This window comes from Piliocolobus tephrosceles, chromosome 1 (genome assembly GCF_002776525.5).
Source record: "Piliocolobus tephrosceles isolate RC106 chromosome 1, ASM277652v3, whole genome shotgun sequence".
Taxonomy (NCBI): Eukaryota; Metazoa; Chordata; class Mammalia; order Primates; family Cercopithecidae; genus Piliocolobus; species Piliocolobus tephrosceles.
Genome location: NC_045434.1, coordinates 23,790,633 through 23,862,381, shown reverse-complemented (window position 1 = coordinate 23,862,381; position 71,749 = coordinate 23,790,633). Strand labels below are relative to the sequence as shown.

Here is a 71,749-nt window from a genome sequence, read left to right as displayed (position 1 = left end):
CCCTTTGCTATGTCTTCTAGGGCAGCTGTGTACTAGAATTCACATATTTAAATATATTTTATTACCTGCTACTCTCCTTTTATTTTTCTTTACATTGTACGTAGGACATTATATTTATTTTAAAAATTGTATGTGTAGGTAGGTTATATATCTAAGAATCTCATTTCTAGATAGCAAAATGAATATTTTGAAATATTTCTTATAAAAGTTAAGTATTATGTGTGAAAGGATTGAGAAGCATGGTCTTACACTAGCTTTCTCTCTGCATTGCTCCATTTTCAGGTCCTGGTACTCTGCTTCTTTCTGTTTCTCTAATTGCTCTGAGGGGCGGAAGGAGCTTTGTAGTCAGCCTAGGCTTTGGGGCAGGAAAGAACAACCTCCGAGATGAATTGACCTGCCAGAGTGCTCAGAGGCCCCAAGGTCATTGACTTCCTGTGTTGTAACATAAAACATCTTCCCCTCCGGCACCCACCCACTGACACCTCCCCATCACAGCCTGGCAGCCGGAGGGAGGTTTCCCTGTGAAAACATTTCACTCCCACTGGTGAAGCAGCAAAGGGATGGTGTGCTTTAAGAGAACACCAAAACCCTGACCAAGCCCAGCGTGTCTCTACTTTGGGGCTTTTGGCTAAAAAGTACAATATCTCTCAAAAATGCCTGTACAAGCATGTCACCTGGGAGGAGTAACCTGCTAGAACTTCAGCATTTATGACCTGAGATGATTAGGCTAGCCAGGCTGTGGGCAAGAGAGGGCAGGCCTCTGCAGAAACAGTCTCTGGGGTGGGAAGGGAGAGGGGAGGGCCTGGGGACTAGTCAAGAAACCTGCTGGTGTGGGCCCTGCAGAGGTCACCTGAGAGGGTCGCATGGCGGGGTGTGGGAGAACAGACTTCACCAAGTCTGTTCTTGGGGAACAGACTTCACCAAGAGGTTGCCAAAGGGTACTTCTGAGACATGCCACTGCCAGGGAGGGAGACAGACTGTTTCCCACAGGAATATGCCTGGGAAGCTGATGTTACCACCACATAAAGGTGGGGTTTGCATAAGGATAGCAGGTGGGAAAAAAGTAAATAGTTATCTCTGTTGCTGGAGTCAGAGGGGATTTTTATTCTTTTCCTTTTCCTTTCTACATTTCACAGACAACAGGGAGTAAATGATACATACAGGCTGGAGTCTGGCTCCACGGTCACACTGCTTGGGTGTGAATCCCAGAGCTACCACTTAGGAACTGTGATCTTGGACAAAATACTAAACCTGTATAAGTTGTTTCCTCCACTGCAAAATGGAGATAATAATAGAACTGATGTCGCAGAGGAGGTTGGAGCACAAATGAGCCAACACATATAGAGAACTGTGGTCTTCAATAGCTAAAATGACTACGGTGACCGTAACTTTGAGGGAGTGAGTTTCTCTGGGAATGTTCTGGCTGACCCCTGCCTCGAGTGAAACCTTCGAGGTGGTCACTGTGTGTATCACCTTGGGCCTGACTCTCCAGTTCTAGGGAGCCACAGGCATTTGGTGCTACAGACACCTGGTCAAGTCCTTTCCTGCCCTGAGTAAACAAATAAATGGTACCAGCCCAGCACTAGAAGCCCAGGAAGTGGGCGGCAGAAGCAAAGCAGGATAGAGCGGGCAGCCAGTCTGGAAAGGGGTCACTGAGGAGAGAAATGGCCACTTTGGTACCAGAGCAGGCCTTGGGCAAAATTGTGGCTCACAGAAGTTGGTCATCAGTGTCCTCTCAATATCCTTTCAGCCCTACCTTCCACCTTGTTTCTTTCAAAGTGATGATTTTATGGGCCAGAGTAACAGAATATTTTTATATGGGATTTTTCTCTTTACCTTCCAACAACTATCAACACAAATCCTAACTATAAGTTGACTGCATTTTTAAAAATTTTCCTTTATTTATTTATTTATTTATTTATTTTGAGGCAGTTTTGCTCTTTCACTCAGGCTGGAGTGAAGTGTGCGATCTCAGCTCACTGCAACCTCCGCCCTCTGCGTTGAAGTGATTCTCCCTCCTCAGCCTCTCAAGTAGCTGGGATTACAGGCACCCACCACCACTCTTGGCTAATTTTTGTATTTTTAGGTAGAGACAGGGTTTCCCCATGTTGGCTGGGCTGGTCTCGAACTCATGACCTCAGGTGATCCGTCCACCTCGGCCTCCCAAAGTGCGTGGATTACAGGTGTGAGCCACTGTGCCCGTCCAGCTGCATTTATTTTTAAATACCATTCCCCTCAACTTCTTCACCGGAAATTTTCAGACTATTTTACTTTGGGGATTATAATTTTTTTGTCCTCTGTTAAATCAACTAATATTTACTGAACATGGGTTATGTACTGGATGACAGTAAAGTTCTAGAACTGAACCAGTATGGGCTCTTAGGGTTTACTTCAGGCACACCAAATGTGGAATTCAGATGGCAAGAAGAGAAACTTGCTATGTATTGGGCAAGTCGGTGGAGGCTGTGCTACCAAGTCCTGAGACTAGGGAACATGCGTGAATTCTAGGCTTACAGGAATGTGTGAGCATGGGAGTGATGGGATGTGGGGTGGGATGGGCAGCCGAGATTCACATGGAAAATGCTGGAATGACTCCTACCTTCATCATTCAGAACTCTCCTGCCTTTTGAATTGCTTCTGTTTCATCTTCAGACTTCTCATAGAACTTTCTGTCTACCACTTTCTCTTAACTGAGAGCTGATCATAGTTAAGGACCTGTTTCCTTTATTGCTCTCCTAGGTAGAGGCTTCTTATCTCAGACTCCATGCACCGCAAGACTCAGAAATTTAATTTTGTAGTTTACTGGGTGCAGATGTCTCCAGGGGCTTGTCTCCTACTAACCCAACTTGCAGGAGATTGGTGTAAAATCTGTATCACAATTTTTCCTCTGCAATGACCAGTGACTTCTAGGGCATCCTGCCTGGCACATTGGGTGTTAGTAATTGTACTCCTCAGTAATGGTGGCTTACAGAATATTGAAGTTATTGACGTTTCTGTTTCTCTCATGTAAATGAAATACAGATATGGACAATTAAAGGCTGATATGTTGGCTCTGTGGAATCATCAATGCTCCCGCCTCCTTCAATAAGCCATCCTTATTGTGTGGCTTCCATTCACAAAGTCACTTCAAGTTCACATGTTAGACACTGCCTCTCCAGCCATTGAATCCATCATTCCAGCAGGAAGAAAGAGGATGGGGGAGCCGCCAAAAGGACGCCTAGCTGATTCAACACTCCTTTTTCAAGGGGTTTTCCCCGAAAAGCCTTATGTATTAGAAGCTAGAATTCAGTCATAGAGTTACCCAATCTCTGTAAGAGAAGCTGAGAAATTCAGTTCTTCAGCCAGACTTACCATCACTCCCTCTCCTCTCAAAATCAGAACTATGCTACTAAAGAAGCAGGAGAGAGAAAGAACATTGGGTAGACAGCGACCAATCTCGGTCATTATTATGGAAACAAGGTTGAACAATTTCATAGCAAATGTAGAATCAGAGATTAGCCACTTAGATACTCTTGAATGATGTTTCACTGGGCTATGGAAAAGATAGATGAACATCCCTGCCCCATTTAGGAATATTCATTCCTGGCCGGGCGCGGTGGCTCAAGCCTGTAATCCCAGCACTTTGGGAGGCCGAGGCGGGTGGATCATGAGGTCAGGAGATCAAGACCATCCTGGCTAACATGGTGAAACCCCGTCTCTACTAAAAATACAAAAAACTAGCCGGGCGAGGTGGCGGGCGCCTGTAGTCCCAGCTACTCGGAGGCTGAGGCAGGAGAATGGCGTGAACCCGGGATGCAGAGCTTGCAGTGAGCAGAGACTGCACCATTGCACTCCAGCTTGGGTGACAGAGCAAGACTCTATCTCAAAAAAATAAATAAATACCCACAAAGAAATATTCATTCCTGGAATGCTGCATCAGTTTTCCTTTTGTAGGATTGAATAAACACTGATAAAATGTTAATAACATTCTTCCCCTCTTATGCATTCCATGCAGACCACTCTACTGTAGGACTGGTCAGCGTGCACTGGTGCTGCTGAGCAAATGTTTCCACTGAAATACCCATATCCATTATGAATGGAATGCTGAATTACTAATCAAGGCCCCTGAAGTTTTGTCTCTAGCCGACAGTTTCGCCCTAGAAAAGGAAGGAAAAAAGCAGTGGCTTACGGCTTTTTAAGGAAATTTTATTCCTTCTTTCTAACACCCTTTAACCCAAAGACTGGAGAATAGGGAAAAGAAGGGAGATTGAGAGGACTTGAAAGTGGCCCTGGGAAGGTCCAGGGAAGAGAAGACTCCAGAGTGCTCTGGCATCCTGGAATAAGCTAACAGAAGCAACACTCCTTGCAGTCCTTTGAGATGAAAGTTGACAAGCTGTTTTAAGCTTTTGTTTCTTCAATTGAGGTAGCTTTGATATAATCCATAACAAGAAGCTCAGTCTGTTAGCCCCAGCAGTTTGACTCTGCACCCAAGTTGGGGATCCTGCCCTTCCTTTGGGGAGTGCTTTATGTGTCTTTTCAGTAGTAGGAACTCTGCCTTGACACTGGGTTGTTACTTAAAATTAGAACAAATATTCCTTGGCTGACATCTAGAGTGCCAAGTTGGCTTCAACCTCAGAATGTTTCAGCTAATGCTTTCTGGGCCAACTTCTTAGGTATTGAATAGCAATGAATTGAGAACTTCCCACACCCACATAAGATTATTACAAAGAATATCCTATTCATATACCACAATTCCACAGCAACTTGCTAAGGCAGAGTGAATAAAGGTAACGTTCTAGGAGTTTTGGGGGTAGCTCAATCAACCCATTGCAATCAAGAGGAGCATCATGTAGTAATTTGTTTTATCTTAAAAATGCATACAGATTTTACATTTTACTCCTTGGTATTGCTGTGTTTACATTCACATTTTAAACTCAACTGTATTCTGGAAATACTGATATTCCAGAAAGTTTAAAAGTCTGACTTTCCAAATTTTGTGAGTACTTCAGGGTATGCATGATCCAATTTGAGCTTTCTTTGGTTACCTTCTAGTATTGAGTAATGGTCACTTTGATTGAAGTTGGACACTTCCCAAGATTACTTGCAGCAGCACAATTTTGGTGGTGGTAAATGCTTTCATAGTGTTTCATGTATTTATTAAATTATATTTTATAGCTATAATTTACATTTATTTAGAAAATAGATGTCTTATTTGTAGGCTATCTTGTTAGTTTTCATACCCTACATACTCTATTCCCCCACAGTGATTGGCAAACTTTTTCTGTGAAGAAGCAAATAGTGAACATTTTTGGCTTTGCAGGCTATACAGTCCATGTCAAAACTACTCACTTCTGGCATTGTAGTGTGAAAGCAGCTATCAACAATGAATACATGAGCTGGGTGTGAGTAGATTTTAATGTAATTTTATGTATAGTAACAGGCAGTTGGGAAAGAATTCTGGGAAGGTGGCAGATTAAGAAGCACCAGGAACCTGTCTCCCCACCTAAAGACAGCTGTATGCCAGTATCTTCCTATTTTGGAACTCTGGAGTCTATTAAAGGCTTGCAACTTCCAGGGGAAGAATAGGATGGTAAATTGCAGTGACTTTTGGCCAATTTCAGCTTTTAAGCATAGTAGAAACTACCATCCCCCATCCCCAGCCCCCTGGCAGGCAGCTGGAGAAGCTGGCTTACAGCTTGTGAGAGCCAGAGTGAGAAAAAAAAAAAAAAAAAATCCTTGTCCTCTAACATCAGGGATCTGTACTCCAATCACAGATTACTGATTCTGATCACAACCATTGTTGTTGCACCTCTCCCCATTGTTGCATGCCCCTCCACCTCTGGCTAGAGTGATTTTCAGGAGGCTTAAAGGGCCAGTGTCCTTTTCCACATTCATTTTTTTTCATTTTGTCTTTTTGAGAGCTAACCTAGGACATTCAAAAGTAACTGCATGTATGGTAAAATTAGAAAGTGACTGCACATACTGAGGGAAAGGTGTAAGCTCAGCAAAGACCTGAGAAAAACTTAAGCTTATACCTCAGGCTGATCTTTGGCACAGAGAGGGCCTAAAAAAATTTTTTTTAACCTCCAAAACAATGAATAAGTTAACAAAACCCAGAAAACCCTGAAGAAGGGGGAGAATCTGATTTTCAGGGTTACCACATTATTAGCTTCCAATGTCCAGTTTTCAACAGAAAATCATAAGGCATGCAATGAAAAAACAGAAACAAAAACAAAAAAACTGTGGCCCATTTAAAGGAAACAAAATAAACAGAAACTTAATGAAAAAAATCTAATGGCAGACCTACTAGGCAAAAATTTTTAAAACAACCATTTTATTTTATTTTGAGGCAGAGTTTCACTTTTGTTACCCAGGCTGGAGTGCACTGGCACAATGTCAGCTCACTGCAACCTCTGCCTCCTGGGTTCAAGTGATTCTTCTGCCGCAGACTCCCAAGCAGCTGGGATTATGGGCACACATCACCATGATCAGCTAACTTTTGTATTTTTAGTAGAGGCGGTGGTTTCACCATGTTGGCCAGGCTGGTCTGGAACTCCTGAGCTCAGGTGATCTGCCCCCCTCGGCCTCCAAAAATGCTGAGATTACAGATGTGAAGCATTGTGCTTGGCCCTAAAACAACTGTTTTAAAGACACTCAAATTACTAATAGAAGATATGGGGAAAGTCAAGGAAACAATGTACGAACAAAATGGAAATATCAATAAAGGTATTGAAAACTATAAAAGAAACAAGTTATTCAGGAAATGGAAAGTATAATAACTGAAATAAAAAATTCACTAGAGGGATTCAGGGGCAGATTTGAGCAGTTAGAAGAAAGAATCAACAAACATGAAGACAGGACAATGACAACTATAAAATCTGAGGAATAGGAAGAAAAACATTTGAAGTAAAGTGACGAGAGCCTAAGGGACCTGTGAGACACAAATAAGTGAACAAACATATGAAGTCCCAGAAGGAGACAAGAGAGAGAAAGGGGAGGAGAGAATATTTGAATAAATAATGGCTAAAAACTTCTCAAACTGGATGAAAGACATGAACATAAACATCCAAGAAGCTTAACAAACTCTAAGTAAGATTAACTCAAAGAAATCCACACCAAGGCACATTATATTCAAATCTTGGAAAGATAAAGACCAAAATAATCTTGAAAGCTTCAAGGGAGAAATGACTCACCATACACAAGGATCCTCAATAAGATTATCAGTGTATTTCTCATCAGAAACTTTGGAGGCTAGAAGGCAGTGGGCTAATATGTTCAAAGTGCTAAAAGAAAACATTGTCAACCAAAACTCCTACATCCAGCAAAACTATCCTTAAAAAGTGAGGGAGAAATTAAAGCATTCCCAGATAAAAGCAGAGGGAGTTTTAGACCATTAGACTTGCTCTGCAAGAAATGCAAAAGGGAATCATCCAGGTTAAAGTGAAGAGACACTAGACAGTGACTTGAAATCTTCTGAAGAAATAAAGATCTTGATAAAGGTAAATACATAGGGAATTATAAAAGCATTATTTTTTTTTGCTAAAAATATAATAATTTGCTAAGAAAAATAATAATTTGCTAAAAAATTATTATAGCAATAGTTTGTAACTCTACTGTTTGTTTTCTGCATGATTTGAGAGATTAATGCACTTTTAAAAATTATTAGTCTAGAAACTAGTATAATTATACTTTGGTTTGTAACTTCACATTTTGTTTTCTATATAATTTAAGAGACTGTAATAGATTTGTTAGTTTATGGTTTGGGGCACAAAATGTATGAAGATGTAATTTTGTGACATCACCAACCAAAAGGGATGGTGATGGAGCTATAAAGGAACAGAGTTTTTACATATTATTGAAGTTAAGCTGGTATAAATTCAAATTAGAGTGTTACAACTTTAGGATGTTAAATGTAATCACCATTGTAAACATAAATAAAAGAGCTATACATACATGCAAAAGGAAATTTAAAAAGGAATTTGAAGACTTCACTCTCATAAAATCAACCAAATATAAAAAGAAGATAGTAGTGTTGGAAATGAGAAACAAAAAAGTTAGAAGGCATATCGAAAACAAATACTAGAAAGACAGAAGTAAGCCCCTCCTTACCAGCAATTAATTTGTCTAAATGATTAAACTATCCAACCAAAAGACAAAGATTGCCAGAATGGAATAAAAAATCCCACAGGATCCAAATATAGTTACAGTCATGTGTTGCTTAATGATAAATACATTCTGAGAAATGTGTCATTACGTGATTTCATCATTGTGTGAATATCATACAGTGGACTTACACAAACCTACACAGAATAGTCTACTACATACCTGGAGTACGTGATACATAGCCTATTGTTCTTAGGTTACAATCCTGTATGTCATGTTACTGTACTGAATACTCCAGGCGATTATAAATATTTGTGCACCTAAACATATCTAGAGAAGGTACAGTAAATATATGGTGTTATAATCTTATGAGACCACCATCCTATATGTGGTCCATCATTGGCTAAAACATCATTATGCTGCATGTGACTATATAGTCTGTCTACAAGTGACTTGCTTTAGATCCAAAGTCACAAATACATTGAAAGTGAAAAAATGAAAAAAGATATTCCATGCAAATAGTGACCAACAGAGAGCAAAGGTGACTATATCAGACAAAATAGACTTTAAATCAAAAAAGTTTACAAGAGACAAAAAGGGCATTGTATATTAATAAAAGGTTTAATATAGCAAGAAAATATAGACATTATCCTTAATTGAACTTACCAAGAAAAAAAAAGAGAGAAGACAGAAATTACTAAAATCAGGAATGAAAAGAAAAAAAGAGGCAGGGTGTGGTGGCTATAATCCCAGCACTTTGAGGGGCCGAGGCGGGTGGATCACTTGAGGTCAGGAGTTAAGAGACCGGCCTGGTCAATATGGTGAAGCCTGGTCTCTACCAAAAATACAAAAAATTAGCTGGGCATGGCGGCATGCACTTACAACCCCAGCTACTCCGGAGGTTGAAGCAGGAGAATCGCTTGAACCCAGGAGGTGGAGGTTGCAGTGAGCTGAGATTGTGCCATTGTACTCCAGCCTAGGTGACAGAGTGAGACTCAGTCTCAAGAAAGAAAGAAAGAAGGAAGGAAGGAAGGAAGGAAGGAAGGAAGGAAGGAAGGAAGGAAAGAAAGAAAGAAAGAACGTCGTTACCAACCTTACAAAAATAAAAAGGATCATAAGGTGTACTATGTATAACTGCATGCCAACAAATTTGATATCATGGCCGGGTGCGGTAGCTCACGACTGTAATCCCAGCACTTTGGAAGGCTGAGGTGGGCGGATCACAAGGTCAGGAGTTTGATGGTGCAACCCGTCTCTACTAAAAATACAAAATTTAGCCGGGCATGGTGGCATGTGCCTGTAATCCCAGCTACTCAGGAGCCTGAGGCAGGAGACTCTTTGGAACCCAGGAGGCAGATGTTGCTGTGAGCCAAGATCGCGCCACTGCACTCCAGCCTGGGCGACAGAGCAAGACTCCGTCTCAAAAAAAAAAAAAAAAAAAAATGGATATCATATATGAAATGGACAAATTCCTAGAAAGACACAAACTACTGACTCAAGAAGAAATAGAAATCCTGAATAAATCTATAAAAACTAAAGATGAAATTAGTAATTTTAAAACATCCCCCACACACAAAAATCCCAGGCCACATGGTTTCACTGTTGAATCAAAGTTTAGAGAAGAATTAATAACAATGCCTCACAAACTCTTCCTAAAAGAGAAATGGAAGGAACACTTCCCAATTTATTCTATGAGGCCAATATTACCCTAATACTAAAACCAGACAAAGATATCACAAGAAAATTCCATTAAAAAACACTTAACATACTAGGAATAAAATTTTATTTTTTATCCAAATAATACATGTACAATGTTTTACATGTATGTCATTTTGGATGGCCAGGGTGGCTGACAGGTGAACATCAGATAAAAGAGGATTGGGGTTTTAGTTTGCAATCTCTTTGAGAGCAGCATACAATGGCCTGGGACAACAAGGCTTGCCTCACTTGGCCGGGCTGACGGAGGATCTAAAAATGGCTGACTTGCACACGCTCTTAGCATTAGCACAGTGCCTGGCACACAGCAAGCCTTTAGCAACCTTAGCCGTTATTCACATTATATTGGCCACGGTGAATGCATTTGATAATGCCAAGCACAAGTGGGAGTATGGAGAACTAGGTATCATTGCTGATGCTGAATTTATACATACCTTCTAGAAGACAATTTGGCAACACATTACAAAGGAGTTTTTGTTTTATAAGTAGGTATGCATTGAGGTGGTGACTTCATAGAAATTTATTCTGAAGAAATAACTTGACAGATACACAACCATGTGATTCATGTCAGTGTTGTTTATAACCAAATGATTCATCTCAGTGTTGTTTTTTGTTTGTTTTTTAGAGATGGGATCTCACTATGTTGCCAGGAGTCTGGTCTCGAACTCCTAGGCTCAAATGAGTCTCCCTCCTCAGCCTCTGAGAAGCTGAGACTACAGGTGTGTGCCACCACGCTCAGCTTTAGTGTTGTTTACAACATAAAATAGAAAACATAATTTGTTCAATAATAGAGATTGGTAAAGTACGGTAGTCCCAGCCAAAAATAGAGCGTTATAAAGTTATGAAAACTCATGTTACAGAAAAATATCTTCCATGGCAAAATGCTAAGTGAAAATTAACTTAAACATCATCTGTACATATTATTTCAAATATATAGAGAGTGAAATGTTATATACTTAGAAAAATATCAATGGTGATTCTCTTCCAGTGGTATGATTATAGATAGTTTTCAATTTAATTTCTTTTTTTGTGTTTTTCTGCATGTTCTGTGTTTGCTTTTTTTTTTTTCTTTTTTGTTAATGGAGGGGGGAAGTGTCAATAATGTTACTGAATAAAAGTATAATGGTCTGTAGCACCCCAGTTCCCACTTCATTATCTACTCTTTTAATATTCTTTAATTGATTCTATAATTGATCCTTGGGTGTTAGTTTCATCTTTTCCAATCTGGAAACTGTACATGAAGAGTTTTCTGTTATTCTTAATGTGTCTTTCAGACCAGAGCAATTAAGCCCTCTTTAAACAGTGGCTTTACTCTGAATGGCAGCAGAAGTCTGCACAAGTTACTAATCTCGCCAACATCCTTGTGCTTCAGCCCTTGTAATACACTAATAGAATTATTAATCGTCTGTAATAGGTACAGATCTTCTTTCTTGGCACTGGGAAGAGGGCACCTCAACTGCAGAACACCATTAACATGGTATCCATTTTTCTTCTGTCTCCTTCAAAATACCCAGAACATCAAGTACTAGCAACTTAAGAAAGTTGATAGTGGCATTACTAACAAAGGCCATTCTCCCTTTCCACGAATATTCTGAAGCCATAGGTAGTAATAATGTTTGTGGTGTGCACCAGCAACCCTGATACCTACAGTAAGCTTAAAGCAAAATGAGAAAATTGTTCCAGAAAATAACAGATGCTCCGAGATCAAATTTATTTCCCCAGAGGAAGAAGAAACAAACAGAAAATAACCCCAGACATGATCAGGACATCCAACTGAGGAAACATCAATATTATAGACCACGAAATTAAAAGTTATGTGCCCAGTGTTATTTATGATATTAGTCCTTAATTTGGGGACTTGGGAATGGCAGATAAAATAAATTAGGAGTATCATAGAAGTCTCTAAACTTCCAGAATTCCATGTTGTACCTGTTGGAGCACTTCGTAACAGGGAAGCCACATAGGAGGAGAGAGGGTCAGGCAGAAATGTATTTTAAGGTTAGCCCTGATAGTCTAGACATGTGACTTTGAGTAAGTAATTGAACTTATCTGAACCTATTTTCTCATCTGTAAAATGGGTATAGACACATCTGTCTCACAGGGTTGTTGTGAAATATCTGGGATAGTGCCTGCAGGCACTCCACAAATGGTGGCACTTAGCATTACTGGCAGCATGCAGGGACAGTGCACAATCTCATATAGAGATGCAAAACAGACTTGGATAAACAAACAAATACACACAAATGATTGGGTGCTTTAAGGAGGTATCTAGTTATTTACTGGAGAAAATGGCAGAAAACTTTTGTTTAAGACTAATCATGAGGTTAGATCACTGAGTAACCGTGGGCTGTAACCATATCTAATGTAACCAACATTCATTTGTTTATGGGACTCTTGAGTCCAACTCTTTCACATTAAAGTCCACACTAAAATGTGGCAAATAGATACCACTATTTCAAAAGAAGTTTGGGAGAAAAAAAAATGTTGTCTAGAAATTTTAAAGATATTCTTGCGGAAACCCACAATTTCATTTTAAAAGGAAATTAAAAACAACAGACTCACGTCAAGGAAACTGACAATATTCTGGAAAGTTCCTAATGACTGGAGGATGGAGGTAGATGTGAAAAATGTGTAAAATCATTTTCCTAATCCATAACATTAAATCAGAAAATACTTGCAATGTTGTAATAGATACACTTAAATTATTAACTAATTATTTTTAATTAAAAAATTTAAATGCCTTTAAATATTGCTTAGGATCTAGAGCTCAACTCAATAAGGGTAACACAGTGGAAACATTGTGGCAGCCGGGATCAAAGGTACAGCATAGAGTCTGCCTTTCCTTAGTTGATTGACCTCGGGCAAGTAATTTAACTTTGGATCTGTTTTTGCATCTGTACAATGATGATTACAAACACTTAGCTTTCGTTATTGTGTGACCACTGAGATTATGCAGAGTCACAAAAGCTAGGATGTGCTGGCATCAGCTGACTTAAAGGCCCTGGAGAGTCCTGGAGACACAGAGGGTAACACAGGGTGTTTCCAACACAGGCTGTCAGAGACGAGCTGGGAGATATTTGTGGAGAAACAGCGGGGAAAGCTGGGGCTACAACAAAAGCAGCTGAGTCCTAGAGCAAGTCAGAGAGGAATTTCTGAAAACATTAGACTTAGAGGCACATAATTTTATTTAAAAACAAGAAAGATGAAAGTATAATGTGTGATGCCATTTTATTGTAAAGATTTTCTTGATCATTTCTTAACTTTATCACACTGAAACAAACACACCATGACAGTCATCTTACATAGACAGATGCACAGGTTAATGAAATAGTATTTTGAGGCTAAAGGGAGAGAACTTTGGAATGATCTCCATGGAACTGAACTGTCCCTGTTTGTTTGTCTTCCATAGTAAACCCCACTTGCTTGGCCAGGTGTATCTGAGGCAATGGAGGTGCTGTAAGGATCTGATGGCCAGCCCATTCACATTCATCTAGCATGATTTCCAACAGAGCTTGTTCTTAAAGCTGAGATTTCATTGAGGGTCAGGCCTGCAAAGCCAGAGTTTTGAGTACTTAAATCATATTGTTTATTATGAGGGGGTGAAAACGTTTTATTATAGTAGTTGCAATTTTGAAAAATCATCCAGTTTATAATAATATCAGAACCAATATATTTTGTGTCCAGTAAACATCATTACCTAAACTCTACAATTTTCTTAATCAAATAAAAAGCATTGATGAGCTTGACTGAACTGCTGGCATATGGGATTTAAGAAAAAGAAAATTTTTTTTGTAGTGGAGGGCCAGTATGTGGAAAGTGAGCTCTGCTGTATCTTGGGATTCACTGCACCTCTGCACTGAATAGGGAGGAAAGGAGGTCCGTGTCTTGATTTGCAAATAGCCCCATATTGCCGTTGTTAGTCTTCTGACACAACTTGCAGGCTCCTGGACCTTTTGATATTCCTCCATCAGAACTTACTGTCTGGGTGTCCTCTTTTCAAAGAGATCCTGGCTAATCCATGCCACTGAGTTATCCCTAATTCACAGACTTTTTAACCGTAGCTGAGGCTTTAACTCAAAGGATTGAGTGTAACACTGGGATTTAAAGCTGAAGTAGCCCCTGGGCTTCAAGTGTCTGTCTTTGTTAGCAAACTCACCAGACTTGCATTGGAACTCTTCAGAGGAAGATACTGCATTTTCATCACCCGGAACAATTCTTGTCCCATGGTAAGTACCCCATAAATGCTTGTCGAATGAAAGAGTAAAAATGAAGCTGATGAGGGAGATATTTTATAGCAGGTCTCAAATTATTGTCATTAATATATTTTAATAGGTATTTCTCAATACCTATTAAAATTTGCTAATACCTATTAAAATATATATTAATAATAGGTATTAGAAGATACCTATTAAAATATATTAATAACAATAATTAATAGGTATACTTTTAGACCTAATTGTCTAAATTTTGTCCTTGTCTGAAGTCCTCTTTCATCCTGACCCCATTGCTATCTAACAGGCAGCAATTTTGCTTCAGTTTGAGAGACACTGTTGGGATAAGTAATTTGCCTAATATCTCTCTCACACACACACCAAAACAGATCTGGGAACAGATCCTGCCTCGACCCAGAAAAAGCTGCTGAAACTCCCCTCCTCCAGCTCTTTGCCATTCCCCTCCCTGCTCCCCGCACCAGCAGCCTTTGTAATAAATCGAGAGCTACATAACTACCTGCACTGTGCAGCTTTAAAAAGAGAACGCTGTCTGAAAGACGCACAAATATTGTGACTCCCTGGAATGAAAGCTTCTCTCCTGGGAGTCAGGAAGAGAGAGCGCACAGAAATCTTAACCTCTTTGAACATCCTGTCCTTTAAGTAAAGCTCCTATTTAAGAGCAGTCCCTGGGGGCTCCCTGCTTGTCATCTTCCTGACACTCTTTTGCACAGGACTGTTTATTAGTGAGACGGCTAACACGGACGATGGAGGAAGGCCAACTGGAGCACAGGCTTTGTTCAGGGACTGTATCTTCTGAATGGCCAATCCATCAGTTGCCCTGTACTCTGATTCCAGATTTCTCTGCAATTGTAGTTTTAATCTCTCCCTGGGCATAGATCTTTTTAAGGCAAAATGGTGTGGTAGAAAAAGTGGCTTTAAAATCAGATATAGCTAGGTTCAAATCCTTGCTTGCCTACTTATTATGTGATTCTGGGCATATTATATTAACCCCTCGTCTTAGTCTATTCATGCTGTATAACAAACTACCATAGACTGTGTAATTTATAAACAATAGAAATGTATTGCTCACAGTTCTAGAGGCTGGGAAGTCCAAGATCAAGGCACTAGTAGATTTAGGGTCTGGTAAAGGCTTGCTCTCTGCTTTTTAGATAGTGCCTTCTTGCTGTGTCCTCACATGGCAGAAAGAGAAAGCAAGATCCCTGGGGCCTCTTTCGTAGGGACACTAATCCATTCATGAAGATGGAGCCCTCAGGACCTGATTTTCTCCTAAAGACCCCACCTCTTAGTAGGGCATTAGGGATTAGGTTTTAGCATATGAATTCTGGGGGGACACAAACATTCAAGCCATAGCACCCCTCTGAGTATTCCCATCTGTAACAAGGTGGTATTAATACCTGCTTTGCAGAGTTGCTGTATTGTTCAGCAGAGTTGAATGGAACCTGGCTGAGAGGTGGTCAATCAGCTTTCCAAATGGAATTCCAAAATGAAAAGTGGTCCAATTCTGGGGCCTTTTTTGCTCCGCCCCTCTCAGGGGCCACCAGGGCTGGGAGCAGGAAATCACTTGCCTTGTCTTCCTATTTAAGGGCTTGTTTGCATTGCATTCTTGTTTGAGAAACGTTAATAAGAGAGAGATCCATTTAAGCCACATGTTCTCAATGTCCTGCAAAGGCAGTGAGTCATGCCTGCTGTCTGCCCTTTTGCTTGCCACAGGGGTTTTAGTTACTCTGTGTTCCTTTGAGGAATGTCTGGTTCCCCCAGAACAGCTCTTAGCCATTTTGTGTGAATGAGGTCACAGCAGGCTGGTTGTAGCTGGCATGGCACAGAGCAAGGGCTAGGACCAATTATTACCATCATGGCCTTTGGAGTTGCTTTATTTTTCCCCTCCCTTCTGCCCCACCCCTGCCACTTCTCTGCCTTTGAGAGTATGGACATTTGTCAACACTGGCTGTACTAACGCACTCGCAGCATCCCTGTGGCTTGGAAAGAGATGCTTTCAGTAACTCTGGCCCAGCAGTCAGTGTAGTTGTAGTAGGGGCTATTCTTCCAAGCAGCTGGCTAAACTCTTGCACCTCCCAAAGATGCCTGGAATTCCCTCCAACCTCCAATATCCTGTGACATTCTCTATCTCATCACACCCTAACCATCTTGCTCACTCATGAGAAATTTTTTAAAAAGGAAAAAGATTACTCTGAAACTAGACAGAAATGAACTGGCATCTTGGGGTCCTAAATATGATCCATGCTGGATTAATTAGCTAATCAATACTTCCATGCTTTCAAAACAAGAATAATTTTAAAACTTAAAATGCAGTAGAGGATATAAAAGATAACTTCCTGGGCAATTATTATGTGCCAGGCACTTTACAGATGCTACTACCCTGTAAGGTGTATGGGCACTGAAATCAGACTCTCAATTTGAATTTGGCTTCGACATGGAGTAGCCATATGGCCTTGGGTAATTTGTGATTTCTCCTCCCTAAACCTCAGTATCCTTGTCAGTTTCCCAGTGTTGGCTCTGGGTCCTTGCTTGGCTGGCTCCTTCTCCTTCTCCAGGTTTCAGCTTAAATATTACCTCCTCCTGGAGATGTCTCCCTGATTGCCCTGTCTTAAATAATGCCACACTCCATCTGTCATTGTTATCTATCAGATTAATCCGATAATTTCCTTCTGAGCACTTATTGTCTTGAACAAAAACAAATGTTTGCGCGAAGTCCTGCTTAGACCAGGCCTGGTTTCTAGTTGCAGGGGATACAGCAATGAATACCAACTCCCCCCATGGAGCTTACATTCTAGTAGGGAGAAGCAGAGAAGTAGGCAGGCCAAAAACTAATAATATTCCAAATATTCTAAATTACTTGTTTACTGCCCATCTCCCTTAATAAAAGTGTTAGCTCCTTAAGGGCAAGTTTGATTTGTTTTGATTTCTGCTGAATGCCCAGAGCCTAGCCCAGTGTTTAGCACATCTTATGCTTAAAAAGGAATTTATGCTTAAAGAGGAATTTTTTTTCCTGCTTAACAGGAAACAGCACACCCAAAGCGGTGACTGATAAGAATTTAATGCAAGGATCATTTACAGAGGCATAGGAAGGGTCAAGGGTGCCAAAAAAATATAGTAAAGACACAGAGGGCTACGTGGGAAACAAGGTCTCCTTTATATACCACCTGGCTACTGCAGTTAACCTTGTTAGCCAGTTCCAGCCTCATCTCCTTTGCATCTACTCTAGGACCAAATTAATTTCCCAAGTTCCCAATTCTGGTTCTTTTTTCCTCTGCCTAAAAAGTCTTTAAAGGTTTCCTATTACCTATAAAATGAATCTTAAATTCCTTCACTTGGCATTCAAGGGCCACTTTCCCTACCTTTTCCAGCCCTACTGTATTACTCCCTTCGTGCACCTCACCTTCCGGCCATGGGTGAACCGCACAACATTTGGAACACTCTTCTGTGCCCTTGCCCAGGCTTTTCCCCCTGGCTCAGCTTTCCCACCCCAACCTACTTCCTCCCTGCTGAGATCCCCTCACCCTCCAAGGTTCTTCTAGGAGCTTCTCTGTTAAACCTCTTCCAGCCATCTTGGCCACATGAATCTCCCCCTCCTTTGAAATCGCACAGCACTTTGTTTATGTCTATCCATGCTTGCCACAGTCTGCTTCTTATTATAGGAATTTAGTGTAGAAGGATAAGAATATCTACCCCTCAGGATTATTGTGGGATTATAATTAAATAAGACATGATTTTAATGTGCCTAGACAGTTCATAGCATTAAGTAGAATTCAGTAATTGCACATTGTTACATACAATTCTATAATATTTGTCAGTTAGTTTGGACACAATGTGGTAAAGTAGTTGAGAACACAACTTTGTAATCCAATTGAAAAACAACCAACACTTATATTAAATGTTTACCATGTGCCAGGTGCTACACCAAGAGCTTCGAGGCAGCTATCTTTGGAGACACAGAAAGCAAAGGCATTTCTTGAGGGCTTCACTTTGAGGCCTGGTTTGGGGAGGTGGTAGTGATAACAGAATGGAGAGAGCAAATGCAATGAGCAGAATTACCTGGCCCAGTTGCAGGCAAAAGGCAAAGGAAGGTGTCAAACCTGGCTGTGAGGTTTCAAGCATGAGTGGTTGATGCTCTTCTGATGTACTTGGCACACTAGTAAGTTCACACCCAGAGAGCTTGAGGGTTCTTTAACTCAAACAATATTTCAAAAATTATTTCTCATGAGGGACTGGGTCTTTCTCTAACTTGAGATTGTCTCCACCCTCCATGATTTCATGTAGCATGTGCTCTTGATAGCACAGTACCCTGGTGCAGTGCTAGTGCAAGGTTGGCATTCGAGAAATGCTTATCAAGCTGAGCTAAATGGAATCGAATGATTGGTTTGAGGCCACTGTCTTGGTTGCTACCAAAGGTGAATCCCACTTCTGCCTTCAGGAGCCTAGAGACAGATGAAGCTAATCCAAGTGGGTCTGCTCCCTGCTCTAAGAGACTTCCGCTCAGGATCCAGGGGACTGAATGGCGGGCAGTGGTGTGGCCTGGCTCCTGCATTGGCTGATCTATATGCACAGCTTGCTTACAGACACTGCAAGGATCACAGTGTCTGAAAATGACTGCTGAACTGTTTGGAACCTATGAGATTAAAATTATAGAATACTGTTAATTACCTCTATGAGGCAAAATTGCTGGAGGGGTTTACACTACATCTGGCAGATATTTTGGGGACAGTGTGACTTAATATACAGGTTTTACATGAAATTCACTCTTGCGTGTATATGTGTGGAAGGGTGGCGGGCAGGTGGTTTCTGTGTGGTACCTGGGACAGATGGCAGGCAAGTGGAGCTGAGGGAAGAGCAAGTGGATGGCAGAGCAAGTGGAGCTGAGGGAAGACTTGTTGCAGGGTTCACAAAATAGGTGATGCTTTAAAGCACGAGGCTTGAATCAGAACTCCGAAGAGTAGATGTGCCTAAGAATAGTGTAGATTTTTATTCAAGATTCTTCACACAAGGGCAATTCCATGTAGCATGCTTTAAGGCAGGTTACAGTTATTCAATTGTCATTGGTTGATAATTCTCCCAAACAACACAAGAAATAAGTTTTAAAAGTCCAGAAAAATTAATATTTCCTCTTCTGGCAATATTCAAGACACCAAAGCAGGGTCTTCATAACACAGCACCAACAATATGTCACCAGCCTGAAATTTTGCCCTTGTTGTATGTCTTCTGTTTGCCCCTTCGGATCTACATCCACCCTTCTCCCCACTCTCCCTGGGGTCCCATGGGGCTGACAGAATGGACTGCACACACCAACTCTCTTCCCTATGGGTTTTGGTTGGGTTTGGCCTGTGGGGAGGTTGATGGAGGTTGGAGTAAGAGGCGCTAAGTCCTCTGCCTCCTTTCCTGTGGGGTCACATCAGGCTGGCTCTCTAGACCCAAGGTCTCAGCTCCTAAGACAGCCCCTCCACGTAGCCCTCTGTGTCTCTAGGGGCCCAGTAACAGCTCCTCCCTTGTCTCTCCAGGCCTAGGAGAGGCCCCTGGCTTTGGACTGTGAACTGTGCCTGGTGGTTTCCCTGTACCCTGTACCCTGTACCATGTCCACTCCTTTGTGAATAGCTCCTTTAGAAAACGCCCCCTTTGAATCACCCTAATTTGGGCATGCCTTCTGTTTCCTGCTGGGATGCTGCCTGATACATCTTATTTCTTATTTCTTCACAGCCCCCACAGATCTCATTTCCTCCAGGGCCTTACCTTTGGATGAAGAAAACAATCTGTTTTCCTTCTCTCTGCCTCTCTCTTACCCAGCCCTCACCTCAGGAGTCTGAGCAGGATTTTTGTCTTGTAGGGCCCCTTTCAGTGCATGATTCTCTGTGCTGAATAATGTGGGACCTTTCTCCTAGTGAACGGTTTATATGACTCGGGAGTGGGCTTGCGTAATTCAGAACAGTTCCTCTTTTTATTTTCTGTAAAACAAAATTATTGACTCTGATAGTTGGTTTTATGTAGCTGAAACTCTACTTGAATTGTTAATGAATTTTTTTTTTTGAGACAAAGTTTCACTCTTGTTGCCCAGGCTGGAGTGCAATGACATGTTCTCGGCTCACCGCAACCTCTGCCTCCTGGGTTCGTGATTCTCTTGCCTCACCGAGTAGCTGGGATTACAGGGATATGCCACCATGCCCAACTAATTTTGTATTTTCAGTAGAGACAGGATTTCTCCATGTTGGTCAGGCTGCTCTCAAACTCCTGACCTCAGGTGATCCACCCGCCTCGGCCTCTCAAAGTGCTGGGATTACAGGTGTGAGCTACCGCAACCGGCCTGTTGATGAATTCTTAACAGAGAGTCGATTTTGTGTTCATTGTATAGTGTTTCTGGTCATTTAAGACAGACATCAATGGAAAAACTCCTACAGAGATGGCCTCTCCATTTAAACATATTGACCTCTGTGCTGGTAGTTTTGTGTTTGCCTCCAGATCTACTTATTGTCCTTCTCCAGACCACTATGCTGTCCCACCCACTTGCTTCCAGTTAGGTCTAGTCCATGGAAGTTACTAGCATTGAACAGAAAACCAGGAGCAGAGAGGGGCAGGGTATTTATTCTCCCTACTCCTCTGCCAGGTTGTCAGGTGGCTTTCTCCATGGTGATGGCTCTTGCTGGGCTCTGGAAACAGCTTTGTCCCTTTGTCCCTTCAGTGCTAGGGTGGTATCAATGTTGCTAGCCCATGGGTGCTTTACTATTTCTTTTTGGCTCCCTCGTTCCTTCCTATGCCTCTGCAAATGGTCCCTGCATTAAATTCTTATCAGGCACCACTTTGGGTGTGCCATCTGTTTCCTGTGGGGACTTTTACTGAGATATCTTTAATTGTCATTCGGAGGCTGGAAGGCTGGCTTGCAACCTAACACACTAGGTTAGGTAGAATTCAGAAGTCACCCTTGGGATTCTAACACTTCAAAGCCCAGATACTTCTTCAAGTTCATGATAAATCCAATACATTTTCTATTGATGTGGTTTCCCAAAATATACCCTAAACTCCAGCAATAAGTTAAATTTGGAATTCTGAATTCTCTGGCAGACACCTCCCTGAGTACAGGATCTCGAGGCAGCTATCTTTGGAGACACAGAAAGCAAAGGCATTTCTTGAAAGCTTCACTCTGAGACATCTGGTTTCCTCTGGTGAGCCCAGCTGGTCTACATGTGGGCCACACGGGTCATTATTGCCCCTCTAGCCTAAGAGCTCAACTAAAGCAAACTAGGCAGTCTCCATGGTCTGTTTCCCCCAGACTCACATCCAGGGCTGGAGAAAAACTGGGGTGACTCTTCAAACCAATATGCTTGAAATGTTTGTTCAACATTTATTCAGTGGGGTATGAGTTGAGATTTACTAAGAATAGTTTTGTTTTGTTTTTTTAAATTTCTTGTCTACTTTGACATGAGATCAACTTATATATTTTGTTACTTATAGTAAAAAAAAAAAAAACCAAAAAGACATGTGTAGGGATCTGAGCTAATTGGCTCCTTATGGGTGGGCACAAGGGACCCATCAAAGAATATTCCCATTCTTCTCTCCAGAAGGTCAACCTTCTAGAGTAGATGCCCAGTTAATTGTGCCTATATCAACAACTTCTCTATAGGAGTGAAGTGAGAGCTCTCCCAGAAAGTAAAATGGACCACAACAGCCTTCTTGCTGTGGGGTGTATTAGAATAATGCTTTTTAAAAAAGAGATGAGGGTTCTGCTATGTTGCCCGGGCTGGACTCAAACTCCTGGGCTCAAGTGATCCTCCTATCTCAGTCTCCCAAGTAGCTGGGACCATAGACACGCAGCACCATGCCAGGTTAATAACACCATTTTCTGTGGTGGGAATGACCCATCCAGCATTGGAAACTAGGGGCTGAGATTGATTAAAGATGAACAAAAGAAGAAAAAGGGGCAAATGGGCAAAGACTGAGCAGTATTTTTTTTCTCAAGTCCTCAATCAGTGAAGGAGAGATAAGTACCACTAGCAACTGAACGGTGGGCTAAAGTGATAGAGGGAACGCAAGCAAATTACTTCAGTTGCTTTAACAGCAGCTATGTGGCATTGTGAGTTTGTGTTCAAGTCAGCTTCTGTTTGCCTTGATATATTTATCTTTGTGCTCTTTGAAATATGTGATGCTGAACTAATCTACATAGAAAGGTTATGTAATCTCCATGGCCCATGAAACTCCACTTTTAGAAAAAGTGATCACATAATTAACACTTACTCTTTGTCTCATTGGTGGATTACTCCTTACTCTTCTTCCCTCTCACTAATCATTTCATCACCATTTGTGTCTCCTGAATTGGATTTTTTGATTGATCAAGACATCTCAGACCCCTGCATAGCACCTAGTTGTTTTCAAATCCTTCAAGGTGCCGCAGCTTGAAAAGAACTGTAGAAACCAGTCCATCAATCACTGTTGTAAAGTGCTCAAAGTGTCTCCCTGATTTGGCAACTCAACCTGTGTTTTAGGGAAAGACATGCCTTGGGAACAAAAGGTAAAAGATTCTCACCAACTTAGCCCACTCAGAGTGCAGGGAAGAATCAAGTGTACTATCCATTGCATTACCCAGTGATCCTCCTAGGAAAAAGAAGCGAAGGTGATTACTAGATTTTATAAAAATATGTCTCCATTTCCTTGTACTGGGTTTATTTTCTTCTCTCCCCACGCTCTGTTTTTGTTTTTCTGCCTTCCAGAGAGGCCTTCTCTCTACTTTACATCTTGCCATTCTCGCCACAATAAAACTAATTCCCTCTTTCTCTAGTTCCCTCTGTTACGCTCAAGGGTTTTCCTAGTGTAGTCTCCTACTGTACTGTACCATAGGCTAAATAATTGTTTGTTATTTTTTATAATGAGATGATGATGGCATTGTCTAGAGGCCCAACTTTTGTGAAACAAGGTGAGACTGGCTCAGGATAACACATTTGTGTCTTTTAAAGTGATTTTCTTCTAATATCCAAAGAGCTAAATATGACCAGAATAAAGAACTATTTGCCAACATACCATTTTTATTGGAGACTCAAAACATTTTAAAAAAAATCAGAACTGAGCTTTGCCAGGAGAGGTCAGACTTGCCATAGGACGGACTTTCTGGGTTTCATATGAAACGTCTACAGACAGAAGCGTGTCCTATGTTCATGGCCTTTCTGGATGTAAACTGGAGTCTCTGACAAACTACAGTGCTTTTCCAAGCTCACCTCTCTAGTCTGTGATGAACACTATCAAATACACTAAGTGAAACACCAAAGCTTAGAGGGTGCTGGGCAACGGAAAATGGTGTCAGTTGGTCCAGCATTCGGACCTTATATTGATGGTTCTCCCCGTCCTTGCCTCCTCCCTACTCCACCTTTGCTGCCCTTATGCTTGGTACCTCTCATTCTGGCTCTGCCCCTCTGGAAGATCCTCTCTGTATCCTCATCCCCTGATGGGTGGTGGCAATGTGTGCCCTGAGCCCTATGCTAAGGTGAGTGGTTTATTTCAGTGTTCTCAGCTTTTCCCCAGCTCAGTCCTCCCTCCTTCTCTGCAGCTTGGTCCTGGTTTCTTCTTGCCGACGTCTCCAAGCAGCAATGATGGCTTCATCGTCCATTTCTTCCTCTTCCTCTCTGTCAGTGCTTCTTCGATACTGGGACCGCCGTCCAGATGCAAACCTCCCTTCTTCTCTGTTTTCCGTCCTCTCTTTCTCTCCGTCTTCTTCAGACCTCATAAAGCTCTGGGTGAATTTCCTCTTGGCTCCAAATTCAGAGAAGTCTGACTTGGATGACTCTTCCACATCTTCCCAGTCCCTAGACCTGGCCCAATTTGGGCGCTGTGACTCTGGGGACTCTTCCCTTTCTGAGGGTTCTGGGGTCCGGCGGAAGAAGTAGGGCTCTGGGCTGCTCTCCTCTCGGGAACTTGAGGTCTCGCTGTACGTGGACCTGGAGAACTTGTGCATCTCTCTGCCTTCCCTGGTGGAGGAAGATGAGAACCGTGAAGTGCTTCTTATAGAGTTGCCATTTGCCTCGTGGTAGGAGGAGGTGTCCTGTTCCTCTGACTGGGATTTGGAAAACTTGTAACTGGAGGATTTAGACTCTGTCTCCCTGAGCAGGGACGATCTGGAGTACTTCTCCCTGGAACTTCCAGACCAGTCACTTTGGAAAGGAGGTTTTTCCTCTGTCCTGAGGCCACTGAGCCACTTATTAATACTGCTATCCATCTCTTTGCCAACTCTGCTGCCACTTGCATAGTGATCACAGATAGCCAGGGAGGAGGATGTGTCTGTTTCAGGTTTCTGGGAATTACTGCGGGAAGAATATCGGAAGCTCCCTATGGCACTGTCAGTGTCCTCCTCCCCATCACCCACACCATCATCCTCATCTTCCTTGACCTTCTTCTTCTTGAAGAGGGAGCTGCGTTTGTTGTCTGAGGCCAGCTTTTCCATTTTGTACTCAGACATCTTCTCCCTAAGCTCCATCTGCATCTCCTTTTCCTTCCGGCCAAGTTCCTTTAGGTCCACATTGTCAGCAAAGAGGCTGTAGACGGGCTTGCTGGTCCCCCTCACTTTGCTCCTGGAACTTTCAGCAGGCGAGCTCAGTGTGGTGTTGCAGGACAGCACAGACTGCATGTCAGAGCTGAGTCTTGCCTGGCTCTGAGGCAACAGGCAGCCACCCAAGGAGGAGCTGCTCTGTCCGCTGAGCATGGAGACTTGGTCATCCCCCAGGCAACTGGCCGCTGGTACTGCCTTCATGCTTGCAACAGACGGGGAGCGGGACAACAGCAGCATTTCATTTTGCTTCTGAGCAAGGGTCTCGCTGACTACGTTGGCAATCCAGTTCTGGATACTGGCAATGGAAATGGTGTCTCCAGGCCCCACTGGCAGGTTAGGCAGGGGTGTGGTGGGATTGGAGGTTGAACACCCCGCTATGTTGCTTGCAGCCTGAGACAGGTGGGAGCGGTGGCTCTGGGTGCTCAGTACTGACGCGGTGTCCCCATCAGCACTGACTGAGGGGGCTGCAGACCAGAACGCAGACAGGGGAATGCTCCCGCTGGCCGTGGAGCTGTCCGCCTCCCAGCTTGCCATAGACTGGCTCTCCTCCAGCGTCTGCCGGCTTCTCTCCAGCAGCTCCAGCCTCCGTTGCCTCTTCTTAGCCAAGGCCGAGTCCTCCCCCTTGCTGAGCTCCACCACCTCCTCCCTGTTCTCACTGCCCACCTTCTTCTGGTGTTTCAGCTTCCAGGCCTGGTAGGCTGTCAGGTTGACGTCGGAGGGATTCTTCTTCTCCCCCACTGCCTCCTCTGCACCGGGCTCACTGCTGCTGTCTCCTGCTTCCAAGTCTTTCTTGTGAAATCCAAATTGGATTCTCTTGATCTTCCATCTTTCCAGGGCAGTGAGCTTGTCCTTGTTCCTGCTGCAGAAGTTGTAGAAGGAGCTGGCCTCAGAGCCCAAGCTCTCCTCGTCATCCTCCCGCACCCTGCTCCCTGCCTCTGAGCTCCTGTCTGCCGCCTCCTCTCTCTTGCTCGTGGCATGGTACCGCCGGGAAGCCTCCTTCTCAATCTCCAGCAGCCTCTCGTTCCACGCGTCCCAGGTGCTATCCGAGGACATCGAGTCTGAGCGGCGCCTCCCGCTGTGGTCCGGCCGGTTCAGCTCCAGCTGCTGCTTCAGGACCCAGATGTCGTGGCTGCTCACGCTCTCCCAGGCGCTGCTCTCGCTCAGGGTGCGCCGCCGCCTCCCTACGGAGGAGCCAGCGTCGCTCTCCTCCTCCTCCTCCTCCTCCCTTCCCCACCTCCGGTGCCCTTCTGCTTGGTACCTCTCGTTTCGGCTCTGCCACTCCTGGATGATCCTCTCCACGTCCTCGTCCTCGTCCTCGAGCTGCTCCCCACCCTGGCCAGAGGAGGCTGAGCGCTGGCCACCTCCACCCTGGGGGACCTTGCCCGAGGGGAGGCCCTGCCCCTTCTTCCACTCCTCGTACAGTTTCTCCTCCTCCTCGTTGTCCATGAGGGTGAGGGGCTTGGAGGCCTGGCTGGCCATCCCCAGGGAGGAGCCACTCAAGTGGCTGGCGTTGTCGTCCTCCTCCTCCACCGTCAGGGCGTGCACTCTGGCCCCGAGCGTGCTCCCCATGCCCTCGCCCTCCTCAGCCTCAGCTGATCCCCCCTCCCTGCCATAGTCCTCTTCTCTCTCCTCCATCAGCTTCTCGTTGAGCTCCCGCAGCTGCTTCAGGAAGCCGTCGTTGGGGTAGATGGCCCGCTTCTTACGCACAGTCATCAACGCCTCCAGGATGGCCATGTTGTGGAAGATCATCAGGTAGGCGACCACTAGAACTGCTGACCGGCTGATGCCCATTTCGCTGCTGACCAGGACTTTCCCTGAATAGAAAGCACAAGAGAAAATGATGTGATGACAGTGGCTTCCTTGTAGCGTTCTTGTTTGTTTTCTTTGGTAAGTGCGTTTTAATGTGCTGCACTTAAGGTGTTTACTTTGCCTCTGAAGTTCATGGCGGCTCAAGACTCAGGAGGGCTCAGCATCACTGACCCCATATTACAGATGGGGTCATCACATCTGTATGACCCCACAGTCCCCACTGGCCCTGTATTAGAAACGCTGGAGTGCATTTCTACTTTCTTCTCACAAACTGAGCATCAGAGGGAGGAGAAATAGAAGAACAGGGGGAAGGGTGATAAAGCAGAAAAGGAATGAGAGGCTAAGATAAATGAATCACAGAGAAATAGAATCTCGGTGTTGGGAAGCATCATAAGTCACATCCTAAACTTGAGAATTCCCTTTACAACATCCCTGATGCTGAATCACCTGTCATACCTGTCATCCAGCCACTGCTGAGTGCTTCCAGTGACGGGGAGTTCATTAGCTCACATGGGCACATAGACACAAGTCACTGCATTTTTGGATCACTCTAGTGCTTCAAAATTTCTTTCATATGTTAGGGAAAAGTATAAATTTCTATAACAAGCATCGAATATTCCTGCTCTGACATTATAAAGTCAACAATGAATACATTGTATGAAACAGGGCTTTTATACAAAAATCCTTAAGAAGATTGCTATCATATTCTTCCATATATACATTTATTTATTTTCCTGGCTATTTTGAGTCCTTCAAACATTATTTGAACATCTTCTCATGTTCTCTTACTATTCCAGCTACTTTCCTCCAGGTCAAAACTTGAATTTACCAGGATTTTTTTTCCTTTTTCTTTTTCCTTTTTGTTTTCTTTTTCTTTTTCTTTCTTTCTTTTTTTTTTTTAGGAGTTTGTATTAAGGATGGAGCAAGATATTTCAGGTTTGGACTGACTCACTCACACAGAGTAGAGTGGGCCCTTCCCCACCCTTGTTTGGGTCATTGGGGCTTTACTGATGCCATACAAGCTTGCAATATGGGTAGATATGCCACATGGTGAACTCAAGTTATCTTTTACATCCGTCAACTGAAACTTGTAAAACGTTTTTTAAAAACTGCAATTAAGTCATGTTCTTTTTAATGTGCAGTCATTTTTAAACTTAAGGATAATTTCACAAATTCCTACTAATATCTTTTGGTGGGTGTCTGTTTTTATAGCCTACAGGAGCTTTTGCAAGTCTTGACTCTACCATTCAACAGATCAGTTACCTGCTTCTAGCCTCCCTTTGGGCTTTGCATCCTTCATGAACGTGACAAATATGCCTCCTATGCCTTCATCATAATAGCTGTTTAAAATGCAGACTGGGACCACTGGAGACCTTCCTCCCTGCTCTCATCAGTCTAACTTGCCAACAGTCTTTGGGGATGTTTGCTAAATCAGTTAAAAATCCTCTCTAACAATATGAGAGGGGAGGTGACTTATTATTATATCTTTGCGGCAGTTAAGGTCATGTCTTTGTCACACAGGAGGTCAGGGACAGAAAATTCAGGGGACTTGAGGCCCAGTAATGATGAAAGGTGTTACTGCCAAGAGCCAGCAGCCACTAGAGGGAGGTAAATCAGCAGAGTCAAAGCCACAGGCTAGGGCGTGGTGGCTCACATGTGTAATCCCAGCAGTTTGGGAGGACAAGTTGGAGGATCGCTTGAGGCCAGGAGTTTGAGACCCGCCTGGCAACATAGCGAAACCTCATCTCTGAAAAACAAAAACAAAAAACCCTGGCAAGCGCCTGTAGTCTCAGCTACTTGGGAGGCTGAGGTGGGAGGATCACATGAGCCCAGGAGGTTGAGAGTGCAGTGAGTGGTGATTGTCCCACTGCATTCCAGCTCAGGCAACAGAATGAGACCCTGTCTCAAAAAGAAACAAACAAGGGTGCGGTGGCTCACATCTGTAATCGCAGCACTTTGGGAGGCCGAGGTGGGTGGATCACTTGAGGCCAGGAGTTCAAGACCAGCCTGGCCAACATGACAAAACCCTGCCTCTATTAAAAGTACAAAAATTAGCCGGGCGTGGTGGTGGGTGCCTGTAATTCCAGCTATTTGGGAGGTTGAGGCAGGAGTATCACTTAAACCCAGGAGGCAAAGGCTGCAGTGAGCTGAGATCGCACGACTCCACTCCAGCCTGGGCAACAGACTGAGACTCTGTCTCCAAAACAAAACAAAACAAAACAAACAAACAAACAAACAAACAAAAATAAGCAAAAGCCTTATAAGGAGCATCTACGGAAGCATTTGTCTTTTTTCTCCTCTCACCCTCAGCTCAGAGCTTAGCTGTCCCTTACAAGGACCTCCCCTTCACCATCTGACCAGGCTACCATATACTGTGACTAGTCTCAAAGTCTCACTGGTTTTCTTTGGAGGTGGAATCACCAGACCAGCTTACTTCAGGACCCTTCAGGACATGATCAGCCAGTCTTCTTCACAGGGGCATCAAATACTACCTAGACTCAGTCTGGTGGAGACCAGGTTGGGAGGCCACGTTTTTCCTGCTATTTTCCTAGCACACTGGGACTCCTCTGAGGAGCCTAAAGGGCAGCCAGAAGGACAAGAGAGAGGCTGGGTGGATGAGACTCAGGGATCTTTACCCACTTCACCCAGAGCAGCAACAGGATTTTCTGTCTTCTCTGTTAGAGGTAGGCTGATGCTGTATAGACTCTTCTCTGAACAACTCTAGGGGGGCTCTTCACGTCGAAATCAAAATATCAAAGTATACTTGGGTTATGGTGAAAATTTTCCAACAGTAAAATGGTTTGAGGAAGGTAGTGTTTTTCTAATTTGCAGAGTTACCATTTTGATTACCAGCAGGGCTGATTGTGAAGAGGGTCCCTGTTTTAAAAATTAGAAAAGTACAGGCTGGGCACGGTGCCTCACACCTGTAATCCCAGCACCATGGAAGGCCGAGGTGGTGGATCACTTGAAGTCAGGAGTTTGAGACTGGCCTGGCCAACATGGTGAAACCTTGTCAATACTAAAAATACAAAAATTAGCTGAGCAGTAGTGGCACGTGCCTGCAATTGCAGCTGATCAGGAGGCTGAGGCATGAGAATTGCTTGAATCTGGGAGGTGGAGGTAGTGAGCCAAGATCACGTTACTGCACTCCATCCTGGGTGACAGAGTGAGACTCTGTCTCAATAAAAAGACCTTCAAAAAAAAAAATTTTTTTTTTTTTTGAAGAGTACAGCTACTGGGGAAGAGCATCAGACTTGAGCAAGACTGGATTTGAATTCTCTACACTCTCAGTATGCCTTTATATGGCAGGCAATTGTGCTATACTCTCCCAATTCAAAATTCCCTCTTTCCTCAGAACGTACCCCTCTCCACACCTGTGTTTGCCCAGAAGCCACCCCACTTGCCACTGTTGATGGAACTCGGGGTACACAAAAGGACCAGTATCTGACAAATTCTCCAGGAATGGGACTGAGACAGGAAATTAGCTAGTTTGATGTCAGGCCTGTGGACGGCCATTTGCTATCTGAAGTAGAGAGAGAAAGAAGAGGGAAACCAAGAGTCCTGAGATTGTCCAGTCCTTGTTCCAGGCCTGCCCGGCGTGCCAGGCTCCTGTCTTTGGCTTCTTTCCTGCATCTTCAGAATTAATGCCTTTGCTACTTGTAAGGGAGTTTGAGATGGTTTCCACCCACTAGCAACCAAGAGAATCTTGATTATTACACCGTGCACCATACAAAGTCACCAGTTAATCTTCCATGGATCTCAACTTCCCAGTGTGTACAATGTAAATAACAACACCCCCTTATAGGCTCTTTGTGATTATCACCTAAAACGCCGGCGCCAGGTGTGGCTTTCGCTGTTCTGGAGAACTGACTCCCAAGCATCCTAGAGTAGAGGAAACCACAGGACCTAAGGCTCAGGGAGTAATTATAGGGATGCCACGACCTCTCTGCGGTGGAGTAGGAACGACCCACAAAAGCAACAAGCAGGGCAACAATAAGAGCCTTTCGCTGCCTGGCAGGGAGAGTGAGGCTGAATAGTGAGGAGATGCCGGCAGGGCACACTGGCCCCTGCAAGGGATCTAGACACCCCGCGCTCAGACCTAGGCTCTCGGGCCGGGTGTAGCTGACAAGCTGGCTCCTGGCCAGCATGACCCAGCCCGCCTTGGGTATGCTGCAGGGAAGGCCGCTCCTGGGTTGCACCAGCGACAGGAAACTTCCTGCTGAGCCCGCGAGGCTCCTGGCACCGACTCCGCCTCCACGTTTGGGCGCGTTCTTCCTCCCTCCATCCCCATCGCTGGCTATAGCTTCTGGGATGCGTTCCACATTCTGGGATCTGTGTCATCCGCCCTGGGATACTGCTGGGGACCGCCGGCTTGTGGCCGTGTCCACATGCTGGAGCTACCGCGCGCGTCCCCGCTCCGCCTCGAGGTCGGCCGGTGCGCGCCAGGGCCAGCGAGCGAGGTGGGACACACTCCCTAGGCCGCAGACGACCGACAGACCCTTTCAATCCCACATTGGTCAAATGTCCTACATTTTAAAAAGAAGGAGTTGCTTTGGCCGGGCGCGGTGCCTTATTGTAATCCCAGCACTTTTGGAGGCCGAAGCGGGCGGATCACCTGAGGTTGGGAGTTCAAGACCACTCTGGCCAACATGGCGAAATCCCGTCTCTACTACAAATACAAAAATTAGCTGGGCGTGGTAGCGGGTGTCTGTAATCCCAGCTACTCGGGATGCTAAGGCAGAAGACTCGCTTGAACCCAGGAGACAGAGGTTGCAGTGAACCGTAGATGGCACCATTGCACTCCAGACCAGGTGACAAGAGTGAGACTCCGCCTCAAAAAAAAAAAAGAGTTTTTAAGCATTGAAAAGAGGAGAAAACTGAAAACTGTTTATATGTGTGTATGTATATATGTGTGTATATATGTATATGTGTATACGTGTGTATACATATACATACCTCGCTCTCTCTCTCTATATATATAATTTACACACACACATACAAACACATATATCAAATATATGTATTTGGCCAGGCATGGTGGCTCACGCCTGTAATCTCAGCACTTTGGGAGGCCAAGGTGGGAGGCTCGCTTGAGCCCAGGAGGTCAGGGCTATAGTGAGCACTCCAACAGCCTGGGCAACAGAGCTGCATCTTGTCTCTAAAAGTAAAAAGTAAAAATAATAAAAAAAGAAAATATGTGTGCTTGTATTTTCCATTAGAAGTTACCTAACCTGGCCATTGGTGGTGACGGGAAATGCCCTTTCCAGGAAATTGTTAACAATATTACTATAGCAATGGCTATAATTTTTAAAGCATTTATTGTGCCAAGTGTTGTCCCAAGGGAGTTACTTCATATGCATTTTTAAAACGTTATTCCTCACAGCAACTTTAGGATTTGATATTTTTGTCTTTGTTCTCTATATAAGGAAACTGCAGTTCCCAGGGCTAAAGGAAATGGCCCAAGGTCACGTTGTATATACAGTGTAGCAAATCCTGGACTCAAACCCAGGTTTCTGGACACCAAATTCTGAACTCTTCCCAGTCAGGCTGTCGGCCCCATTGCATGGGCTCTACTCCTCCTCCCTGAGGTCTGGGACCTCTGCAGACTAGTCTCATGTCGCCTTTCACTTGGATATAGCAATAGCAGCTCCTCTCTATTAAAGCATATAAAGCACTACTCTCTACTTTTCCAACTGGGTCTGTTCTCCAAGGTGGAGGGAGGGAGTTTTCTAAAATATAAATCAGATCAAAGTGCTGCTCCAATTTCTTACCCTGGCTTTTAGCTTCCTGTTTGATGGGGGGCCCCTGCCACTCCAGTCTTCATCCACCATGCTCATCTACACGGGCCTTTGATCCCTGAACACACCAAGCTTTCCACCTTTGGATCTTTGCACTACTGGTTCTCTTCTGCAAGAATGCTCTTCTTCCAGTTTTCCCATGGCTAGCTCTTTGTCACTTGGCTTAAATGTCCCATTGTCAGAAGGCCTCCTCCACCATGCTCTCCAAGGAGCTAGTCGGTTGTTCTAGCACATTGTCCTAGCTAGTCTCTGCCTCACGCTTATCACCATCTGACATTTTTCTCTCTTTTTTTCATTTTCTGTCCCCTTTTACAGTATAAGAGTCAAAGGCTGGAAGCCTGTATCTTTCACCACAGTGCCTAGAATGGTACTTGGTACATGCTAGGCACTCAGTAATTACTCACTGGATGAATGATTATCCTGTCTTTTCTCCTTTTCTTAGAGAAAAAGGCGTTCTTAGGACAGATACCCTCCAGACACGCCAACTAATCAGGTTTTCTTAACATTCCCCACGTTGCTCTTCCCCCTGTGGAATTCCAGCAGCCTGGAGCAGGCAGACCCCTCTCACCTCTGTAAGTGAGCAGTGCTTCATCGAGGAACTCAGCCGCCTTCCGGAAATGCTGGGAAATGTCCACCTCAGGAAAGTCATCCACCTCCACACCCAGGTACTGGATCTCCAGGCCAGTGTAGAATTCGGGGCCAGTGTAAACGCCAGTGCCATGCGCAGCATTCAGAATGTGGGTGATTCCCAGCCTCTTCAGCCTCCCCTTGTTCACAGCCACACTCCTGGGGGAAGAGGCAGGGACCTTTTTGCCAGAGTCGGAACTAGAAAGGTGTGTCACCACTGCCATGGCAAGCCTGCCTCAGCTGGTCTGGGGCCGCAGCTGGGCAAGTACCTCCTTTTCTGCCCTGGTTATCTGGGGATCACTGCAAATACCATTATAGAAAGAGTCGATGACTTGGCCTCCGCAAAAGGGAGAAAAGACAGGGAGTTAGGCAAGGAAGGACGAGATGAAGAGGCCAACAAAGTGACGTGAAAGGAAACATTTGAATGATCCAGAGACTTGTAGTTTAAAACCCCATGCCTTGGGAATGGACATTCATCAAGGCACAAAAGTGGCAGGCACAAATAATAAAATTAAGTGTATTCTACATTGATGTGGCATGCTCGTAACTGTCAAAATCCTTTCACATGCATTAGTTCATGTTATCCTAACAATAAATTTAAGTAGTAGACAGGGACGCTAGTTTTATTCCCATTTGAAGATTATAAAACTCAATCTGAGAGCTCTTATAACTTTCCAAGATTGTGAAAGGAGTAAAAGACAACAAGAACTAGTGTTTTAGATTTCTAGTTCAGAGCTCTTTTTGCTGTAGCTGTATAAGTGCAGCTTCGTTTGAAGAGGCCCTGAGGACAGGTTGTCCGAGAAGGACCAAAAGCTTTTAGCTAAGGATACCTGGCGATGGCTGGGTTCTTAGTGACCATGAGATGAATGCTTCTGGATCTGAAGATCTATTTAAAGATCACGTAGGACTTGGTGCCCAGCGCTGAGGATCAAGTACTAGGTAACCAATGACTCCTTGGTGAAAATGAGACCCACTGTCCAATGCTGTTTTCCCTATTCCCTCCCCTGAGGCCAAATTTCCTCCTTTGCTTCTGGATATCCAGATAATTACATTGGGAAAACATCCCATTAAGTATTTGATGAATCAGCAAAATATTTGTTTCACTAATTAACCTAGTGGTAGCAATTATGCACTGATATCTAAAGAAATAGGATGTGAGTGAGTTGTTTTTGTTCTGGAAGCCCCTGATAAACTTTTAGAAAATAATAGTTTTTGGATTATAAAAACAATGTCTACTTTAGGAAACCTGTACAAGTCAAAGGAAATCTAAAGAGAAAATAAAAATCACTTGTAAAAACATCTCCTAGAGAGAAACATTGTTATCATTTTCTCACATTTCCTTCTAACTGTTGTCTATACAAAAACATGCACGCACATACACACACATCTATTGCTCAATTAGCAGCACACTTACTTACATGTCTTCTCTTGTAATCTAATTCTTTCTTACTGTATTGTGAACATTTTCCTACGTTGGTAATTACATATGCATGTCAATATTATTGTCAATGGCTCCTAGTGTCCGGTTCTGTGGTAGCTACAGATGTCATGAGATGGTGAAGTTGGCAAGACTCTGTGGCAGGAAAGGAGGCCTAGAGAAGGCCTTCTTGAGGGACAAGAGAGTCCTGGCAAGAGGACAAAGGATAAGCAGTCATGGTGGCATCTTGCCTGGAGACCTCTGAATGCAGGTGAATGAAGGGGCCTTTCTTTGGCCTGGGGCAGGGTAAGTGGCTAGGCAGCCTCATTGTGCTAGATGGACCTATGGGTGCCTTTGGTGAAAGTTGGGGGAGTTTCGTCTGTCTCAGGCACTAACCAGAGGGGTAGGACAAAGGGTCATGAAGAGCAGTTAGACTCACTTCTCAGCTATGAAGACATTGGGCCAGACCTCATCCACCTCATTCCAGGGAGCCTCTTGGCGATCCTGAACCAGGGCCCGCTGTAGGTCCAGGACGCAGGGCGTATTATAGAGGCTGGTGTCGTCCATCTTCTCCCTGACGCGGTTGTACAGGTCCTCCACCAGCAGCTGTTCAGCAGACTCCAGCATGCCTGGACACTCTGCATCTGCTCTGACCCCCCGTGGCTTGAGTTCTAGGGAAGACAGGCAGCATTCTCATCAGAGAGTTAGGAATATCATGGCCTTCCTTGCTCTTGAGGGGAACATGCTCTTGGCCAGTTTGCTGCCAAGATTTTGGCCATGAACTGAATGCCAGCAGAATCTCCCAGGAAGGATTTTAATTGGGCCCAGGGTACCTGCTGCAGTGGCCCAGACACTTGTAATCAGGGTCAGCAAGAGGACTGTATAGATGTGGGTAAAGGGGATCCAATTTCTTTTACTCCCTCCCATGCTTATCAGAAGCTGGTCGATAATTTTTTAGATCAAGTTTCTTAAGTACTAGGTGTACTTTGATTCATACTTAATTACTCCCACAGTGCCCAGTACAAAGTGGATGCTCAGAAGTATTTACTGGCCAGGTGCAGTGGCTCACGTCTGTAACCCCAGTACTTTGGGAGGCCGAGGTGGATGGATGACCTGAGGTCAGGAGTTCAAGACCAACCTGGCCAACATGGTGAAACACTGTCTCTACAAAATATACAAAATTAGCCAAGCGTGGTCGTGAGCGCCTATAATCCCAGCTACTTGGGAGGCTGAGGCAGGAGAATCGCTTGAACCTGGGAAGTGGAGGTTGCAGTGAGCTGAGAGCGCGCTATTGCATTCCAGCTGGTCAAAAAGAACGAACGACTCTGACACAAAAAAAAAAAAAAAAAAAATGGGTAGGAGTGTTTACCAAATGAGTGAATGGCATTCATTCATAGTATAATTCACTCTGTTAGTTTGACTCTTTTACATATGGATTGCAAATAACCCTGGGAAAAGTAAAACTTTCAGCAGTGATTTATGCAATATTACCTTCTAATATACATCTAATTTACTGATTTATTTCTTGTATTGTCTCCTTCCCCCTACTAGAATGTAAGGACCTATGATTCTCAGCCTCCCAGCCCACAGATAGGTGGCAAAGATTGGACATGAGGTCTCATTCTAATCTCAAAACGTGACTCAGGGCCTTTCTGATAACAGGTCCGAAAAGTTCAAACTCCAGATGAACTCAAATCCCAACTCACTCACATCTGGGGTGAATCTTTATCTTCTTCTGATAATATATTTGCTCACAGTTTATCAAATCTGGGGAAATGTAAGATGTTTTCTTTCTTTAGGTTAGACAAAAATAAGAAAGAACAAAATCGTTCCTCTCATATGGTAGCCAAAAATACTGAATAGAGAGAGAGAAAGAGAGAGAGAAAAGAAGCTGGAAAGATGTGTCCTCTGTGTTCCCCATAGCCTCTTGCTGGCACCATCTCTTTCCCTAATGGGCAGTCTCTGGGTGGGGGCTGCAGAGAGAGTTCAGCCACATTTGGAAGGTAGCCTTGGCCTAGCCCCTCATGGAATCTGCTCCTCCCAGGAGTCTGTAAGCAGGGCTTGTTGCTCATGGATTGCAAATCCTGGGAGCCTTGGGTTCTGCCTGGGGCTCAGGATTTCATTTCCCTCCTCTCTTCCCTCCTCTAACCCCCCTGAGGGGTCCCCACGTCCTTACATCAGGGCTCAGCTCTAAACGTTCTCTGATCTTCATTTCAAACGCAGAAAGAAGAAAACTCCTGCAATCCCAGAGCTCTATTTTGTTTAAAAATAGATGAAGTGTTCCTATTTTCTCCAATATGCAGTTTTCTCCCCTGGCTCTCCTGGGGTCTTTCATAGCAAATGCAGCCCCTCTCCTTCCCTTGTCTACTTAGATGTCTTTCCCTTACTACATATAAAAAATGGGACTCCTGACACCTCATTAAAATACACAGTATTGTCTTCCTCGGCTATTTATCTAGCAGGTGTTGTTTCCATTTCTTTTCTTTTCAATTTAAAAACCAATGTCCCAGCCCTTCACCCCTGATGGCAACTCCTGCTTTCCCTAGGTCTCTGGTTCACACTTCAGCCTCTATAGAGTTTGCCTCCCTCCCTGCATCAATTTCTTTCTATTACCTGACATTTCTTCAGCAGAAAGTAAAGCCCACACATTTCTCCCCTACACTCTCGGATGTGTGGCATAGGCAGACTTTCATGAAAACGGAAGGTTTTCAACACACATTTTTACCCCTGTGATCACTAGTGAGCATGGCAGTGTTTTGAAATATCACCTGATACATTTTCCTTTCTCTCTAATATATTGTTTTTTCTCCCCCTACAGCCCTTCAGCCACTAAGGCTAATGAAACTTAGATTTGATGCCCCCAGAGAAGGGAAGAATAAAGAGCCAGGATAAAAAAAGGCATTGCACATCTTTTGGTTTCAAACTAGACTGAATGTCTATAGCATTCTATAGACTTGAAAGTGAAGCTTTCAAAGAGAGAAAAAGTTTTTTATTTTTTTTCTCCCCACAATTCCTAAAGCTGGACTTTTACTTATCAAGCTCCAAAGCCTCGAAAATGATCCATAGAATGAAGCACAAAGGAGAGATGATGCAGAATGGAAAGTTAGGGAAACTTCCAACCACAAAAGAGGAAGAAAAGACTTTCCAGAGCTACGGTGGTGCTGGGAGCAATTCAGAGAGAACTGGACCAGGGTGAAGACACTGCCTGGGTTTGGGGACAAGATATCTTGGAGCAAGATATCTTGGGATAAGATATCTTGGAGCAAGATAACAGAGACCCTAGGTATGGAAGAAAAAGAAAAACAAAATCCCCCCAAGCAGATGTGTCTTTGAGAAGATGGGGCCTCCTAGAATGCCCAGAACAGTCAGCAACAGCAAGTCAAATTTCTGGTTCTATGTGAAGTGTGCAAGAGGTCCCGATGTCCTCTAGAGATCCTGGTGGAGACCCAAATGGGTCAGGGGACAAAGAAAGGACCAGAGTAAGAATGGACAAATAGTAGCATGTGATTCTCATAATGAAAGACCAAGGAAAGGATTGTGGCCACCAGCGGTGGTTGCAAGATTAAGTCCAAAGGCCAGCTGGGCCTTGCTTCATCAGTGTGCACCTTATCCCACTCCACCCCATCTCACCAGAGTTGTGAGGCTAGCCAGGGAGAAGGGAGAAGAAAGGGGAAGAAAGAAATTGCAAAAGATTATTTACCTGAAATTGATTAGAAAAAAATTCATCTAATCTAGATAAGTATCTTTGAATGAAATATAATAATACGTTGTCTGCTTCAAAATTTTACTGTGTAAATACTAACATATTTAATATTGGGTGCTCCCCACCCAAGCCTTTCCCTCCTTCCCATGCACCCTTCAGTTTGAAGCATCTTTAAGCACTGGTAGAAGTGCAGGTCTAAGTCTGGGCTTCCTTGGAAGAGAACCCTCTGGATGCTTCTGGCCATTTCTTGGGCTCTCAGGTCTGTGCCTCTGCCATAAGCCACCTCAGAACCCCTGACATAACCAGAAATTGAGCAGGAGGCCCTAGGAACAGATTGGTGCTGACTCTTTGGTTGTCCCTGTTCACACTGATGCATAATTATTTCCACTTCCTTCCTATCAAAGTTGAGGAGGTGGAGTTGGTAGAACTACCTTCTGCAGATCTGCTCTTCCTAATGTGATGGGCAGCACCTGAGAGGCACATTGACATCTTCCAATGGTCCCCCTCTTAGGGTCTCCAGATGACCACTGGACTTTGCTTCCACCCAGCTTTTGATTGCATTACCTTCATTGATGATCTGTTTGGCTGCAATGGCTGAGGAGAGGTGAATGGGTTCCATGAAAATGCTTTCTGTTTCTGCATCTGAGACCATCGAACACCTAAGGGAAGAGGATATTCATGTGAGATAAGCCTGCAGCATCTGAATTAAAGGCATTCTTTTAGATGAGAAACCTGGTTCTGATTTTAGCATCAAGTAGGAAACAACGAATGATCAAAATAAAGCCTTCCTAAGTTTAAGGACCCAAGAATACAGAACACTGGGCATCCTGTGACTCAGATGCCCACCTGTTTTCAGATCACAGTTGGCACTGATGCTATGTGATGTTTAATGACATGGTGGTCTATGCTGGGGAGGCAAGAGTGTATGTCTGTGCTTGGGGGAACCCACCCTGATGTGGCTTCACTTTCTTGGATGTCCTGCTGCTCATTTAAAAAATTTTGTCTCCTTTTCCTCTCTATCAATCTATAGGATGTCCTTAATTGTGCCTCTGCCAGTCTTCTGCTGGACTGCTGGACTGAATAGGTTGCCACCACTCTTTCTGTTCCCTCTGTTCTCCATTCCTTCTCCCAGTTTGTAAGGGAATGGGCTAATGATGAAGGACTGGCATAGCACCAAGTGAAATGCCAAAGATGAACTCAAATGCACAGCTACTGATTCTGAGCACATGCAATCAAGAGTCAGGCTGAGCCCAGGGATGCAAAGAAAGTAACTTGGGTAAATGTCAAGGCAATTTCCCAAAAATAATTCAGTGCAGTTGTCAAAAGAGACCTTTAGGAACGTGGAGAGTCTGGAGCAGAGACAAGACTTGGGACTGCACTATGGTGGTGGGGATGGGACCACACCGTAGTTCACTAGTAAACACCTTTCTAGTGAGTTGTCCTGTTTTCCAGGTGTTCAGATGAGCTTTGGGTCATTTTCTATTGTCTGCTTAGTCTTTCCTTTAGGTCTAGAGAGGGAGGATTTAATGGATACCATTTGTGAGTGCCTTCTATGAATTTAATTCTGACAAACCCTCCACAAATGTATTATTTTTATTCCTGCATTACAGATGAGATAGCTGTGGCTCAGAAAGATTAAGAAAATTGTCCAAGGCAGTAAGTAAATGGCAGGGCTAGGTTGAGAACATAGGGGAGTCCTGCTGTAGGTCCAGTGTTCTCTACACAATACACAGATACCATTTATATTAGAACAGGGAGGTGGATTAGTTGGTGGAAGCAACCCCAGCTGGATTCCCAGACTCAGTGCTGACTTTGACAGCTAAGAAATGCTTATTGGAAGCCTAGATGCATGGATGAATTACGCTGAGTAAAGTTGAGTTGAGCAGAATCCAGATGAGCTGAACAAAGCTGACTTGAGCTGAGACAAGTTGAGATTGAATTAAGTTGAACTGATTAGCAGAACAATTCTCTCGTGCATCCACAACATGAGTCCACCCTAGGAAGAATGGTGTGCTCAGTGTCAGCAAGGCCAATGCTCTTGCCAGGAGAAAGAAGTAGCCTGTAACTCTACCCAGGACATGGCCAGAACTGCCTATGCCACCTCAAGGACAGCATGATGTGGCATCATCATTCATAGTATCTGAGAGTTTTCTGATAGCAGTTGTTCCGGCTCATTCCTATTCGAGCACCAAGTACTCCTGTGACCAAAAATGCATTTTCAAATATGCATGACTGGGGAATGGGAGTGGATTAAGGGTGAGCTTTGTTCACTAGAGGCTGCATGGGCAGGTCTGGCCATATCCTGAGTAGATTCACAGGCTACTCCTTTCTCCTGGCAAGGTTATTTCCTTCTCCATGGCCTGGCTGACATTGGGCACAGCATTCTCCTGAAGTTGGACAACAATTTGTGGATGGTTACTACAAAATAATTGTTCTGCTAATCAACTCTTTTTTTATATTTCAATAGGTTTTTGGGGAACAGGTGGTGTCTGGTTACATGGACGACGTGTTCTTTAGTGGTGATTTCTGAGAGTTTCGTGCACCCATCACCAGAGCGATGTACACTGTATCCAATGTGTAATTTTCTATCCCTCACCCCCTCCCATCCTTCCCCCCAAGTCCCCAAAGTCCTTTGTATCATTCTTATGCCTTTGCCTCCTCATACCTTAGTCCCTACTTATAAGTGAAAACATACAATGTTTGGTTTTCCATTCCTGAGTTACTTCACTTACAATAATGGTCTCCGATTCTATCCAGGTTGCTGCAAATGCCATTATTTTAGAGCATTTTTTGTCTGAGTATTATTCCATAGCATATATATGTGTGTGTGTGTGTGTGTGTGTGTATATGTATGTATATGTGTATGTATGTATGTGTGTGTATGTGTGTGTATATATATGCACCACATGTTCTTTATCCACTCGTCGATTGATGGGCATTTGGGCTGGTTCCATGTTTTCACAATTGCAAATTGTGCTGCTATAAACATACGCATGCAAGTCTTTTTCACATAATGACTTCTTTTCCTCTGGGTAGATAGTCAGGAGTGGGATTGCTACCAAATGGTAGATCTACTTTAGTTCTTAAGGAACCTCCCTACTGTTTTCAATAGTGGTTGTACTAGTTTACATTCCCATAAGCAGTGTAAAGTGTTCCCTTTATACCACATCCATGCCAACATCTACTGTCTTTTGATTTTTAAATTATGGCCATTCTTGCAGGAGCCAGGTAGTATCACGTTGTGGTTTGATTTGCATTTCCCTGATAATTAGTGATGTTGAGCATTTTTAAATATGTTTGTTGTTAACCATAGTGTATCTTCTTTTGAGAATTGTCTATTCATGTCCTTAACCCACTTTTTGACAGAATTATTATTATTATTTTTTTTCTTGTTGATTTGTTTGAGTTCCTTGTAAAATCTGGATATTAGCCCTTTGTTGGATGCATGGTTTGCAAAGATTTTCTCCCACTCTGTGGGTTGTCTGTTGACTCTGCTGATTATTTCTTTTGCTGTGCAGAAGCTTTTTAGTTTAATTAAGTCCCATTTATTTATCTCTGTTTTTGTTGCATTTGCTTTTGGGTTATTGATCATGAAGTCTTTGCCTAAGCCAATGCCTAGAAGGGTTTTTCTGATGTAATCTTCTAGAATTTTTATGGTTTCAGGTCTTAGATTTAAGTCTTTGATCCATCTTGAGTTAATTTTTGTATAAGGTGAGAGATGAGGATCCAGTTTCATTCTTCTACATGTAGCTTGCCAACTGTCCCAGCACCATTTGTTGAATATGGTGTCCTTTCCCCACTTTATGTTTTTGTTTGCTGTGTTGAAGGTCAGTTGGCTGTAAGTATTTGACTTTATTTCTGGATTCTCTATTCTATTCCATTGGTCTATGTGCCTATTTTTATACCAGTACCATGCTGTTTTGGTGACTATAGTCTTATAATACAGTTTGAAGTCAGGTAATGTGATACCTCCAGATTTGTTCTTTTTACTTAGTTTTGCTCTGGCTATGTAGGCTCTTTTTTGGTTCCATATTAATTTTAGAATTTTTTTTTTCCAGTTCTGTGAAGACTGATGATGGTATTTTGATGGGAATTTCACTGAATTTGTAGATTGGTTTTGCCAGTATGCTCATTTTTCACAATATTGATTCTACCCATCCAGGCACATGGGATGTGTTTCCATTGGTTTGTGTCATGTATGATTTCTTTCAACAGTGTTTTGTAACTTTACTTGTAGAGGTCTTTCACCTTCTTGGTTAGGCATCTTCCTAAGCATTTTTTTTTCCAGCTATTTAAAAAACGGTTGAGTTCTTAATTTGATTCTCAGCTTGTTCACTGTTGGCGTATAGCAGTGCTACTGATTTGTGTACATTGATTTTGTATTCTGAAAGTTTACCAAATTCATTTATCAGATGTAGGAGCTTTTTGGATGAATCTTTAGTTTTTTCTAGGTATATGAGCATATAATCAGTGAACAGTGACAGTTTGACTTCTTCGTTACAGATTTGCATTCCCTTATTTCTTTCTTTTGTCTGATTGCTCTGACTGGGACTTCCAGTACTATGTTGAATAGAAGAGGTGAAAGTGGGCATCTTTGTCTTGTTCCAGTTCTCAGGGGGGGAAGCTTTCAACTTTTCCTTGCTTAGTATAATGTTGGTTGTGGGTTTATCATAGATGACTTTTATTACCTTAAGGTATGTCCCTTCTATGCCAATTTTGCTGAGGGTTTTCAGCATAAAGCAATGCTGAATTTTGTTAAATGCTTTTTCTGCATCTATTGAGATGATCATGTGATTTTTGTTTTTAATTCTGTTTATGTGGTGTATCACATTTATTGACTTGCAGATGTTAAACCATCCCTGCATCCCTGGTATAAAAGCTACTTAATCATGGTGGATTATCTTTTTAATATGCTGTTGGATTCAGTTAGATAGTATTTTGTTGAGGATTTTTGCCTCTATGTTCATCAGGGATGTTGGTCTGTAGTTTTCCTTTTTTGTTATGTCCTTTCCTGGCTTTGATATTAGAGTGATACTGGCTTCATAGAATGATATAAGGAGGATTCCCTCTATCTTTTGGGATAGTTTCAATAAGATTAGTACCAATTCTTCTTTGAATGTTTGATAGAATTTAGCTGTGAACCCATTTGGGCCTGTACTTTTTATGTGTGTATGTGCAATGTTTTTATTACCAGTTTAATCTTGCTGCTTGTTATTGGTCTGTTTCAGAGTTTCTATCTCTTCCTAGTTTAATCTAGGAGGGCTTTGTATTTCCAGGAATTTATCCATCTCCTCTAAGTTTTCTAGTTTGTACATGTAAAGGTGTTCATAGTAGCCTTGAACAATCTTTTGTATTTCTGTGGTATCGGTTGTAATATCTCCCGTTTCATTCTAATTGACTTTATTTGGCCCTTCTCTCTTCTTGGTTAATCTCACTAATGATCTATCAATTTTGGTTTATCTTTCCAAATAACTAGTTTTTTGTTGCATTTATGTTTTGTATTTTTGTTTGTTGGTTGGTTTCAATTTCATTTAGTTCTGCTCTGGTCTTTGTTATTTCTTTTCTTCTGCTGGGTTTGGATTTGGTTTGTCTTGTTTCTCTAGTTCCTTAAGGTGTGACGTTTGATTGTCTATTTGTACTCATTCAGACTTGTTGATGAAGGCATTCATTGCTATGAACTATCCTCTTAGCCCTGCTTTTGCTGTATCCTAGAGGTTTTGATAGGTTGTGTTACTATTATCATTCACTTCAAGTAATTTTTAAATTTCCATCTTGATTTCATTGTTGACCCAACGATCATTCAGGAACAGGTTATTTAACTTCCATGTATTTGCATGGTTTTGAGGGTTCCTTTTGGAGTTGATTTCCAACTTCATTCCACTGTGGTCTGAGAAAATGCTTGATATAATTTCAATTTTCTTAAATTTGTTAATACTTGTTTTGTGGCCTATCATACAGTCTATCTTTGTGAATGTTCCATGTGTTGATGAATAAAATGTATATTCTGCAGTTGGTGGGTAGAATGTTCTGAAAATATCTAAGTCCATTTGATCTAGGGTATAGTTTAAGTCCATTGTTTCTTTGTTGACTTTCTGTCTTCATGATCTGTCTAGTGCTGTCAGTGGAGTACTGAAGTTCCCCACTATTATTGTGTTGCAGTCTATCTCATTTCTTAGGTCTATTAGTAATTGTTTTATAAACTTGGGAGTGCCAGTGTCAGGTGCATATATATTTAGGATTGTGATATTTTTCTGTTGGACTAGTTATTTTATCATTATATAATGTCCCTCTTTGTCTTTTTCAACTGTTGTTGTTTTAAGGTCTGTTTTGTCTGATATCTAATAGCTACTGCTGCTTGCTTTTGGTGTCCAGTTGCATGGAATATCTTTTTCCACTCCTTTGCCTTAAGTTTATGTGAGTCCTTATGTGTTACGTGAGTCTCCTGAAGACAGAAGATACTTGGTTGGTGAATTCTTATCCATTCTGCCATTCTGTCTCTTTTAAGTGGAGCATTTAGGCCAGTTACATTCAACATTCCTGTTGAGATGTGAGATACTATTCTATTCATCATGCTGATTGTTGCCCGAATACTTTTTTTTTTATTGTGTTATTGTGTTATAGGCCTTGTGAGATTTATGCTTTAAATAAGTTCATTTTGGTGTATTTTGAGGTTTTGTTTCAAGATTTAGAACCCCTTATAACAGTTCTTGTAGTGCTGGCTTGGTAGTGGCAAATTCTCTCAGCATTTGTTTGTCTGAAAAATACTATCTCTCCTTCATTTATGAAGCTTAGTTTTGCTGGATACAAAATTCTTGTCTAATAATTATTTTATTTAAGGACATTAAAGATAGGAACCCAATCCATTCTAGATTGTAGTGTTTCAGCTGAGAAATCTGCTGTTACTCTCATAGATTTTCCTTTATAATTTATTTGATGCTTTTGCCTCACAGCTCTTAATATTCTTTCCTTTGTCTTGACTTTAGATAGCCAGATGACTATATACCTAGATGATAATCTTTTTGCAATGAATTTCCTGGGTGTTCTTTGAGCTTCTTGTATTGAATGTCTAGATCTCTAGCAAGGCCAGGGGAGTTCTCCTTGATTATTCCCTCAAATAAGCTTTCCAAACTTTTAGATTTCTCTTCTTCCTCAGGAACGCCAATTATTCTCAGGTTTGGTCATTTAACATAACTCTAAACTTCTTGGAGGCTTTGTTCATCTTTCAAAAATTCTTTTTTCTTTGTCTTTGTTGGATTGGGTTAATTTGAAAACCTTGTGTTAGGAAAACATAAAGGAAGAGAGCAATGGAGAGAAAGCAACTCAATGGCCAAACAGGTTTATTCACAGGAATAAGCCTGCAAGGTGTCTCAGTCAGGAGTCTGGTTGAGACCCTGATAGCTTAAAGCTGAGGTTTTTATAATAAAATTTCTGCAGGAGAGGGGTTGGGGAAGTGCTGGCAGGTTGGAACTGTAAGGGGCCGGGGAAGGATGTGGTAAGGGCCAGTCAGACTTTGTTGTGGTCAGGGTTGTTATGCTCTGTTAAAGGTATGGGTGAGGTTGACATTTGCTTTGCTTTTGGGAACCCTGTCACCAAGGCAGAAAACACAATCACCAAGGTAGAAAAATGGCATCACTACTGTTATTTCTCTCACCTTGTCTTTGAGCCCTTAAGGTCTTTCTTCTACTTGTTTGATTCTATTGTTGAAATATTCCAGTGTATTTTGTATTTCCCTAGGTGTGTCTTTCATTTCCAGAAGTTGTGATTTTTTTTTTATTGATGCTATCTATTTTTTCTGGAGTTTGTTTTGTTCATATCTTGTATTATTTTTAAAATTTCTTTAAGTTGATTTTCACCTTTCTCTGGTGCCTCCTTGAGTTGTTTAATAATCGACCCTCTGAATTCTTTTTCTGGCAATACAGAGATTTCTTCTTGGTTTGGATTCATTGCTGGTGAGCTAATGTGATCTTTTGGGGGTGTTAAAGAACCTTGCTTTGTCATATCGCCAGAATTGTTTTTCTGGTTCCTTCTCATTTGGCTAGACTATGTCAGAGGAAAGACCTGGAGCTCAAGGGCTATTATTCAGATTCTTTTGTCTCATGTGATGCTCTCTTGATGTGGTGCTCTCCTCCTTCCACTAGAGATGGGGCTTCCTGAGAGCTGGACTACAGTGACTGTTACTGCTCTTCTGGGTCTAGCCACCCAGTGGAGCTACCAGGGCTTCAGGCTTGTACTGGGGAGTGTCTACAAAGAATCCTGTGATGTGATCCGCCTTCCGGTCTCTCAGTCATGGATACCAGTACCTGCTCCGGTGGAGGTAGCAGAGGAGTGAAATGGACGCTGTGAGGGTCCTTGGTTATAGTTTTGTTCAGTGCACTGGTTTCCTCAAATGCTGGTTCTGGTAGCAGTAAAGTTGTCATGTGTACAGACTCAGGACCTCTGGTTAGCCAGGATGTTACAGGTGGTAGAACTAGCTGTTGTTTTCTCCTTTCTTGGAGCAGTATTGTTCTTTTATGAGTTGTTGTAATGGCTTGAGCTGGTTGACCTCCAGCCAGGAGGTGGCACCTTCAGAAAAGCAACAGCTGCAGAGGGGAAACAAACTTGTCCTAAGGTCTCCTGGATAAATCTTCAGGTTTCTCAGGTGAAGGGTGAGGCCATAGAGCTTTCAAGAGATTATGTCTTTTGTCTTTGGCTACCAGGGCATGTGGAGAAAGACCATAAAGTAGGGGTAGGTTTAAGTGTGTCTGAGCTCAGACTCTCCTCCGACGGGGCTTGCTGTGGCTGCTGTCGGGGTGTGGTTCTTAGGCCAATGGAGTTATATTCCCAGGGGGATTGTGGTTGCCTCTGCTGCATCATACAGGTTGCCAGGGAAGTGGGGGTAAACCTGACAGTGGGCACCTCACCCAGTTCCCACACAGCCAGCAAGGCCAGTCTCATTTTCACTATGCCCCACCAACAGCACTGAGTTTATATTTAGGCAGCGGGTAAGCAGGGATGAGATCTTGCCCCAGGCTACAAACCTCCCTAAGGAAAAAGCAAGCAGAGCTTTTAGGCCCCGCCACTACTCCCCTGTGGTGGCTTCTGTGCTCTTGTTTGCACTTCCTGTTTGCCATTCCCCCATCCCCATTCTGCGTTGGACAATTTACACTTGGTTGAAATTATTACAAAGTTCAGCTGGAAGTTTCCTTTTCCCTGTGGTCCTTCCCCAATACCCCTGGCTGCCCTCCCCAAGGAAGCCTGTGAGATAAAGTCAAAAATGGCTTCCCTGGGGACTGGGGATGTTTACAGGGCTCTTCCTGCTGCTGCTTCTACTTTCATGTTTCTCAGCTCTCTAAATTCATTTCACCTCTAGGAATGGTTGAATCCTTCTCCTGTGATCTGGATTTTCAGGTTCTTCAGTGAGGATGTGTGTTTGGAGGCAGACTTTCCCCCTCTCACTCTTTGGGCATTCACAGTTTTTTAGCTATCTCACGATGTTTGCAGCAGCAAACTGCTTCTTTGGAAGGGTCTGTGAATCGTTTCAGTTTTCCTGGTATGTTCCTGTGGTAGTTCTTGGAGCAAAGGTTCATGATGTGAGTCTCTACATGCTGTTCTGTTCATCCAAGTGGGAGCTGCAAGTTAGTCCTGCCTCCTATCTGCCTTTCTTTTCCCCCATAACTCTAATCGACTCAATTTAATTCAGTTCCAAATTATCTTGGATGTTAAAACTAGAGAGGTCTTTAAAGATCTCATTGCTTGGTGAAGATAATAGAGTTTTACGATAGCAATTGTGTTGGCTCATTTCCATTCTAGCACCAAGTACTTTCTCTGACCAAAAGATGCATTTTCAAATAAGCATTACTGGACAGTGGGGGTGGATTAAGGGTAAAGTTCGTGGGATATTATCTTTGGGTGTTAAAACTAGAGAGATCTTTGGAATCTCATTACTTGGTGAAGATAGTAAAGACTTAAACACCTAGTTGGGGTGACAGTGAGCTCTATAAAGGTACAGATTAGGTGGATTAGGTGGTCTTATTTACCTGTGTCTCTAGCAGATGGAAGGTGTTCAGTCAGGGTTTGATGACTGACTGAGTGGCTGTACAGACAGATGGGCAGATGGATGAAGAGCTGGATGTCTGGATGAATGGATGGACTATGATAAGGCTGAGTCAGGTGTCCACTTACCACCTAGGGGATCAAACCTGATGATTTCCAAGGCCCTGTGGTCTCTGGCCCCTTCCTCCTCTTCAACCTCAACTTGCACTGGGTTCTCTTTGGCTCACCCTTTCCAGTACACTGGTCTTCTTTTGGCTGTCATTCTTACCGAGTGCCTCTCTGCCTATGGACTTTGTAGAAGTCCATTTCTGCAGCCTGATGGTTAGTCCTCTCCTACTTCCCCCATTTTTCAGATTTTAGTTCAATCATCCCTTCTTTAGGGAAGTCTTCCTTGATCTTGCACCATACATCTGTTTTTATGGCACTTCTATCAGATGCAATTTTACACTTATTTATGAAATCATTTGATAAATATTGGTCTCCTATACTAGATCATACCCTCTATGAGGGCAAGGACCATGACTGGGTATTTTGTTGACCATTGTATTCCTAGCACCTAGGAGAATGTCTGGCAAACAGTAAATGTTTAATAGATAAATTCTGACTCACTGACTAAATCTGTCTTCAACAGTACTATACTTAAGGGAATGTGGCAGTTACAACAATCAGCAATAAGATCTATCAAGTGTTTGCTGCATGCTCATCATTTTACTGGGACACCAGTAGCAAGCCTGAAAGCAAAAGCAGGATCTTGGCTGTGTGCTCTCCATGCCTACTCTCTGCCCTTCAGAGGCCAAGATGTATATAATATCTGAGGCCTATGTTAGTAATTAGCAATTTTTTCTTATGGTAGAGTAATGGTCACCCCAGATCTGTGGTACTCCTTGCATAGAGAGGTGGGGTCTATGTCTACTGCCCTAGAATCTGGGTAGTCTCTGTGACTGCTCTGAACAATAGAATATGGTAGAAGTGATAACTGGTCAGTTTTTGAGCCTATGTCTTGAGGGAAGCTTCCCTTCTCTGGGTCTTGGCACTCTCTCTGGGAACTCCTGAGCTGCCTTATAAGAAGTCCGACTAATCCCAGAACACCAAGCTAGAAAGGCCACTAGTCAACAGTCCCTGCTGAGCTCCCAGCCAACAGCCAACCATGTAAATAATCCTCTTAGAAATGGACCTTGCAGCCCATCAGGCCACTCCAGCTGATGCCATATGAAACAGATAAACTGCTCAGTCAAGTCCTGTCCAAATTCCTGACCCACAAAAAGGGGAGCAAAATAAAATTATTGTCTTTAGTCTTTAAGTTTTGGGATAATTTGTTAAGTCCCAGTAGATCACAGGAACAGTGCTATTCCAAGGGCCAAGAAGCAAGTTTTAAGCAAATGCGTAGGCACTCTTCTCCTCAATAGTGATACACAACCTAATAAATATCAGTGACTGAGCCAAATATTTTGTGGATGGGAAGCAACAACAAAATCATACCAATATGGTAGAGCAAACACTGCCTCTATACCAGACCTGGTGGACATTCGGAGCTGCAGGGGTTCAGGACAGCTAGCTTTCATATATCAACATTTCATAAAACTAGAATCAAAGCTCCAGATTTTACATAAATGTGAGCAGTCATATTTTCCATTTCAACAATATTTATTAAGGGAGTTTTATTATTTTTCAGTAATTAACACTATTTATACTCTTATTAATAAAACATTAATCATTTTATTTATTAAGGGTCAGTATTATGTAAAATGAGGTTTGGGGCAAAACCAAACCAAACAGATCCATGCTGAGAATTATTGTATTACTGTAGGGATCACAAGGGCTTCTTACTTGCACAGCACCACATTTCTTCTACTTGGTCAGTTTTCTTTGTTCCTTTACATCCCAAAGAGGCTTTCTCACATCGTAATCAGTATTCCAAGCAACTGACACAGACTGAAAGTAGACATAGGAGGTGCCCTCACCTGTCAGGTGTGCAGAAAGGCCGTGCAAGGAACTCAGCAGGTGGGACTGCCAGGATCCTGGCCTGGGATTATCCATCCGGGAGCCCTCCATCCTGCCGTTTTCCCTGAACAACGTTGACTTTAAATTGTGAGCATTTGGTTTTAAATAACAAATACTGAGAACCAAGAATCCGTCCTAAATATACCTACACTCTGAGACTGGGGGGTTGATAGGGGAAAATTTGAAAAGAGAAATCACTGTGAAACATCTTTCCTTTTTATGGGTGGTAAAGATTGAAGTTCAGCTAATGAGTCGGCAAGCCTGAGAAATCATACGGGAAGAGCCTACCCGGTATTCTCTTGAGAAGCTGGCAGCTTTGTAATTGAGGAAAGAGAGGGGATTCAGAACAGATTTCCTCCCCAGCCCCACGATGTTTCTGTCTTTGGCTGCTGATGCTAAAATGTGAGCAACTTTCAACTCTGCTCCGTATTACCCAGTGTGGAATGCGGGATGTCGATTACAAATGCTTTTATGAGTCAGCTGCTGTGAGGGGAGATGTAAACCTAATAGTCATAAAACTGTTTGCCACAGACACAGTTTATTAAGTCTAATAAAGAAAGGTGTGGGGACAATACCCAAAACGGGTGCTTGTTTTCCACAGAGAAGGAGGACTGCAGAAATAGAAAAGAAGAAGGAGGGAGAGACCTGAACAACTGGCCCTGTTTATATTTGCAAGGTCAGTGAGATGGCAGCCCTAGAGGTTTTGATTTATGACTATGTCTGTGTCCCAACCGGCATACCTGAGATGGAGTGAGATGACACTCACACCCTGATTAGAAAGCAGTGAGGGCTGGCTGTTCAAGAAAGACAGGCGGGGAAAGAAAGGATCTAGGATCAATACATACCTCATCATAGGATCAGGAAGCAGCTGCTAAAAAGCCTTGAGGCTGAATTGAAAGAGGAACAATAAAGGGGAGTTTGATGGACTCCCTAACCAAGAGCAGGAGAGTGGTGCAGCTTGCTTTAGACCTGCATTTTTCAAAATTGCAGACTGACCAATCTGTGTATCATAAAATCAATTCAATGGGTTGTGCTCAGCATCTGGGACAGAAAGAAAAAAAGGAAACAGAAAAAGGAAAGAAGGAAGGAAGGAAAGAAGGAAGGAAGGGAGGGAAGGAAGGAAGGAAAAGAGGAAGAAAGGGAGGGAGGGGAAAGAAAGGGAATAGCACCACCCATTGTAAGGATAAGTGTAGTTTTGTGAACTTTTTAAAATTTATATATACACGTATGTATCTCTGAGTTGAGCTGTAAATGGTATTGTCATACTGCAGATTGCAGTCAGCAAAATTTGAAAGCCATTGCTTTAAGCTAGTTGCCTGACGTCCAGACATGGAATGCGGTGGAACTGGGGTCCTTCAGTCCAGACTTCCCTATAGCTGATCACTTCCTGTCAAGGAGTCCCTCGGAAGTGAAATGGAGGTAGAGGCCCAGGAGGAGGCGTCTTTCTTGATTCGGCTTTTGCAAAAAAGGACAAGGTTTCTGTAAGTGTTCAGTGACTTCAGAGAAAATGACCACACACAGGCAAAATTCAGGCTCTAAGGAAGAAAAGAAGTCAGTAAACTAAAGAAAATCGATTTTTAGAAAGCTGCTTCCAACAGGCTTAGTGAAAGAGCCGAGGTGGAGACATTTCCACTGAAAAAGACATGTAAAGGAGAAAGGATGGACAGGAGGAGCCATTTCCCAAAGAAACACAATGAAAACACCGAGAAATTACACTTCATGCCGCTATCTCCTACCCCACACATCACAGGTGCTTGCTCACCACAGGAAGGGAAAAGAGAGCACAGTTAAGGAAATTCACTGAAGGTCAAGGGAACCAGTGCCACCGTGAGAGGAAGCCTGATCAGGCCTTACCAAACAGTTCTAAAAAACTGCAAAGTCTTGAAAAGTTCAGCTCTAAAAGCCAAAGCAAGAAATGGATTTTGACTTGGAAAGATATAAAGTAAAGTCGAAAAACATTCTTCAAATCAAGAACAAGAGAATGATAAAAATGTCTTTACTCCTTTAGTTGGAAAGGAAGAGAAAACTGATGACAATAGCTAAGAAGGAAGAGACGGGGCAGAGGTTGGTTTGCATTACAAGCACACTTACTTCTTAGGCTGTATTTATTTAGGTGACTGCGAAGGTCTGGCAGAGACTATAGGTAAGGGAGAGGTCCCCACCAAGCTGCCCCACAGACAGGAGGTTTTAAATTTTAGTGTCAACTCATGAATCACTTAGGGAAATTTGCCTAGCTATGAGATGGATGAATCTCTAACCACCCATTTTCTTCCAGAGAGTGACTCATAGTGGCTAGGTTTGAATTTAAGCTGTTTGAAGTTAGTGCCTAACTCAGGCGAAAATGAAGATTTGATACCCCATTCATTGTCTACACCCCTTTCTCAGGTTCTTAATTCACCCTAGCATGAGATTTACAGATGAGACTTGAAATGTTAAGACTCCCTGCCAGGACAGCAAGCAGGCTACATCCCTGCTAATTTTGGTTGGTTGCTAGTGACTGTTTGGAGCACTGGGTGAAGTTTTGCAAGACTCTGTTCTAGTTCCACAGGAAAGAGTACAATTATGTTTGCTAGGGGCTGGATATAGGGCTGTAGTGAGTTAAACGATGGTCCTCCAAAATGGCATATCTTCCAAAACCTGGGAATGTAATCTTTTTTGGAAAAAGGATCATTGCAGTCGTAATTAAGTTAAAGCTTTTGAGATGAGATAACTTTAAATTAGGATTGACTCTAAAGCCAGTGGCAAGTGTCCTTAAAAGAGAAGAGAATGGCCGGGCGCGGTGGCTCAAGCCTGTAATCCCAGCACGTTGGGAGGCGGAGACGGGCGGATCACGATGTCAGGAGATAAAGACCATCCTGGCTAACACGGTGAAACCCCGTCTCTACTAAAAAAAATACAAAAAAACTAGCCGGGTGAGGTGGCGGGCGCCTGTAGTCCCAGCTACTCGGGAGGCTGAGGCGGGAGAATGGTGTAAACCCGGGAGGCGGAGCTTGCAGTGAGCTGAGATCCGGCCACTGCACTCCAGCCTGGGCGACAGAGCGAGACTCCGTCTCAAAAAAAAAAAAGAGAAGAGAATACAGAGCAGAAGGCCTTTTGAGACTGGAATTATGCTGCCACAATGCAAGAAACGCCCGTAGCCAACAGAAACCAGCAAGAGACAAGGAAGGAGTCTTCCTTAGAGTCTTTGGTGTGTGGCTCTGTCACCACCTTGATTTCAGACTTCTGGCTTCCAAAATGTGAGAAAATAAATTTCTCTTGTTTCTAAGCTGCCCAGTCTGCAGTAATTTGCTGTGGCAGCCCTAGGAAACTAGTACAAGCACTAAGAGTCCGTTGGTGAGGTATTTGCTGACTTGGTGCATAATTTAACTTAAAGTCTTGAAATTTAACTTAAAGACTCAAACCTTTACCTGAAGTCATAAAACTAGAAGGATGGAATTTCAGGCACTTATCAAGTACAAGGAGGACTATTCAGGACGGGGACAAATATCAGTAAGTGATACTCTGCTCCTTAGAATACAGGATTGGCTCATGGCAGAATTAGAGAAGCATGATGTCTTAACCAGTGTGTGTGGGACTCTGGCTAAATAAAAATTTCTTGACATGATGAGTTACTGAAAAAATTTTATTGTCAGATATCTTTCTCTGGAAGGAAAAAGGAAGAGAACCACCGTTTATCAAATATCTAGTATACCTTTATATATGTTATATTATTTATTCTCTACTACTGGGTAAAACTGGTATTCGGATTTTTTTGATTACGTAATTTAAGCAAGCTTTCAAGGGTTTATAAGTAGGAGGGCAGATCTGACCTCAATTTTGGTCTCCACTACACCACTTAATTTCTTTCCACAGTACCATACTGCCTCCTAAAAGAGGGTTTTATTTATTATATATATATACTTTTTAAGAAACAGCTTTATTATTGATATACAAAATGCACACATTTAAAATATATAAACTGGTAAGATTTGACGTATGTATACATCCGTGAAGCGATCACTACACTCAAGATCACATCATCCCTTGTGCCCCTTTTTAAGCTCTTCCTCTCATCCCCTCCCTGCCCTATGCCCCCCAGGCAACCATTAAACTGCTTTCTGCCACTATAAAGATGTATTTGCATTTTCTAGAATTTTATATAAATGGAATAATATAGTGTGTACCCTTTTTTTGTCTGACTTTCAAGCAGTGCAATTACTTTGAGATTCATCCATGTTGTTGTATGAATCAATAGCTCATTTCTTTTCTTTGCTGTATAGTTATTCTACGTATAAATGTAACACAACGTGTTTATCCATTCACTTGTCAACGGACATCTAGGGTGTTTTTAGTTTTTTGGCTATTACAAATAAACCTGCTATGAACATTCATGTACAAGTCTTTACATAGGCATAGGGTTTTGTTTTGTTTTGTTTTGTTTTGAGACAGACTCTTACTCTGTTGCCTAGGCTGAAGTGCAGTGGTGCAATCTTGGTTCACTGTAACCTCCACCTCTCTGGTTCAAGCGATTCTTTTGCCTCAGCCTAAGTTGCTGGGCGTACAGGTGCCCACCCACCACACCCAGCTAATTATTGTATTTTTAGTTAAGATGGGGTTTCACTCTGTTGGCCAGGCTGGCCTCAAACTCCTTTCCTCAGGGGATCCACTTGCCTCAGCCCCCTAAAGTGCTGGGATTACAGACATGAGCCACTGCGCCTGGGAGACATAGGCTTTTATTTTTCTTGAGTATATACCTAGGAGTAGAATGACAGGATCATGTAGATATAGGTGTGCATGTTTAGGTAGATGTATGTTTAATTTTATAAGAAACTGAAAAACTGTAAAATGGCTGGACTATTTTACATTCCCACCAGCAGTATAAGATTGTCCCAAGTACTCCACATTTTCCACCAACATTTGGTATGGTCAATCTTTTTAATTTCAGGTATTTTAATAGTTATGTAATGGTAACTCATTGTGGTTTTAATTTGTGTGTCCCTAATGATTAAGGATTTTGAGTATTTTTTTCATGAGCTTATTTGCTATCCACATATCTTTTTTGGTGACTATGTATTCAAATAATTTGTCTGCTTTTTAATTGAGTTGTTTGTTTCCTTATTAGTAGGTTGTGGAAGTTTTAAAAAATACATTCTAGATAGAAGTTCTTTATCAGATACATAATTTACATATATTTTCTCCAAGTCTGAGGTTCTGTTTTCATTTTTAAAAAACACTGTAGATTCATTTATCTGAACTGGTTTAGGTATGGTTCTGTGTAGTAAAGTGGGATTGATCGGATGATAGCTCCAAAGCCTGTGCAATTGTAATAGTTTAGAGTTCAGATTTTATGAGGACATTGTGGGAAGAGATAGCCCATGAAATGTCACCATGTCACCACATGTTTGCCTTCCTTGAAAATTTCTGAAAAGGGCTAGATGATTTGGGGTAAGTTTCTAGAAATCAATTGCTGAGTAGTAGACACAAACATAGAAGGGCATTAAAACCAATAGGATTCAGCAGCAGTCACTGCAAATCCATATGACATTTGCTCTGGATGCAGGGCCATGTTTTAAGGAAGTTCAGTCCATTGCACAGGACAGTGGGTCTTTCAGGTTGAGCCTGTTTTTGCCCAGTAAGGGAGACTGGCTGCTGGAAGGGCTAAGAACTGAATGCCTTTGCTTCAATGCTTTTGTCTTGTGGTAGGCTAAGGTGGTGTAAAATTGGGAAACCAGCAGAATCAGTCTTCCCTGCCTCCTATTTCCCCTTTTGGTGACTCCCTTCACCCCTTCCCCCTTTGTGTCATATTTATTATTTGCCTTCCTCAGTCAACCATCTGAGAAGCTCAATCACTCCAAAGTGATAGGCAGTTAATAAAATACATATTCCCTAGGGCAATGCTATGGTTTGTCTTCACCAAGACTCATGTTGAGGCTTGGTCTCCAATGGGGTGGCATTGGAAGGCAGTGTTTTAAGAGGTGATTAAGTTGTTAAGAGAGATGAATGTTTTTCTCACGGGAGTGAGTTCTTGCTCTTGGGTGACTGGGCTAGTTACCAGGAGAGGGGGTTGTTATAAAGTGAGGCTGCCTCTTGCATTTGGTCTCTTTTGCACATGCCTGCTCTCCTCTCTCACATGCACTCATGCCATGTGATGCCATCTGCCATGTTATGAGCCAGCATGAGGCCCTTGCCAAATGTGGCCACTTGATGTTGGACTTTCCAGCCTCCAGAGCTATGAGCCAAATAAACCTCTATTCTTTGTACATTACCCAGTCTCAGGTATTCTGTTATAGAAACAGAAAACAGGCCAAGACAGGCAGTTTTTAAAATAAATATATATGCCAGACTTTATTTATCTAGCCTACTGCTAATTGGACAGTTCATCATGTTGTTTGTACATCTTATATTCTTAATGACTATTAGTTACTAAACATTATAGTATTTATCTTCTGGTGTTGTTTTTGTTAAGTATTTATGAAGAGTGAGCCTGCTGGATCAGAGGACAACCATATGTTTAGCTTTAGTAGACACTGCAAAATACTTCCAAAAGGTTGTACTAATTTACACTCTCACCAGCAACGAATGGGAGTTTTGATTGCTTCACATCTTCATATTTGCTATTGTTGGTCTTTAGTTTGAGATACTCTGGTGAGTATATAGTAGTATTGAATTGTGCTTTTAATTTGAATCTCTATTTTTAAATTTTTTAACTGATCTCTATCTTTATTCTTCTATGTTCAGATAACATGTTCTACATTATTTCAATCACTAAACATTTGTTGATATATGTATGGCCCAGTATATGATCTATTTTGGTAAATGCTCCATGTGTACATGACAAGAATATATATCCTGTAGTTGTTGGGTGCATGTTCTATAAATGCGAATTAGGTTAATTTTGTTTATTGCTTGATCCAACTACTCTTGATAATTTTTTGATATTCTTATTAAAAATTGTTCTTTTGATTTTTTAAAATTTTATAAGTTGCTGAGATAGTTTTTAAAAATATACATAGAGTTGAGGGAGATTGTAGCTTTTAGTTTTTCATTCAGTTTTGTCAGTTTTTCACCTTATATATTTTGAGCCTGTGTTATTAAACATAGAAATTGAAAATTATTTAATCTTTCTGGTGAATTGAACCTTTGATCATTATGAAATGTCTCTTTTTGTCTCTTTGTATCTAGTAATAATTACTTTAAAATCTGCTTCACTGGCTTGTTTTTGCTTACTTTACGATATCACCTTGATACTTCTCTGATGGAATGATGACGTCTATAGTACCTCCCCTTGAAACTTCATGGACATTTGTGACAGCAGAGTACAGCGGAAGTGGTGTTATGTAACTCCTGAGGCTAGCTCATGAAAATTAATACACATCTATCTTATTCTCTTGGATGCAACTCTTGGAATTTAGCTACCATGCTTAGAGAAAGCCCAAAGTAGCCCACGTGGAAGAACCATCTTAGGTTTTCTGGCCAAAAGCCCAGGTAAATTTCAACATAAACTGCTAAACGTGAAGATGCCTCTGTGAGTCACCTCAGCCTTAAGTGATCTTCAGTCTTCTAATCTTTCTAGCTGAGGCCTTGGACATCCTCAAGCAAAGACAGGCTAACCCCACTGTGCCTCATCTAGGCTCCTGATTATGAACATAGTAAAATGGTATTTTATGCCACTAAAATTTGAAGTTATGAGCAGCAGTAACTGGAAGAGTGTAGTATAATTTCTTTTATTCTTTGTTAACTTCTGTATATCCTTATTTTATTTTGTTTTATTTTATTTTTTGAGATAGGGCCTCACTTTGTCACCCAGGCTGGAATGCAGTGGCATGGTTATAACTCACTGCAGCCTTGAATTCCTGGGCTCAAGCAATCCTGTTGCCTCAGCTTCCTGAGTAGCTGAGGCTACAGGCACGGGCAACCATGCCTGGCTAATTTTTTAAAAAATGCTTGGGCAGGCGCAGTGGCTCACGGACGGATCACGAGGTCAAGAGATTGAGCCTATCCTGACCAACGTGGTGAAACCCCGTCTCTAATAAAAATACAAAAATTAGCTGGGTGGGGTGGTGTGTGCCTGTAGTCCCAGCTACTTTGGAGGCTGAGGCAGGAGACTCACTTGAACCCTGGAGGCAAAGGTTGCAGTGAGCCGAGATTGCACCACTGCACTCCAGCCTCGCGACAGAGCAAGACTCTGTCTCAAAAAAAAAAAAAAAAAGAAAGAAAAGTTTGCAGAGACAGGGTCTCACTATGTTGCCTAGTCTGGTCTCAAACTCCTGGCCTGAAGTAATCATCCTACCGCAGCCTCCTAAAGTGCTAGAATTATAGGCATGAGCTACCATGACAAGCCTATATCCTTATTTTTAAGGTGTGTCTCTGGTAAGCGCTATGTAGCCTTTTTAAAAAATTGAGTCTGACAATCTTTGTCTTTTAGTTGGAATATTTAGTCTATTTAAATTTAATGTAGTTATTCATATATTTGAGCTTAAATCTACCATCCTACTATTTTCTTATTTATTATTCTTTTTCTTTCTTTTTTTTTTTAACCTATAGTTTCTTATGGAAAAAGTTGTTCTTTTTCTGTATTCTTTTTCTCTACTTTCTTTTCTTCTTTTGGAATGATTATATTTTATTATTTTATCTTCCCTTCATTATCTTGTTAGCTATACATTCTATTGCAAAACTTTCTAACAATTACACTACAAATTACAACATGCATCCTGGACTCTCCACCCATATTTACAGTTTCAGACAACCTCCCAAGATAACTAACATTAAACTGAGACAAAAAGGCAAATGAATGAATCAGGATTGAAAACTGTATCTAGGAAATAATTTTGAGTGTGGTTAGTAACACATGGAGTTGTCTAATCTACATAGATCATAAACCTATTGAGTTTTTGAAACGGTAGTATTTTCAAAGAAATCAGGAACTTCCAAAAGCTTTTGGGCAGCATAAGCCTTAAAACAGCCCCTGAGTCACCAAATTTTCATAAACAGGACACAGTCTGCAAAAGCTATACAGCCTTCAAGGAAGACATATCTTCAACTTGGCTATGGAGGATAATGGACAAGCACGACAACTAGGAAGGCAGAGCTAGAGGTCAAAGAGAACAACAGACAAGGGTATTCCTCTCAGAGAGACAAATCAAGGTCAAATGTAGGAGGTTTCCTCACATCCTGGGTCAACATATTCATTATTTATATGACTGCAGTATTTCCTCTTCCTCCTTTTATAAAATGGTAGCTGTTTTTGGCAGTTATCCTGATCCGACCATAAGGTGTTGCATTCAGGCCTGAGGGAGAGAACGCACACCCATTGGAGAACCTAGCCTGGAACTATGTATGCAGCAGTTGGTGAGTGGGATTTTGAGTTGTCTCACTTGGGAGGCAGTAAATATGTTCTATAGGTGGGGGAAAAAAGGTTACATGGATTGATTGACTAGAGGAGTACATTGTGGCTGAGACTGCTACTATCAACACACTCATTTCCTCATTTTCTTGGGCTCAGGGACCTTATTTCCCATCCCTCCTTGCAAGAAAGCATGGCCTTGCTGAGTTCTAGACAATGCAATATGAGTGAAAATGAAGTGGCCATTTTCAGGTCTGGACCATAAAACCTCCTGGGAAATTCTCCATGCTCATCTCCATTTTATGTGGATACTGATGAGCATTGTGGCTTTAGAAGCCATGTTTAACATGGTGAACCCTCAAGATAGAAGGAGTCTTAGTTCTTGAATCACTGCTCAGGTACTTGTTTTGGAATTTATTTGAGCAAGAAAGAAATGTCCTTTAGATATAACAGCTAACGTTACCCTTAGCAATACATGAAACTGTCACCTATTCCAACCACACACAAAGTGACCTCTGCCTTATTGGGGGGTATACAAGAGAAGAGGACATATGTTAAATCTCTCAATCCTGACAGTTTTCCTAAGTGAGACCATAATGCTGAATTTTCTTTTCTTTTCTTTTTCTTTCTTTTTGTTTTTTGAGATGGAGTCTCACTCCTCTGTCACCCAGGCTGAAGTTCCGTGGCACGATCTCAGCTCACTGAAACCTCTGCCTCCCGGGTTCAAGTGATACTCCTGCCTCAGCCTCCTGAGTAGCTGAGATTACAGGCACCTACCACCACACCTCTCTAAGTTTCGTATTTTTAGTAGAGATGGGGTTTCACTATATTGGCCAGGCTTTGGGCTCAATCTCCTGACCTCGTGATCCTCCCGCCTTGGACTCCCGACATAATGCTGAATTTTAAAGGAGAAGTCTCTAAGCTCCATTTGGGCGAAGTGCGCTGGCCCATGAGTGCTGAGCACTTGCCTTTGTTCCCGTCTTACTCTACTGGGGAAGCCTTTTGAACCACAGGAGGGAGGAGCCAGCAAGACCCCAAGAGAATGGAAGAGAAGTGAAGTCAGGCAGAATGATAAATTCTTAGAGGGGAAGTTAATTTCAGATGTTTTAGTTAGTTATTTCCAACTAAAGGCTCAATCATTTAAGTTATTCTTCACACCAATTTGGTGACAGAGATATAATTAAAAGTCAGGTCTCCTGTTACGATTTATGACAAAAGAAAATGGACAGGCACACACAGTATTGTTTTAGCAGGCAATTAAGCACGATATTTCTTTAATGTCTTTGGTTTGTCTTAAAACGTTATGCACATTTTTTTCATTCTACATGATAACATAACGTCGAAGATTTTAATGTAAAAGAAAGCTTCAAATTACTTGTGGTAAAAAGAGGACTCTCCAGGAAGATGCCTCATGACCCTTGGCATCTTGCCACTTGCCCCAGGCATGCACATCTCCCAGTTTAAAAGACACAGCTTGATTATGGATAAAAGTTATTTTAGTGCTAGGGAATGCTTCCATGGGCTTCTCCTCTCCTGATCCCTTTTCTTATAGTCTACGGCCTGTCATCCCCATATCCAGCCCCAGTCCTAGTGAATCAAGCACTGCCAAATTCCTACTCATCCTTTGAGGTTCGGGTCCATCATCATCTCTTCCAGTCAAGCCTCCTATGACCTTCCAAGTCCAGTTGTTCCCTTCCCTAGTGTCTAGTCCACCACATACTAGATCCTGGATATATTAATATCTAGCACACACCTGCCACATTGCAATCAGTCTATTCGCATATTTACCTCTTCCAGAAAGTAGGACACATACAAGCACTTAATAATATTTGTTAAATGAGTGAACTGAGGTGATGGCTGCAGGCTCCCTGGAGCCAATGGCCCAACCTGTCCCCAGCCCCTCCCAGCTATGGCTGTGAGGGTGGGAGATGAGTGGTCACTTACTGGCTAGGGGAGGGGCTCCGGAGGTAGTGGGCCTGCACCTCCCTCACGTTGGCTTTGTCCTCCTCACTTGGGACTACCTGCTCCTCCTCTGGGTCCTTGCTGGTCGCCATGACAACCTGCCAACCTCTGAAAGTTTGGCAAGAAAAAGGCAGTTAGGGAATTAGGTTCCAGTGGTTTTGTCGGGGGATTAGGTGTGTTGGTGATGTCACCTCAGTGGAACTAGGAATAGGAAGGTTCCAGTGGGCAAAGGACTGACAAGGAAAAACCAGTCAGACCTGGCCCAGCCACTGTTACCAGGACACCAAGAAGTGCACCCCACCATATTAGGAGCCCATCTTGAAGTGACAATATGAAGTGCCAGTGTGGCTCCTTCCACAGATGCCAGCAAGGGAGCAGGCAGAGGAGCTAGCAGGTTACCTGAACTCAGCTCAAGAAGTTGAAGAACAATGACTTCCCCGGACCAGCAAGATTTTTCAGTTGAAATTATAGGGTGTGCATACACACACACCCCTCACCTATGCCCATGCGCACCCCTTTGTCTCTGCTGGGGAAGATGCAGCTGGCCTTCGGTGACTCTAACCAAGGCCACAGGAGGCAGGGCCTTTGGCTCAGGCATCATCCTGGAGCCTATTAAGGAACATGAAGTATACCAGCAGCTGGTCCCAGCCATCATGGCTGTGCCCTGACACTCAGGGCAAAGCTGCTACTCCTTGTATTAAAAGTCCTGGGCTCACCAGGGCTGACGAGGGGAGAAGCACACTCACCTCTAACCTGCCTGGGTGTTCCCCACCAAGGGCTGAGGGACCCAGATGAAATGACCGAAGCTGAAGTTCCGGCCAGTGAGACAGGAACCAACCACCTCCTCTCTCCAGGGCTTCTTCTCCTAGGGGCAGGACAGCTGTTAACAGGAAACCTTAGCCACCCTCTAAATTTAGCCTCTGGCCCCATAGGCTGGCAGATCTCTGGGAGGAAGGAATGCAGGCTCCAGACCCAGGCCCCAAAGCAGTCCTCACTTAACTCTTTCCCTCCTGGCTGATTCTCCAGACACTGACATTTAGCAGCAGAATTGGAAGACATTTGTGCTTGGTAGATGGAGAACCTAAAAAACAGCTTTTCTCTGTGCTCTCTCTTCAAACCCTCTTGCCTGGGACCGCCTATTCAAAGTTCTTCCAGAAGAGAGTCTAAATCCAAAGATATAGAAGAATAAAAAACTTACCACAGCCACATGTCAACCTCAGAGGCCTAAATAAAAGACCAGATATATAGAATGGAAAGGGTCCTCAACAGATAGATACTGGGAGAGCACTGTGGTACAATTAAAGAGTAGTCATTGTTTGCGACCAGAATTACATTTCTTTTTCTTTTTTTTTACACAGGGTCACACTCTGTTGCCCTGGTGAGAGTGCAGTGGTGCCATCACAGCTCACTGTAGCCTCAACCTCTCGGGGTCAGGTGATCTTCCCACCTCAGCCTCATAAGTAGGGGGGAGTACAGGCACATGCCACCACATTCAGATAATTTTTAAATTTTTTGTAGAGATGGGGTCTCACTATGTTGCCCAGGCTGATCTCAAACTCCTGGGCTGAAGCGATGCATCCACCTCGGCCTCCCAAAGTGCTGGGATTACAGGTGTAAGCCACAGTGTCCCACCTACATTTCTTTTAATAGACATGTCTCTGGATGGTCAACTGGACAGTTGCCCTCACCCTCCATGTTTCCTCCCCTCTACTCACACCCCGAGGTGATGATGGGTTGGGAACCCTGGTGACATAAGAATTCTGTGAGCTTCATAAATGTCAAATAAGGTATCTTACCCCACTACCCCCTCTACCATCACTATGATCAAAGCAAAGCCAAATAGCCCACACCTCTCATCCCATACATACTACAGTTATCTTTTCATCCATTTATCCATCCATCTATTTATCCACTTATAAATATTCATTGATTACCTACTACATATGGCACTGTACTTGACCAAAGTTGGTAAGACAGGTAGCTTAAAGTTGTCTTTCTTCCTAGTTAGGTGGAACAATGCCTGGTATATAGTATCATTCGAAATGGCTGAATGAATGAGCTCACTGTTTATTAGGAGGAATGAGACACAGACCAAAAATAACTCAAGCATAAGACAGAATGTAGTGTCCTAAAAGAGATCCAGAGTGCTGTGTGAGTTCAAAGGTGAGAAAGAGCCCTTCTGACTGAAGAAATCAGGAAAGACTTCATAGAAGCAGTGGTGATAAATGAGCTGGTTTCTAAAGGACAAGTAAGATTATAATAGTAGATATAGTAGGGGGAGGGAATTACTGAGGGGGTGGAATTGACAAAGTTTTGGGGGTAAGGAAGTATGAGTTCTGGGTATGAAAAGATGTCTAACTTGGTCAGAGCATAAATTACAAATTCTGGAAGGTAGACTGTGTTTGAGAACAAATGCTAGAATACCTTAAAAGCCAATTTGTTAGGTTCTTCAGAGTCAGTGATAGGACCCTAGCAGACAAGTAATAGCATCAGGGCTGTCTGTTAGGAAGAATAATTTGGCAAAGATATTATAAAATGTTGGGGCTGAACAATTATGACATATAATAAGATAATTTAACAAGGTGCCTGAGTGAAATGTAATAAACAGAAAACAACAAATTTTGTATGTTAACCAAACCTAGCAGTCAAAAGGATTGATAACAATAATTCATGTAGGATATTATGAATTCATAACACAAAGAAATGCTAGGGGAAATATTTGCAATGCTTATCACATCCAAAAGTTCCTTTCCCTAATATACAAAGAGCTGCTAGAAGTCAACAAGCTAAAGATCAACAACTCAATAGAAATATGGCCAAACGGCTGGATGTGGTGGCTCATGCCTGTAATCCCAGGACTTTGGGAGGCTGAGGCAGGACTGCTTGAGCCCAGGATTTCCAGACCAGCCTGGTCAATGTAGCAAAACTCTCTCTGTATTTTTAAAAATTTATTAAAAAAAGAAATATGGGCAAATGAGCTACCTAGTCTCTCTCTCTCTCTCTCTCTATATATATATATATACATATATATATAATGCACAACTATATTAAAGTATTTTCAATTTCACTAATAATTTTTTTTTTTTTTTGAGATGGAGTTTTGCTCTGTTGCTCAGGCTGGAGTGCAGTGGCACCATCTTGGCTCACTGCAAGCTCCGCCTCCCGGGTTCACCATTCTCCTGCCTCAGTCTCCCAAGTAGCTGGGATTACAGGTTCCCACCACCATGCCCGGCTAATTTTTTGTATTTTTAGTAGAGGCAGGGTTTCAGCGTGTTAGCCAGGATGGTCTTAATCTCCAGACCTTGTGATCTGCCCACCTCAGCCTCCCAAAGTGCTGGGATTACAGGCGTGAGCCACTGCACCTAGGCTAATTTCACTAATAATTTTTAAAAGTAAATTATATATTCATGGTGAGAGGTGACAATGTGCTAATAGCCCTCGATCAGTCTTGGCACCTCCTCAGCCTTGGCATCCACTGTGGCCGTGCTTGAGGAGCCCTTCAGCCTGCTGCTGCACTGTGGGAGCCCCTCTCTGGGCTGGCTGAGGCTGGAGCCAGCTCCCTCTGTTTGCTGGGAGGTGTGGAGAGGTGCTAGCAGGAACCCGGGCTGTGCACGGTGCTCAAGGGCCAGTGCGAGTTCCCAGTGGGCAGGGGCTCAGCGGCCCGCACTGGGAGCGGCCAGCAAGTGCCTCAGGCCCTGGTCAGTGAGGTGCTTAGCACCTGGGCCAGCAGCTGCAGAGCGTGCGCCGGGTCCCCCAGCACTGTCAGCCCCCCAGCGCCGCACTCAAATTCTTGCAGGGCCTCAGTCGCCTCTCCAAGTGGCAGGGCTTGGGATCTGCAGCCCGCCATACCAGAGCCCTCCTCCTGTCCCCACAGTGGGCTCCCGCATGGCCTGAGCCTCCCTGATGGGCTCCATCCCCTGCTCTAGGGCGCCTGATCCCATCAACTACCCAATGACTGAGGAGTGAGGCCCCGCAGCCCAGACTGGCGGGCAAGCTCCACCCGTGGCCCCCAGATGGGATCCACTAGGGGAAGCCAGCTGGGCTCCTGAGTCGGGTGGGGACTTAGAGAACTTTTATGTCTTGCTGGAGGGTTGTATATGCAACAATCAGCACTCTGTGTCTAGCTCAAGGTTTGTAAACACAGCAACCAGTGCTCTGTGTCTAGCTAATCTAGTGGGGACTTGGAGAACTTCTGCATCTAAAGGATTATAAAAGCACCAATCAGCACTCTCTGTCTAGCTCAAGGTTTGTAGATACAGCAATCAGTGCTCTGTGTCTAGCTAATCTAGTGGGGACTTGGAGAACTTTTGTGTCTAGCTAGAGGATTATAAATGCACCAATCAGCACTCTGCCAAAATGGACCAATCAGCTCTCTGTAAAATGGCCCAATCAGCGCTCTGTAAAATAGACCAATCAGCTGTCTGTAAAACGGACCAATCAGCAGGATGTGGGTGGGGTCAGATAAGGAAATAGAAGCACGTTGCCGGAGCCAGCAGCTACGACCTGATGGGGTCGTCATCAGCTGTGGGAAGTTTGTTCTTTCACTCTTGGCAATAAATCTTGCCTGTTGTTCACTTTTTGGATCTGTGCCGCCTTTATGAGCTGTAACACTAACCGCGAAAGTCTACAGCTTCACTCCTGAAGCCAGCAAGGCCTCGAACCCACTGGAAGGAACAGACAACTCCCGATGCGCTGCCGTTAAGAACTGTAACACTCACTGCAAAGGTCTGCAGCTTCTTTCCTTAAGTCAGCAAGACCACGAACCCATGAGAAGGAAGAAACCCTGGGCACATCTGAACACCTTAAGGAACAAACTCTGGACACACCTTCTTTAAGAACTGTAACACTCACTACCAGGGTCTGAGGCTTCATTCTTGAAGTCAGCGAGACCAAGAATCCACCAATTCCGGACGCAATGGGATATCATGTTCACTTAGATTGGCGATGAGCAGAAAGTTTGATAACTGTGTCATAAATATTTGGTAGCTGTGTTAGTGAGTGTGTGGGGAGATAGTTATCTTCATATGCTGCTAATAGGAATGTAGGCTGTAAAATTCTCATGGTAGCTACTTTAGCAATATCTATAAAAATTACAAATCTGTATAACTTTTCAGTGAGTCATTTCAGCAATTTTATTTTTAAGAATTTATCTTACATGTATAATCACAACACATGTGAAATATCGTACACATAATAGATATTGGTTGCAATCTTTTCATAATTGTGAAAGATGAAGAAAAAATCTTAAAAGTAGTTTGGTTAAATAAATCATGTCACTCATATACAGTGAAATATCCCCATTTTAAATAGATGATGGTGGTTTTATACATACCAATACAAAAAGCTTTCTAAAACCTTTCATTAAATGAAAAATGAATAAATCATTGCAGAAGAATGTATATGGCACACTATCATTTGTGCCTATTCTATCATATATCTAGAATATCTATGGAAGAAACCAGCAACAGCCGCTGCTCCTGGAGAATTATGGTCCCACACCACTGATCATTCTTTCAGTAGGGTGACCATCATCCCAATTTGCTTGGGACTGAGGGGGTTCCTTTTTTTTTTTTTTGAGACGGAGTCTTGCTCTGTGGCCCGGGCTGGAATGCGGTGGCCAGATCTCAGCTCACTGCAAGCTCCGCCTCCCGGGTTTACGCCATTCTCCTGCCTCAGCCTCCCAAGTAGCTGGGACTACAGGCGCCCGCCACCTCGCCCGGCTAGTTTTCTGTATTTTTAGTAGAGACAGGGTTTCACCGTGTTAGCCAGGATGGTCTCGATCTCCTGACCTCGTGATGCGCCCGTCTCGGCCTCCCAAAGTGCTGGGATTACAGGCTTGAGCCACCGCGCCCGGCATTTTGGTTTGAAAACCAGGACAGTCCTAGGAAAACTGAGACGAGTTGGTCACGTGTCCCCAAGATGATCTTCTTTCACTTACCAACTTGCGACTTTCCCAATCAGGATATAAACTCTGAGGGGAGAGACTTCCTGTTTTCTTCATGACTATATCTCTAGCGCATTGTGGGGTGGAGGTTGTAGAAGAGGAGAAAAGTAGAGAAACAGATCACATTGTGTCTTGAAGTGTTTCAGCAAATATGGGCAACACCTTTCTTTTACTAGCTTGGAACCCTGCCTCTGAGGGCATTTCTCTTTTTATTATTTATTTCCTGTCAGTTATAAGGCCTACCCCTTTGTGAGCAGTCTAGGACTTTGTACACCTGCTAAGTAGGGAGAAGGCAGGGGAGGTGGCTGGTTTAAGGGAAACTCAACGGAAGTAGGGAAGACTCCTCTTGGGACCTTTGGAGTAGGTGATGCATGAGCCCAGCCCCAGCTCACCTGCCAGTCTAGCTGAGGCTGGGCAGAGGTGGGTGGGAAGAGAGAAAACTGCAGGGACCTCCAGTTGTGCCAGGCCAGAGGCTGCCTTAACCAGACAGCTCAGACCTGTCTGATGGCTGCCAGTGACAGGCTAGGTTTAGGGAAGAGAAGAAGCAAGACCATGGTGGGGAAGATGTGGCCTGTGCTGTGGATGCTCTGTGCAGGTGAGTAGGCCCCTTTTCTGTCCAGTGCCTGGGGGTGGTGAGACGTGGGGACCTAGGGCTGAGGGAGAGGCTCTCCCAGAGCCTTCCCAGGAAGGGCCTCCAGCAACACAGCGGTGTTCCTGCTGGGCAGAATTACACATTCCGGGCCAGTGCCCAGAATCAGAATGGTTTTTATTTGCATATTAGTAAATAGCATTCTAGCCCATTGCTGAAATGAAGTATTCAAAGTACTCTCAAGACCATATTGTCTTATCCCAAATTAGATTATAGGATCAGACGCAGAATTTGACAGTGAGGACAAAGTATTTGAAATCCTAGTTGTCCTAGAAAATCCAGGGTGTGTGGATCTAGATACGTTCATTATCTAGTATATTAACGTTTGTGTTAAAATCAGAGAAAAAGACGGGAAACTGAGGCAGAAGAGACAGTGCAACTTATCCAGTATCATTTGCAGAGCAAGAGAAGATTCAAACCCTAAAAACAAACAACAAACTAGAAGGGTCTTTTCCAAAGGCCAAAGCTCCTTGCCCCTTCTGGGACCCTGGTCATTGAAAACTCTGGGACTCGGAGCATTTCCCTCTGGGAGTGAAACCTCCCAGAATAAAATCAGACATTCATGAGTATATGGTTGAATCCAAATCAAGTGCTTAATAGCACAGTGTTGTGTGGGAACCTATGGAGTGTCTAAGATTTAGAATGGAAGTCTTGGCATTAAGGTTCCAACTATTTTGCTGGGCATCGGAAGGAAATAGAATGGAGAGAGGGAAGTTGAGAGATGCAGGGTTTGGGAAAGTTTAGGAATATCTTTGGTTTAGTGTATTTGGCCATCACCTTGCAATTCAGACCCTGTTGAGGACTTCCAGGATCCAGCAGCAATGGGGAGGAGAAGAGCTATACAGGAAACTCAGGAGCACTAAGCCTCGGGAAGTGGAAACCCGGAGACTGGTTTAGAGCTCACTTTTTAGCATACACAGGAAAGCCCAGGGCCACGTGGCCTACAGCTCATCGTGGTTCTCCCAGGTCCTAGATACACTCATCTCTCAACACCTGGCATTGGGGCTCTTGAGGGACGGGTAGCCTGCTGCTGGGGAAGGGCTGGATCACATGGTTTGGGGGAAGATCTGGGTAAGATCATTAGCTCAGGCTGGCTCAAGTCCATCTGTCTGAAGGCAGAAAGCCCCTCATCATCCACCAAGATGGACTGGTTGGCTCATTCCTTTATCCTAACAACTCTTTACTGAGCACATAGTTTGTGCAGGCGCCATAGAAGTGAGGAGGCTGGAATGATTAGTCATAATTGGGCCTATCTCAGCCATCAGATTCAGGCAAGGAGGATGCTTCAGGGCCTGAGGGAGGGAGGCTGAAGGAAACACCCACCCTTCCCTGACTGGGCCAGTGATTCTCCCATCTTCTCCTGGTAAGCCAGAAGCTGCTCCACGCCTGCACCACCCCAACTCCCAACACATAGCCCCACACTTGTAGTCTGGCTGCAACCCATGCATGAATAAAAAGAAGAAAATTTGGCTTAGAAAAAAGATCTTAAAACGAAATGCTCACCCAGCTTGGAGGGAAAAGTGGCCTTAACTCTGAATTGCCTGGAACAGGACATTTTGCTTCTTCCTATGAGAAGGCAGGTGGCCCCTGGGGAATGCACCCAGCAGAACAAGTCTTGGGCATGTTTTCAGACACACTGATGGAGTGTCTTCTACCTCCGCCCCATACCCCCCCACAGCCTGCCCAGCCGAGAATCATTTGCCCACCACCGTTTCTTCCTCCATATCTTACATTAAGAGGAGGAAGGGACCAAAGCAGTGGGGCAGGAAAAGCCAGGCTTGGTGGTCAACTCGAGGCATATAGACAGAGTTTACCAAATAGTGAAATAGCCATTGCCACTGCAGGTGAGCAAGGAAGACCTTCAAAGGTTGAACAAAAGCAACCAGGCAGTCCTCCCCACCATGCGTCATGAGAAGACACCACCTCCTCCTTTGCACAGGTAGGGGAGACCCAGGTAGGAGCAGGGACATTAGGAAAGGCTTCCTGGAGGAGGTGGAGCTTGAGTTGGGTTCCAGAGGACCTACTGGGCTTTTCTCTTCTTTCTCTTCCCGTCTGACCTTTCCCAGGAATTGATTCTGCTAAGACCTGGGCAGGGAAGCACTGCACTGATGAATGGGTCCCAGGACTCAAGTGGTGTTCGAGGAAGCAGAAGCTATTCATAGGGTCCCATGCAGGGGGCACAAATGTAAGGTGGTGCCTTTAAACTAGAGAGTGTAAAACCGACTAAGAGTTGGTCTGCTTTTTTTTTTTTTTTTTTTTCTGTGAGACAGTCTCACTCTGTTGCCCAGGCTGGAGTGCAGTAGTGGTGTGATCTCAGCTCACTGCAACCTCCACCTCCCAGGATCAAGAAATTCTCCTGCCTCAGTCTCCTGAGTAGCTGGGATTACAGGCTTGCACCACCATGCGTGGCTAATTTTTTGTATTTTTAGTAGAGACAGGGTTTCACTACGCTGGCCAAACTGGTCTTGAACTCCTGACCTCGCTATCTGCCTGCCTCTACCTCCCAAAGTGCTGGGATTACAGGCATGAGCCACTGTTGATGTGCTTTTTATGATTACCATGTGCTGACAATTCTAAACAGAGTCAGTGACACAACAGACCTCCATGCCTGGGAAATGCTCCACCCGTCCCTCCTGACACTCCACTGCCATCCCAAGGGATCAAATGGGGCTGACCCCATCGCCTCTTAACTGACTATGGTATGGGCAAATGACTTCACCTTGCTGAAGTCTTCTTGCACAGTCTTCTAGTCTGAAACGGAGAGGGCATAAAATTCACACTGTGCCCCAACAGGGCTATTATAGGTACTCAATGAGTTTGCACATGTAAAAATCTTAGAACAGTGCCTGACACATAATAACCACTCAGTAAATGCCAGTTATGAGTGCAGTTATTGTTATTACTGTGGGGAAATGTAAGTTACAGAAAATTAGTAGACTTTGGTGACCAATCACCTGAGAGCTCTGAGATGGCAGACACGTGCCAAGAAAGGGAGTCAGAGGTCACTGTGGACGAACCCTAAATTATCACCCAAAAAGCCGCCATGTGCTGCCCTCTCCACAAGGCTGTTAGAGAAAATGCTCCAATGTGTGCACAAAATCAAGGCACTTCCATTTCAGGATTTTTTTTCAGCCACCAGACTTCATGAAAGATTTGACGTGCTGCAATGTACCACTGCATGAAAAGGGATACATAAAGAGGAAAGCTCCAGGAGAAAAAAGTCACTGAACAGCTCTGCTCAGAGACAGTGAAACCTTTGAAGACCCGATCTCTCTCACACACACACTTACTTACACACCCCACCTTCCTAGAATGAGAGAAAGCTTCCTTGTTTTTCTAAGTTAAATGAGAAAAACTGAGGAGAACTTTAACCTGGGAAAGGTGCCTGCCTGTCAGAGATGCAATCAGGATTAAAATGTCCTACTCTAGTCTCAGTCCCAGCCTCAATGGAGAAAGGATGTAATGAATGGTCCATTTAAGAGGGGTAAGTGTTCAAAAGAGGAAAAATAATAGTTTAGGCCAGTGGCCCTCAACCTTGGTTGCCCATCAGAGTCACCTGGAAAGTGAAAATACAGATGCCCAGTCTCCCCAATACCTTCTGAGTCAGGATCCAGAGGGGCGGGGTCTGGGTTTCTCTGGTTGTTGAAAAGTTACCCAGGTGATTCTGATGTGCAGTCTAGGTGTAGAGACACAAATTGGAACTTGAGGAAAAGTCGGTTTAATGAACAGTTGCCTCTAATACACTGCGTGTGACTTTCAGCTCCGTTTTGCGTCATCTGACTGCTTCTCTGAGTTACTGTCCAATTCCCTCAATTTAGGGGGCTCAATTGTATGCGTTCTCCCACATTAGTGTGCATACAAGTCATCTGAGGATCTTGTTAAAATGCAGATGCTTCAGTATGTCCAGGGTAGGACCTGAGA

The 71,749-nt window shown here is 43.3% G+C and overlaps 2 protein-coding genes across 3 annotated transcripts in view; one reads left to right on the top strand and one right to left on the bottom strand.

Annotated features, from left to right (window-relative positions):
- Window positions 1-22,998: 22,998 nt before the first annotated feature.
- Window positions 22,999-62,102, bottom strand: DUSP27 (dual specificity phosphatase 27, atypical). 2 transcript variants are annotated; one of them, XM_023207014.2, is made up of 6 exons: window positions 61,982-62,102; window positions 61,218-61,343; window positions 38,483-38,577; window positions 34,655-34,886; window positions 32,740-32,957; window positions 22,999-26,378 (listed from the first exon to the last, which is right to left on the bottom strand). In XM_023207014.2, exons 2-6 carry the CDS (start codon window positions 61,325-61,327, stop codon window positions 23,545-23,547), a joined length of 3,489 nt encoding a protein of 1,162 aa, XP_023062782.1. In that variant the 5' UTR covers window positions 61,328-61,343; window positions 61,982-62,102; the 3' UTR covers window positions 22,999-23,544. The 2 variants fall into 2 exon arrangements, with proteins under 2 accessions (XP_023062782.1, XP_023062783.1); XM_023207015.1 differs by lacking the exon at window positions 61,982-62,102 and adding an exon at window positions 61,733-61,830 and having other exon boundaries at window positions 23,008-26,378.
- Window positions 62,103-67,418: 5,316 nt separating this feature from the next.
- The window catches only part of GPA33 (glycoprotein A33), a 37,984-nt gene continuing 33,653 nt past the window's right edge, over window positions 67,419-71,749 (top strand). Inside the window, exon 1 of the mRNA XM_023207016.1 lies at window positions 67,419-67,774. Within this exon, the coding sequence (XP_023062784.1) occupies window positions 67,684-67,774 (91 nt within the window). The 5' untranslated portion in view covers window positions 67,419-67,683. The remainder of the gene's footprint in view (window positions 67,775-71,749) is intronic.

Excerpts from the sequence above, each read along its gene's own strand:
- DUSP27 (XM_023207014.2), bottom strand. The coding sequence starts at position 61,327 with ATGGCGACCAGCAAGGACCCAGAGGAGGAGCAGGTAGTCCCAAGTGAG. Across the intron at positions 38,578-61,217 it reads CGGAGCCCCTCCCCTAGCCA|GTGTTCGATGGTCTCAGATG; the intron begins GTAAGTGACCAC and ends CTCTTCCCTTAG. Across the intron at positions 34,887-38,482 it reads CAAACAGATCATCAATGAAG|AACTCAAGCCACGGGGGGTC; the intron begins GTAATGCAATCA and ends TGTCTTCCCTAG.